Source organism: Centrocercus urophasianus, unplaced genomic scaffold (assembly GCF_019232065.1).
Source record: "Centrocercus urophasianus isolate 14NV4802_14NV808 unplaced genomic scaffold, USGS_Curo_1.0 seq_10, whole genome shotgun sequence".
Lineage (NCBI taxonomy): Eukaryota > Metazoa > Chordata > Aves > Galliformes > Phasianidae > Centrocercus > Centrocercus urophasianus.
Genome location: NW_024884142.1, coordinates 2,755,854 through 2,827,942, shown reverse-complemented (window position 1 = coordinate 2,827,942; position 72,089 = coordinate 2,755,854). Strand labels below are relative to the sequence as shown.

The 72,089-nt window shown below is 36.6% G+C and overlaps 2 protein-coding genes across 10 annotated transcripts in view; one reads left to right on the top strand and one right to left on the bottom strand.

Annotated features, from left to right (window-relative positions):
• Nucleotides 1-12,463: 12,463 nt before the first annotated feature.
• APOB (apolipoprotein B) lies at nucleotides 12,464-47,973 on the bottom strand. The gene is made up of 29 exons (XM_042828587.1): nucleotides 47,856-47,973; nucleotides 46,180-46,218; nucleotides 43,266-43,381; nucleotides 42,329-42,474; nucleotides 41,148-41,301; nucleotides 40,808-40,963; nucleotides 39,699-39,823; nucleotides 39,427-39,512; nucleotides 38,405-38,624; nucleotides 37,204-37,431; nucleotides 36,897-37,014; nucleotides 36,647-36,793; nucleotides 35,495-35,706; nucleotides 34,880-35,117; nucleotides 34,147-34,323; nucleotides 33,667-33,858; nucleotides 32,889-33,056; nucleotides 31,508-31,719; nucleotides 30,766-30,948; nucleotides 30,420-30,541; nucleotides 29,698-29,908; nucleotides 28,236-28,411; nucleotides 27,908-28,095; nucleotides 27,502-27,647; nucleotides 26,058-26,434; nucleotides 17,546-25,126; nucleotides 16,657-16,771; nucleotides 15,565-15,748; nucleotides 12,464-14,468 (listed from the first exon to the last, which is right to left on the bottom strand). Exons 1-29 carry the CDS (start codon nucleotides 47,911-47,913, stop codon nucleotides 12,648-12,650), a joined length of 13,896 nt encoding a protein of 4,631 aa, XP_042684521.1. The 5' UTR covers nucleotides 47,914-47,973; the 3' UTR covers nucleotides 12,464-12,647.
• A 19,338-nt stretch (nucleotides 47,974-67,311) lies between these two features.
• The window catches only part of TDRD15 (tudor domain containing 15), a 30,716-nt gene continuing 25,938 nt past the window's right edge, over nucleotides 67,312-72,089 (top strand). For 4 of the 9 annotated variants that reach the window (XM_042810420.1, XM_042810466.1, XM_042810413.1 and 1 more), the window contains exons 1-2: nucleotides 67,440-67,523; nucleotides 68,089-69,330. Coding sequence is in view for 2 of the 9 variants with exons in the window: in XM_042810402.1 (XP_042666336.1) it covers nucleotides 67,440-67,523 (84 nt within the window). In the remaining 7 variants the exon portion in view is untranslated. Of the gene's footprint in view, nucleotides 67,524-68,088; nucleotides 69,331-70,801; nucleotides 70,861-72,089 lie in introns of all 9 variants that reach the window. The other 5 variants (XM_042810429.1, XM_042810436.1, XM_042810444.1 and 2 more) reach the window with 5 other exon arrangements.

Here is a 72,089-nt window from a genome sequence, read left to right as displayed (position 1 = left end):
TAATCCTGATGGTATTTTCTTCATGGTACTTCTGGAATTCAGGGGAGGAAGGAAGAATTTTGATAGCCACAACCTTTTCTGTGCTCGAGACCCTCAGTAACCTGCTGGGAGCAGAGAGGGTGTAAAGACCTGTTGCCTTCTTTGTATGGGCAACAACTGTTGTCACAGGAGGGACTGGCTATACAAACCTGTATACAAACCTGTGTGCCTTTCAAGAGGATGCTAATGTGCCTGAGCAGGACTGTGCACATGCAGCCTACTCTGGTGTACATTTTCAGAAGTTTCTAAGAATGACCTTACAGTAAGAGTGGCTTAAGGAAAGACATCGTGTTTCCAAGGTAGGTGTTGTATGAGAAGGGTATCTTTAAAATATACTTGTGCAACCAGAAAGAGAAATTTTACTGAATTTTACCAAGTTTTTATGAGTTAAAAGCACAAGATATTTCACATCAGATTAGTGACCTTAGGGAGCTGACAACAAGAGATAATCAAAGCATGCACAGCCAATATAGCTGTGGTGTGCTTCAGAAGCCCAGCTTGTTTCTCTTTTGGTACTCAGGATCCCTTAACACTGTCACACATTCCAGATGTGCATTCCAAACTGCTCCAGTTCTGAGAGTATGTTTGGCTTGACAAAACATGTGGGTTTTTGTATTCCAAGCTGAGATGTACTCGTTTGCAGTCATCAAAAATATATATTTCTGGAGGAAAGCTTGCGTGCAGCATGCCAGTACACTGATTATGAGTGTGTAAAGAAGTACTGTCAGGCTGCATATGTTTTAAATATCTAAATTCAGAGACCAAAATGCATAGGCAAATCAAATGGATTAGTGACACACTTGTAAAGCTATGACTACATGCATTCTAGTAAATTAAATGGTGTCAGGGCATGGGTACATATGCTGAACGTACTCATCTGCTCTATTCAATTGCTAGAACAGTCCTTGGCATTATTTTGACCCTGAGCCACTAACAATCTGCCAGACAATTTCTAGGTATGGTTTGTGAGTTAGTACAGGCCAGGGACCATTGCCAGTAGGCAACACAGGCAACACAGAGGTGGCTGTCCTTTTCTAGAGATTGAGAGTTTAATGTTATTGATGCAATCAGATTCTTTCAGATGGCTTGGTGGCCCTGACCCTGTTTAGTTTACTAACACAGATGTAAATTTTAGGTTTTTATACTCAGCCACTTGGACTCACATACACCAAACCAGCAGCTGTGGTGATTTAAGATGCTACTGCACCTGAGCTTTTTGTTATTGGCTCTTGCTGGAGGTTGCTGACCCCACTGTAGAGCTGCCAAAAGTAATGTGCTTCAAGTGTTTTAGACCAGTAAAGGTCAAGCCATGATATGAGGTCTGTGCATTTACTGAATATGGGAAACTGAGCAGTGTAAGAAAATTCTTTCTCCTCCCATTACATCCATACATTTACAAGGCCTTAGCTAAGGTCAGAGCTGTCACTGGAGCTGTTGCTGTCTCATTCTTTATCACAGAATGCTCTTAATTATGAGTCACCTTTTGGATAGCATCCCTCAAAGCTACTATTTGGTTTCCATGGACAATGCTGCTTTGCCTTGAATCTGGTATTGCAAAACAGTTCTACACACTAAAAGCTATATGGAAATGATATATGTATTTCTTCCCCAATTACAATCACACTTGCTTTTAGAGTCAAATGAGCTTTAAACAGTTTAGTGTATGCTCAGTTGTCCCATGCAGATTTGTTGTGAAAAGTCTTAAGGCTAAACACAGAACTGTTTCATGGCACATTTAGTTCTCTAGGTGCTTAAATACAAATCTTAAACATCATGGAGATTAAAAATGTAAAATAATAATAAAAAAACTCTTTTAAGCTGTTCTTTAGTGACAGAAGGCATGAAGTCCTAGCAATGTGACAGGCTGTAATGATAAACTCCCAAGATGCCTAATATTAATATTTTAGAGGCATTACCAGTAGATCTTAGGTCACGTAAGACTCTAAATTTATTAGCTTTCAGTAGATTCCTAAGTCACTCCCTATTAATCCAATCATTTTAGCCAAACTGGATATTTATTTTGAAAAAATGCATATTTTTAAAATCCTCATTTGTTGCCATGAGAGAAGAAAGCTCAAAATGTCACAAATGTAGCTTTTCTTCCCGCCCTCTAGTGTATTGTTAGGGACTCTCCTAGAAAGCCATGCATGAATGCATGAATGCCTTTTTTGTGTGTTTTCTGTTTTGTTTTTCCTTTGAGGGCACATGCTTCACAGCCTGGTTTTGGAGAACAATCTCAGAGATAAAATTTACTGGACGTAGTCTGTTTGTCTTGCTCAATTTCCTTGCTTTCTTAGAGTGTCTGTTTTGTTGGAGAAACACAGAGCAGTAAGTGTAATTTAAAAGGCATCCTCAACATTTCTGACATCCTTAGCCTCATAGCACATGTCATTCTTGTCCTCCAAAGTATGTGGGGAAAGTGTGGTCATCTCACCCAGTGTATAAGGACAGCTGCTGTTTAGTGGTCCTGCTAATCACAAGTGTGTTCTCATAACAAATTCTACTACTTCTTATTTTAAGCCAAGTTCATGTGTTTATTTTAGGAACAAAGACTCAACTGCAAAAAGATTCGATGTTGCTCTAGCCAAAAAAATTGTGGACATCTCACTCCTCCTTTCCCAAAAGAAAAAAGATGCCTTATCTGGTTGACTGAAAGAGCAACATTCTTAGATTAATCTCAAAAAGGCATCTAATGAGTAAGAGGAATGCAGTATGTCAAAACAAAATATCACATTTATTGGCCTATCTTTTCCTGAAAACAGATTCTACATGTGTTGAAAATAAACAACGGCAGCAAATGAGGGTGTTGATGAACATAAAATGTCATCTAGAGCACTTTTCTGTGGTTTCCAATGTGAATGGGGAACATGTGAGGTTCCTTCACGTACACTGTATTAAATACATTAGAGAGCATAAAAAGTGCCAAAGTGAGGTTTAATACATATTTGTGTTCCATGTTCCATGGTTGACCAGGAGTTCCGCAGAAAGACTTTCTTGTGGCTGAGGCAATCATAATTAAGCTTTACATTGGAGAATCTCTAGCATTAAACATGCATTAACTCAACAGCCGATCACTTCTTTGGGGTGCTTACAGTGTCCATGTCTTATCATGAAATTGATCAATTTGAGGTCAAAGATACAGCACCCTACACAAAGAAGAGGCAACTTTGTCGCTGATTCAACCTTGAAGTCAGATGAAGCTGCTCTGAACTGTGTCCATTTCAGTTCTGAATATCTCCAAAGGAGGAGATTCCACAATCTCCTCTTGCAATGGGGACCCCTGAACTGGAAATAGCAATCCAGATGTGGTCTCACAAATTCCAAACATAGAACAATCTCTTCCCCTGACCCACTAACTACATCTCCCTGGTGTGCAGTTTTCCTTCTTGAACAAAAGACCATGTTATTGACTTGTATTTAACTTCTTGTCTATTGGCAGAATACAGACAGGTAGATATAATACATAAATATTACTAACTAGATACCCAGGGGGCAAAGAAGGCCAACAGTATCCTGGCCTGCATCAGAAATAGTGTGGCCAGCAGGACTAGAGGAGGGATTTTCCATTTGTAGATGTCATTGGTTAGACCATACCTTGAACACTGTGTTCAGTTTTGGGCCCTCACTACAAGGAATATGTTGAGTTGCTGAAGTATGTGCAGAGAAGAGCAGTGAAATTAGTGAAGGGACTAGAAAACAAGACACACAAGGAGGGACTGAAGTTGTTTAGTGTGGAGAAGAAGAGGCTGAGGGGAGGCCTCTTTGCTCTCCACAACTACTTGAAAAGAGGCTGCAGCAAGGAGTGTGGTGTTCTCTTTTCTCAGTGAAAGTAATAGGGCACAAAGAAATGGCCTCAACCTGTGCTAGGGGATATTTAGACTGGACATTAGGGAGAATTTATTCACAAATTTCATCAGAGTTCTCAGAACGGAACTAGTTCATAACTTGAAGATAACCTGATAAATCAAATGGTAGTCAAGCATCAGAACAGGCTGCATGGGGAGGCGGTGGATTCACCATCCATGGAAGTGTTGAAGAAATGAGTGGATGTGACATAGTTCAGTGGTGGGACAAGGTAGGTCAGGTTGATGGTTGGACTTGATCTTGAACATCTTTTCCAACCTCAATGATTCAATGACTCTAAATGTATATATTGCACATTATGTATTATATACAATCAAATCTTTACCCTACGCACTAAAAAAAATGTTTTTGAAAAAGTTCTCTTGCAGCCTTATCCACAGAGAAACAAATGGGCTATGTGCTAACTAAATCAGTAATCTCTATGGGAGTACTTACTTCAAAAATGGAGACTGGCTGCAACCAGATACAGAGCAGAAGTGGAGATGGTGTGAAGCAGCAGCTGAGTTAGCATCAGACTTTCCAGTATGTGCTGACTTTTTGGTATCAATCTTTGCAGGCTATGCTTTTCTACTTTGAACAAATTTTTGTTGCAATTATTTGTGTGGGGTGTTTTTTTAGTGGAAAAAAAGTAATGTAATTTTATTAAATAAATCATCTTCTCCCTGTAATATCTACTAGTATGCATGCCTTGCTAAACATTAAACCAGATGAAATGAGGCTTGGTTACATACGGTTAAGTGGCATACTTTTTGTGAATGGTAAACGAGATAACTGTTTGTTATTTTAAAAAGAAATGTTCACCATAAAAAGAAACATCTCTATTAGACAGAAAAGTGACTTCACAAAGGTGCATTATGTGGCAGCCAAAAATTGAAACGGGTGGCAGATTATTTCCAAAGTTAAAAGTTTATGTCAAAACCACGATATAAATTAACTGCTAACAGCCGTTGAGTCCATTCCTTGGATCATTTATCTGTGTGAGAGTGTTATATGCTTGATGCCTGGTACGTATGATGATTTTGGGGTGGACTGGAGTGTTTCTGAGATATTTAGCAATGAAATCAACTCCAAGTTTCTAAAACAATAAACATTATGATGGAAGAGAAAAGTCAATACATGCATCTTGATTTATTATTACCATTACAATGTTCCTATCTACTTTATGGAATTGTTAAACTTATTAAATTATCTGCAAGTCATGAAATAGTTCTGTCCTGAGAACTCTGCTGAAAAACAGAGAGGTATAATTCCCATTTTACTACAGGGAAATTAACATATAAGAAAAGAAGGTGACCAAATCACACAGTGAATCCAGAATTGGCCTAAGAACTGAACTCCGATCCAGAACATGACCTATTAAGACTTGATTCTGACTTTATAATGGGTAAAATGTTGTAAGGGTAATCAATCATGGAATATTCATTAAGATTTACAAAAAGCAGAAAGTTAGGGACAGTCAATAAAAAGCTTAAGAGGGAGGACATAAAGATCAAAATGACATACACATGTCTATGGCCAAAGAGAAGTCACCAGCTGCTGAGATCATCTCCCACTGGTAAATATTGATACTAAATTTTGTTTCTAAAAAGATTTGAATAATTCATTTTGAATGTTTTGGGGAGGAACTGTGAAAGGTTGAATAAGATCAACTGTATCATTTAACATAACTTTTCATTAGGGTGTTTAAGCTAAAAGGAGAGAAAGAATTGAGTAAAAATAACTCACTGAAACATTTTACAAACTTAGTTGTCTGATCCTTTGTTTTGTTTAAGCAAAAATTGAAGCTTTAGATGACAAACAGTGGAACACCATTGATGAAGCTGCTGAATTAATGGGAGCTGAGTGGGAAGGGTTACCTCAGCTAGCTGCTGACAGTCATCTTGGGAAGACTTGGCTGGCTCAACGTGTTGAAATGAAGGGGACGACCTAAGGATTAAGGATTAACTTCAGGCATTTAACTTGACAGTAATGCACATTGTACGTGTGTGCATGTTTGTACAGTTGTATGTGCCTATAGACAGATGTGTCTGAGAGAGAGACAAGGTGGTGTTTGTACTGCCACAATGCACTTGACTTCATAGCTTTGCATGGATGGGCTATGTGTGAGGGATGAGTGTTCCTTAGAGTTTGGCTGGTTTTCTGTTCTGCAACTTTTAAATTAAACGCTGCTGCGTAACTTTCTGTATTGTTTGTAAGTAGTCCTAAGCAAGTCATTACCATGGACAAAAACAAAGGCTTATTGAAGAAACAAATATAATAAGGACCAAGAACATTATGGCGAGACAAATAGCCTGTTAATGTGAAATGCCTGCTTGTAGTGTCAGGAAAGATAAACGTGGTAGGTGCTTGGTGAGATTTTTTTTTATTGATGACTCTGGGAATATTTAAAGATAGTGATTCTGAAATAATTTAAATTAGGAGCAGAAACACAGTTAACACCTATGGAGAAAGTCAAAGTCAGTCATTCCAATTCTCCATTTTTCTTTCTTTATAACAGTGTGATGAAGGTACAGTGGGAGTGGGAGGTGCATACACACAGAAAATGGGGATTTTCTGGCTAAATACAGAAGTCTGATTCAGTTGCCTTAGCGTAGAAGTCTGAAAGCTGTTTTCAGCTGGCTTTGGATCTTAACTACCTTCCAGTCTGAAAATTTTAAGAATATTAAAAGCTTTAGAAGACAAAAAAGGAAAAAAGAAAACCAAAAAAAGGAAAAAGAAAAAAGAAAAAAGAAAAAAGACAAAAGACAAAAGACAAAAGACAAAAGACAAAAGAAAAAAGAAAAAAGAAAAAAGAAAAAAGAAAAAAGAAAAAAGAAAAAAAGAAAAAAAAAAAGAAAAAAGAAAAAGGCATATCAGGTTCATTGTTATGTGCCAGGGCTGACTGTTTGTGACATTGCTGACAAAATAGCATTTTAACAGAGTGATTTCTGGGATTCCAGCATATAAAGCTTCTATACAATAAACCTATCAAAAGAATTATAATTGCCAGCACTTCCAGAACAATGGTAGCTGGATAGAAGGGCATCCATATATCACTTTTGAACAAAGTGATTCTGAATAAAAACAAAATCAAGCCTTACGGAAGTAATGACGAAGTGAGGAAAAGTATTTAGGTCACTCCAAAAGTAATGTCTTCTATTTATTTCCATGGAAACTACAGCAGACAAAGAACACAATATCATTATTTGATAGAGCAAATTATCAATTATAGAACACTGTTCTTCAGTATAATCACCATCATTAACTGTGCATTTTCACCATGGATGAACAGAAGCCTGCATGCTGCACTTATAAAAACTTGCACCAGCGGAGGTGAGTCACTGTTGTCACTGCTGAAATGTGCCACTCACTGCCTCGCTGTGCTCACAGCCACTGTTTGGTCTCCAAGAATGTTCATCAAGTGTTGATGAACATCAGTGGGTGCCATGGAGGAATTCACACCTTTGCTTTATCTGCACTTCCATGTCAGACACCATTCTGTCAGTCTGCCCCTCTGCTGCCATCTGTCACATAGCAACACAACATATTACTGGATGTTGATGGGAAGGTTCAACCTCTGCTGCCATACCAGCATCCTGTGTCTCTGACAGCGTGAGCTGACCTAACAAAATAGGAGGCGTTACTTTCAGAGCCTTCATATGTTCTGAAGACTAAGTACTTGTTTTCCATCCTTAACCAAGTCTGTGCACAAAAGAACAGTCTCTGTATATCACAGAGCAGAATATAACCTCTGTTTATAGCAAACATCTGACAAATTCTTCACAACACAAGTTAGGCCTAAGAGTCTTTTTTATCATTTGTTATGTCTCTAATTTGCTGGTGGAACTGCTTTTCTGTGTTTAATACAATGCCAGTTGTGTTTAGGCCAATGCCCAGAATGGCAGATGAGCTATCTCCAGCAATTCTGAAAAGAATTAACAGTGTTTTTTCCAAACAGGTACCAAAATCACAATCAAAGTGTAGATGGATACAAATCATAGTGTAATTTTTGGTCGGTTTCTGCATGCTGGGGAAGCCTTTGGTCAGGCAGCTGTGCTTCTATCTAAAATGTCATGAAGAGGAACAATGAAGAAATGACTGGGCAAATTTAAACTGACAGAAGGCATCAGGGGGATTCAAGATGCTCTTATAGTGAATACAGGACTGATGAAGATTATGGGATGCAGCTGTGAGGATGGCATTAGCCATGAAAAAATTGTCGTACTATGTTACCTATACTATCCATTTGATTTTGCAAACTTGTTCTTATGTAGGTATATTCCTAGTATTATAGGAATGACTGACTGGTTATGGACACATGTATCCAAACTCATGGCAAGCTTAAAGTGAATGCTTAAAGGAGGATAGTGCATGCTTTTGCCCATCCACACTGCAGAGTGATTCACATCAGTAAGAGAAACAGCAAGGCCTTGTTCTTGTGGAAGAGCAGGTTAAAGAAAAGGTTTCCAACATTGTGGGTGAAAATGGGTTTGAAATCCTCTGGCTCACAAATTCTGCTGGGCCTGGAACCCAGAAATATAGAAGAGAAATTGAAAAAGACTTCTCCAGTAGGTGGTCCAGGTTGATAGAAGTCAGTTTCACAGGCACTGAACTGAAGGTTGAAAGAAATGATGGATTACCAAAGAATAATATGTCAGATATTTGGCAGGTAATACCTTGGGAACTGTGTAGATTCCTAGGGCATGTGTTATGTGCAGTTCAGGACAAAGTTATTTTCTGGAGAGAAAACAATTTGAAGAGAAAGACGGTTGAAGAGCTGTTATGACATCCTACTATTAATCTAAAGATAGAAGTTCCAAACCTCTTATCAAGTTTGCTCTGATACCTTTTTCCCCTTAATACAGCTGTGATAGTGTATCAGGTTGCTCAAACTAGAGATAGTGGATGGACAGACAAGAACCTGCTCACCTTGACTTTGCTAATTAAATTCCTGTTATTGAAACATGCCTTAATCATACCAGTTAACAGCATTCAAATCTTCCGGTACTCCAACAGAGTCATGGAATGATAAGACATAAAAGTTTTATCAGAAACATGTGTTATCCATAATTATGTTGATAGATGCTGGCACAACAGTAATAGACTAGTGATAGAAAGTATTGAGCTTGGTGGTTGCACCTCAGTTTAGTATCAGAGCCTGTGAAATCAGAATGGCAATGCTTTATGGCACAAATTCTATATTTCTGTATAATGATGCCTTAGAATTATGACAAAGTCTATTTCTTATATATTACTTAACAAAGGGTAAGTATGTTGTTAAGTTCAGTAACATGAAGCCATGCCACTTTAGTCACAAAAAATGAATGATGAAATAACTCAGGCTAGAAGGCCCATTGCAGTATCTGTAATGCACCTTACCACTCCAAGCAGGGACAACCTTGAACACATGCTGGGTTGCTCAGGGCTTTGCCTGGTCAGGCCTTGTAACCTTCCAACATCTGCTTTTGTTCTGTAAGGCCTCAGTTTTTCTCAGTGCCTTGGATGGATAACGAAAAGAGGGAGTGGGTGATGCAAACAAGGATATTTCCATGTTTAAGGCACAAGACCAGAACCCAGGATTCTTGGCCATGGCAGACTTTTTCTGTGATATTAGGTAAAACTGGATAACAGTACATACAGAAAGAGACTCTGGTTAACATTGTGCAGGCAGTCTGTCTTGAATTTGTTAGTACTTTATTTTCCTGACTGCATGCTTTTTCAGATCTATTTGGTGTAGATTTTTATAGGGAATAATATAACTTTTTGTCCTGCATGATCCCAAAGTACTTCTCAAGTTATACTCATAACTATAGCCTACTCCTGCTGAGGCCAACAGGAGACGTTTTGCCATTGATCTGGGCCAGGATTTGGCCGTGCTGAAACAGAATGCAAGCAATTCTGTATGTCCGTATGGTCTTTAATAAATTCTGGTTTCCCACCTGAGCAATAAATCTGCCAGCAGAAGATGACTACAAAATTTGGTGTCACTGAGCAACTAAATATTTCAATTTAATTTTTTTTTAAGGTATTGATAGGCCATAATGACAGTTGCTCTGCAAATATCTCAATCTAATATCATAGAATAAAGCTGGAGCTGGATAATGCATAGTACGATAAGCATGGATGTGGAATGCGTGTAGAATCTATGCATACATAGCAAATGCATACATGTATTTTTAAATCACTTAATAAAAGACCAACTCCAATGAGTTGCATAATCTAAAATTCTGGAACATTTTTGCTGTCCTACATCTGCAAAAGTTTTTCATTTAGGAACACACACGTTTCTTGTCAATGCAATTTCTACAATCACTTAGTTAGAGCAGGGCATATTGTTCTCTGAATTTCTTGTTAAAATGTTTCACTTAATTAAACTTTTACAACCAGTTCTGCTCTATGTCTGATACTTGCTGTAAATTATAAAGAAAAGCCCCTCTGGCATTTATGAGAATTCAGACGATGAAGACTATAGGAAAAAAAGAAACAATGTCAGTGAGCCCCACATAGTTGTTCGTTCCCTGTTATCTCCCACACAATTCAATTTAATGAAATATATTATTTCTTATTATATAAACTAGGCTGAAAAAGAGGCCAAAATGGAACTAAAAACATTTCAAATTATTGTATCACAGAATTTTTGTAAGTGGAGTCAATTGTACTACTATTTGAACACTTGTGGTTTTGTCCATGTTTCTGTAATACTTTATGTGGAAAAAAAAAAGGCTGAAATCTGCTAGAACCTGAAAGAAAAAAAAAAAAAAAAAAAAAAGGAAGAAAACCAAACAGGAAAAGAAATTAAAGTTACATGTGGTTGTACATGCTTGTGGGTCATACCTGCGCACACGTGCAAACACACTCCTTTCTGTGTTAAAACATGTTAAGAGTTTTGAAGAGGTGCTTAAGGTACCATCTGTGGTATGCGGATACAAATTTGTACTACAGCTAACTTCCACCAAGATCTGATTTTTGAGATTGATGTTCTGCTTCCAGGCCCTCCCCAAAACAACTGTGGAATGACTGGAAGATGACTGTCAGATTGATGACAGGATGAAGAGTTCTAATCCAATTGGCGGCAGCACGCTTTGAGACTTGGAAATCTCTTCTAACCTCTAACCACAGTTCAGTGTGCAAACTATTGTGTTTGCTCTTGGGAAGCTTCGCTCTTGCCAAAGAGAACCAGTATTTATGCTATTTGGAATATTTATTATTCAGTTAACCCATTCTTTGTAAGTAAATCCTTCTTCAGAATTTATAACCCTCTGAAGAACTATGGATGATGAACAGAAGTAAATAGCCATGAAGACAAATCTTTAAATCTTTCCTCTCCCATAGCTTTTACAATTCTTTCTACTGTCCTTTGTTTCACAGTGCTATTTGTCATGATGGAGGGAAATGAGAATCAGGCAATGTTTGAGAAATGTGGTTGTGCTTAAACATTTGTGAAATTCAGGGAAATGAGTTGTGTAATTTGACATCAGGCTTCAGTTTCCTTGTGAATGAAGGTGAAAAGGCTCTGCAGCCGGTGTCTTTATTTAGTATGAGACTTCATAGAACACACAACAGAGTTTTATATCTCTGGTTCTTCTGCGAAGAGTGACATACACAGATTGTAACTCTTCAGGGTGAAAACAGGGTAAACTGGTGCTCCATTTTTTCCTCTATGTATCCTGCCATGCCATGTGTAGAAACCAGACTCCAAAAGGTCATGGCTGCAAACAAATGGGTAAGACAACCTCTGGTTTCTCATTAATGAAACTGCAAAAATCATATTACAGAGTAGACTGATGGTATCAAACAAACATGCATACAAAATTTCTAGTCTTGTTTGTTAAAGAGTTTATTCTCAAAGAGACAATATTTTTTCAGCCTAAGCAATCCTTTTTCGAGCACTATATATAGTATTCCAACAGATGAAGACAAACCAAAACAGGTCCCATTTTCCACTCAAAAGCAGTCCCATATTGTGAATGAATTCTTCAATATTATTTAAATGAGGTCAGCCTAGAGGATGGAGAGGAAAACATTTTGACTCTCATTCTATTCAGTGATATCAGTGAAACATTGACAGTCAAACTCATGAAAAGTAGAAGTTAGACAATGTGATGTCAAGCAAGAGATATCATGGGGAAACAGGTAAGAAAAACAAGTATTTCTGAATCATAAATTAGCCACTGAGAAAAAAAAAATTTTTGGCCTATTTTTATGAAAACTGATACATGCATAGATTTATTTTTTCTTAATAAAACATTTCCTTTTTTTTTTTTTTTTTTTTTTTTTTTTTTTTTTTTTTTGTATGTGCTTCTCTTCTTCTCCCAAACTTATCTACGATGGTATTTCTGCGCTGGGAAATAGATGTACTTCCAAGTTATTTTTTGTCTGTCTTACAAATGTGACCTTTATTTTAAAATCCACTTTTTCTATGTATTTCATAGTTTTTGTGAATATTTACAATATGTATTGCACATTATTTGCTTGATCCAACATACACAGAAAACAATGCAAAGACTTCCATTGACCTTGACAATTGTTGGATTGAGCCCTATGGCCCAAGTAAAACTAGCTTCAATGAACGACACAAAAATGTAATAAAGAACTCATTTATTGGGTTACTAAACTTATTAAAATAACCTACTGTAGATTATTTAGTTTTCAGTTACAAATTCAGATTCAAACAGTATCTATCTGAAGTTCCAGTATGTTAATTGCTGTTACTTTTAAATACATTGTGGTACAAACGTATTATTTCTCCTCTTCTGTGTGTTCATTCAGGTCTTAATGCGCTTCTGTATATTTTCCACAATCTGCTGAAGGCTCAGCTGCTCAGTGGCAAGTTGTTCATCAATGAATGTTTGCATTTCTTCCCATTTCCTGGTGCCTTGCTCAACACCTTGCTGAATTAACGCACGTGTTAGTTCCACTTTATTTCTGAGTGCCTCTCTGCTTTTCTGGGGCATTTGGTTAATGTACTCCCAATCAAATGGCACATCTATTCTAAGCTCTCCTTCACGAATGGCTATGTATGGTTTTATGCTGTTAGCTGTTGCTTGCTCAAACCAACGAAGAAGCTCAAAGATGTACTTCATGAATGTAGAGTACTTTTCTACAGTTAGATCAATTAACATTTTGGCCACATTGATTAGCTTTTCTTGAGAATCACTAAGCTGCCCATTGATCTCCTGGAGTTTTGCTTTAACTTGCCTGTTAAGCTCATTGATTTTCCTTTTAGCGACTGCAGACCAATATCGGACTTTTTCTTGAGCAGCGGATGAGAGCTCCATAACCTTCTGTCTCCCTTTTCCTTCAACATCAGTTATAAGGTCATAATATTCCTGGCTGTAGTTTTCCACCAGTTCTCTTACTTGGTCTGCAAGGCGTGTAACCAAGTCAGAAAGATCTCTAACGTATTCATTGTACCAAACGACTACTGTATCTATTAGATTCTTCAGCAATCCTAGTACCTTGTCTTCTACTTCATAGTATTTCACTGACCATCCAAGTGTAGTAGGATCAAAGTATTCCTCCCGCAATGCCTTTATATAGAGGAGCAGCTGGTGCAGTTTTTCTGAAAGCTTCTGTAATGTCTTCTGGCTAAAATTTTTCATCTGAGAAATGTACTTTTGAACATTTTCTGCCAAGGATCTAAGTTTCTCTACGTAGTCTGAAGCCATTGCATCTTTGTACAGCTGTTGCATTTGGTCTTTGATGTCCTCAAAATTTTTGGACTGCAAGCTTCTAACCATATTTCCTGCCTTCTGAAAAGTTTTTTGCACCACTTGCTTCAGTTGGTTAAGCTTTCCTGCAAAGTCAGCTTCTTGGAGAGTAACAAAGGTCTGCCTGATTTTCTCCTGCAAATGTTTCAGCATTTCTTTAATTTGATCAAGTACATTACGACCTCTGAGGATGGTTTCAGAAGCAGGAACTCTGACTTCCAATTCATTGATAGCTGCAATCAAGGCATCAAAGTACTCCTGAAGTTTTGAAAGGCATATATCTGCAGTTTTTGCAGCCTTCTCTGTAGTCATAAGGTATAATTCTTCACCCGTATATTTTTCAGACAGTCCAGGAACCTGGAATTTTGTGGTCTTCAGGAATTCAATGACTGAGTCAATTAGGTGTTTTATTTTCTTGTGATATTCTTCCATTAGGTCAACTGTAGCATCCAAAAGCTTTGCTTTTATTCTTTCGTAGTCAATCTTTTGAGCTTGATCTGCTGCTCTTTTATATAGCTGTCTAGCTTTCACCTTCATCTCCTGATATTTGTCAGAAGCTTCATTGGCAGCTGTGCGAAGCTGAACATCCAGTTCATCTATTTGTCTGACAGCAAACATGTAAGCTTTGCCAGCATTATTCTGCATCATATTCTTCATTATGACAGTGGCATCACTTATATCCAGTCCCATATGCTCCTTATAGTACCGATTTACACACTTATAGACTGCACTCGTCATTTTAGGTACTTTTTCTTTCAAACCCAACAGCAAGTCTTTGGCAGCATCCTCTTTCCAGTTGAATTTTATTTGAATCATGTCAGAATTCCTGAAGGATATTTCACTTTTGAATATATCAACGTCTTTCTGAGGAGCAGACTGAAAGCATAAAACAAGATAAGGTGTAAGGGATTTTGTAAACAAAACGAATCCAATGCTATTTATAATGAACGTATTTCAATATTCTTATTCTGCATCCTTTCAACTTTATTATATATTAGGACACAAACACTACATATTTTTATCTACTGTATGCTTGCTGTCATCTTGAGAGGTTATTTTGGAACAATTTATTGTACCAGACTACTCTGTGCTTCTTTATACAGGAGTATTATGGCATAATTTAATCTGTTTTTTGTTTGTTTGCTTAAATCGGACTCTAAGTAAGATTTTTCCTTCCTTTCTACTAAATGCCCACAATTTCTTAGAAAGCATGTGAATTATTTAAGAAAATGAGCCTTCCAGTAGTTCTTGAAATTATTTAAAGTTAATTCAAATTGCCTTTCATTATTATGAATACATAAGAGAACTTAATTTTGCAATCATTTAGATCTATGGTCCAATTTAGAATGAAAGCTACTCAGAGAAATTGAGGATCCTCATAAAATAATCTATTTACATTTTAAAAAAATCCAGTTTTCAATAGTAAGTAGTGAACTATGTGTTAATTATGATTCTTTATATAGTGTATCGTCTTGGAATGTATAGTTTTAATATTGCAGTATGTCAATTGCAGTAGCACATTTTGCTAGCAAAAATCCATATTAATGGATTCAAAAAGAAGATACTCTATGGATGACCTGATGTCTTTCAATGTAATGATCACAATAGAGACCACTTCTGAGGTACGTGTAAATAGCCTAATGTGTACATGCCAAACCCAATCAGTGGCTTATAAAAAAAAAACTAGTTCTTTAATTTCATCATTTTCAGCAGGTATATTTTCTTGATCGTAGGACAGGGCAACATTAATTGTGCGAAGCTGAAATGGTCTCATCTCATAGATGCCACTTTTAGAATTTGCAAGACTAGTATAGGCAAAAAAAAATTTTAATTACTCATAATACACTTTTTGTTTCGACAAAGAGTGGTTAATTTACATTTTAGCATCAACACATACAAACTTAAAAGGGTTTTTTATCTGACAATGCTCAGGTTTTTTTTCTTTTTTTTTTTTTTGTCATATTAAGCTTACCAGAGTTCTGTAGTAAAATTTCTCCTTGAGGGTGTCAGTTTCTATTTGAACAAGAAAGCCCAAGATCCCAGCAGAAGGAGAGGATACTGAGGAGGATATCATGCTGTCAGTCATTTGATAACGCACGTGAACGTCAGCAAATGTTGGGCTGATGATGTCTAGTGATGCAGTGTTCTCCACAGTTCTGCAACAACAATGAATATATAGGTATGAAGGAGTACACTAAGATAGCACAGGCCCTGAGGAAGTACACAATGCAATATGCATAAATATAATACCACTATTGTATTATATATATCTACATAAATAATAAATTTGTAACAAAAGGAGGGCTTTGTTATCCATATTTCTTAGGATTTAGTCTAACACATTCAAAAGTTCATGCTATTTCAGTTTTTCCTTTTTTTTTTTTAGATAATATTTTGAGCTGCATTAAGAATTTTCACTAAAGAGAGCAAATCAAAACGTGCAGCTACATCTTTATAAGCTTTATGAGTGGTCAGGTACTGGAATGGGCTGCCCAGGGAGGTGGTGCCATCACCGACCCTGGAGGTGTTCAAGGAATTTTTGGATTTTCTGTTGAGGAGCATGGTTTAATGAGTATTATTGGTGATAGGTGGATGGTTGGACTGGATGATCTTGTAGGTCTTTTCCAACCTTGGTGTTCCTGTGATTCTGTGAAACACAACACTTGCAGACAAAAAAAAGGCAGTTAGAAGGTCAGCTCTGTAATCTGCAGTACTGGTACTTGTGAATAAAAATTACTCTTTAATGGTCTGTGTTTACAGAGGCCTTCAGTGAAAAAATGTGCTGTTGGCCAGATCTAGAACTGCTCTGATTATAAAATGCTGTGTTTATAGTTCAGCAATGATATGAAATAGGACTGCTCAGAAAAAGTGTGATGGATATGCCCAGGGAGAATAGCATTCCAGCTATCTCAAGATTGAAAGTGTTACCATCAATAATGACAGAATAGTTACATAGATTCTACTAATTATAGCAAAGCACTCTTGGGCATTGGTTTTCAAAGCAACATACACATAATTGGCACTTTTGTCTATTATAAATTATATTATCAGAATAAATCTTTACCTAAATCCCTGAACAGCAAGATCTTCCACATAGTTTGCACTCAAGTCACGATGAGCAAAGCTGCCTGTGGTCTTCATTACAAACTTGTCTTCTTCATATTTGTAGTTTGAAACAACTGTGAAACAGATTTCAGATGTGTGCATTAGCAGAATTTACCAGCAAGCAACACAAAATATATGTCAAGCTATCCACTAGAAGGCCAATTGTTGAGTGTTTTCATAGTATTAAAATTATGCACTATAAAAAAAACCAAAAACCCTGAACTTCAATAATGCCTCAAATAAAAATACATAAAAATGCTTGTTCAATCATAGTATTTAAAAATTCCACTTTGCCCTATGCATACAATGACAGAGGTATAACATTTTGCATTTATGCAGGCCATAAATAGGGATTCTAATTTCTTGAGAGTTTATAGTTTTATTCTGATGTATTTATTATTATTATTCTAGAATCCAGAACTAAAAGCAATAAGGGACATCTGAGCTTTCTGAATTGGAGTAATTTTCAAAATCAAATATAATCAGTTCATAAGGAACGGGGTAAATATTTCCTTATTTGAACTGAATAACAAAGTCAGCCTACTTTCTCTCCTTTACATGTATTATTATAAGTAATGGAGGAATGTCATGATGTCTGCATTTTAAAGTAAGAAACAGCTATATAATAAAGAGATATTTTCCATTTTCTTTTTTTAGCAGAGCATGCTATTAGTTATCCACACATTTTGTCATCAGTCTTCAGGATCTCTGACTAATCTGATAGAGATGAAAAGAGATCTGTTTAACAGATAGCAACCAATTCATAAGCAACGTCACAGAAAATAAATGTGAAAAACATTACGTACAATTTCTCCCAGAATTGAGCTTACTGAATTTTAATGTCTTACCATTCAAGTCATATTCCAGGAATTGTAATGTTGAGCTGCAGGTCGAGTCTATGGACACTTCAAAGGATTCCTTTTTATTTGTTAAATCTGTTCTCCAGGTAACATTATACAGAGGTGAGGCAACTTTCAAAGATCCAGTCAAGGCACCAAATGATGGAATGTAAATTCCAGCAGGCAATGACACCTTGAGAGGGGGGATCTCAATTTTCTGTTCAGGAATCGTAATTGTAGGCAGATCAAAATCTGCAATCTTATTAGCTACTTCATCCAGATCCACATGGAAACTGCCAAGAGAAATACTCTTTGGAAGAGTGAATTGAGACACAGTTATCTGGTATTCTGGTACTGTCACCTCAAAATATGGTATTTTGTATTCTTCTAATGTAATATAATTGGCTCCTACATCCACTCTGGGGAATCTTAGTTTTGGCAGTGTAGGTAAATTTACATCAAATGGCATTATGTTTAGTGTCTGTGGAATTTTTATGTTACGCAAGTCAATGGTGTACGCTGGGACCTGGAGAGTAGAGAATGGAACTCTGAACTCTGGAGTGCTGAGAACAGGACTTGGAGCCTTTAGGTGTAACTCTGGAATGCTGAATGTGAAGCCATCACTCAACCTAATTACAGGCATAGGGAAAAAGTAACCATCATCACTCTTTTTGTATATGAAGGATGCTGAAGCATTTAAGTACTGCTTTCTGTCAGCAACAGTAGTGACATCCAACTTCAAGATATCCCAGAAGCTCTTCTTAGAAATAGGACAATTAATTCTTTTCAGGAAGTCCATGTATCCTTCCAAAGATCCGGAAATATCAAACTTTGCATTTGACTTTTCATTTGATAATTGCATATCATGTCTCAGAGATAATGACTGAATTTGGCCTTCACCCTTCCAGCCAACTTTCTGGTCTGTAGGACTGATTTTCATTAAGACAACCTGATTAACTGAAGCAGTGTCCAGGAAGGAATTTGGCTGAGTGGCTTGAATCTGAAGATCTGCTGACACTGTCCAAGAAGCCAGCTCGAGGGTTGCTTTGCATTTCTGAGATCCTGTCGTTGTGAAGAGAGGTGTGTATCGTGCATAGTTTTTCCCATTGTGCTCCCAGACTGCATAAACACGACTGGTAGATGCTTCAACTGCAAGTATTTCTTTCATTTCACTGTTCCAGAGTCCATCTACTTTGGAGTTGGCCTCAAGCTTGACAGATGACCGAACTCCATTAGCATGCAGATAGGTGTTTGCTTCATGGTCTAGAGCTCCTGAAAATGAATATCCAGTGTAAAATGCTCCATCGATATTCCCCTTTGTTGATGTTTCTACTGACAGGTAAGACGTGAGAGTCTCTAAAGCAAGTTTATGAGCAACTCCTCCCTTAGAACTGATGCCATTCTTAGGAGTAGTAAAGTCATATGTTACTTTTAGCCCTGAAGAAATAGTGGGTTTAGATTTAGTATTTCCAGAAAGCTCTTGGCTGAAATTCATTTTAAAAACTGGTGTGTTTATTTTTGCATTTGTGATCATTGAAGCTTCCAGGTTCCTCTTTGTGAGACTAACACTGTGGTCATGACTTCCTCCTAGAAATTTGTTATTATTCAGGGACAGTGCTGTGGCCAGCTTCAATCCTCTTTTTCTTGTCAAACTGGTTGAGCCATCCAGCTTAAATTGTAGTGCATCAATGACAGATGAAGACGAGACACTAAGGTGCCCAGCAATATCTGACTGATTAAACAGCCCAGCATTTGCAGTCAAAGTGATCACGCTGGATTTAAATGAGAAGTCATAAGTTAAGTTTCCCATGGCAGGAATTAAGATCTGGTTTGATGGGCTGTTAATTCTGAATCTAGGAAGCTTTAGAGTGCGTAGGTCCTGTGGAACATGAAGAACTGGAAGTTCCAGAGAAGGTAATACTAGTGTGTAAGATGGTACTGAAAAGCCAATAAATGGAACTGTGAATCCTGTTGTGCTTATTTCTTTTGGGAGTATGTAACCAAAGGCTGGCATCTCAGCAGTAAAAGGAGAAACCTCTATATTCACAATTGGAATAGTGTATCCTGGAATCCTGAAGGTCCGTGGCAGTTTGTTCAGTGATGTCTGTATTTTGTATTTGTCAAATTTTGTTTTGGCTTCATTATATGACTTTGTGAGAAAATCTAAAGCTGTGTTTCTTCCTCTCTCAAAATATTTGTTGAAGAAAATTATGTATTTGTTAAGTGCTTCATGCACTGTGGCTAAAGGAAGTGGGATTACATGCATATCTTTGTTTTTCTCATACTGAGCATTCAAATTTAAATCGAAAGATTGTCTTGTAGTCTTCAATAAATCCCTCAGGCCTGCCTGTTCCCACAGTGAATAATCTTTTAGCTGAGGTGTCTGAATTCCAGTATAGGGAATGTGAAGCTGAGGAATTGTTAGAGGAATATTTAGGAAGTCTAAATTAGCATCTCCACTCATTTCGACATGAGCTTCAATTCTGTCATCATTATTGCCAGCAGACATGTTATGGGAATACCTGTACTGATTGAACCTGCCAGTAGCTTGCCAGTTGACCTGCTGAACAGAAGAACTGAGTGAAAGACCATAATTATTCAGGAAGTCAATCTTGCCAGTCAGTTTCATCGGGAAGCTGATTTTCACATTTCCATCATTGTTGGTTAACAGGCGAATTTCGAAAGGCTGTGCCAAGAAGACAAACTCATTATTTACAGTTCCAGTAATCCGTCCATTGAGACGAGCATTGTGAGAGCCCGTTAATTCTACTTTCATTCCTCCAAGCTGTCCTGTGCCTTTTACGTTGAGAATGCTACGTCCCACACGCTGTGACTCAATTTCAGACTGAACCTGAAGCGTTGCGTAATTTAGGAAACCACATTCATATCTCATAGATTGGCTGACTTTCAGGTACCTGTCATTTATTCTGTAATCAGCAAAAAATATAAGAATAGGGCCGTCAATCCTGAAGGTGGCATGTGAATTGTGAGTGCCTTCATCGGAGAAGTTAGGAGAAGTCCACTTCCAGTTTCCTTTGCCATTGGAGGTAAATGAGATGCGTCCTGCCTCTACCTCTGTTGTCATGTTATTGACCAGATCAGCCTGGCTGGAAAAGTCAGTTTGTGGAATATTCAGTCTGTGAGAATATGCTGTTCCACTCTGCATCTGAATTTTTCTTTGCAGGTTGACCATTAAATTATTCTGAAGTTCTACTGTATTTTTTGTTGCAGAGAATTTTGCCCTAGTTTCAGCTTCACCTGACACAGAAGTCCCTAAAAATACTACTTCATTGGTATGGTCCACTTTAAGGAACTTGTGGCTGACCTTCATGGAGTTTTTAAGCTTCAGCTGTTTCATTTCAGGAGCCAAGATATGTGAATCTGCAATAACACTGAAAACTAAGAAATCTAATTTGGATGTTGATTGAGCTGAAAGAGAGGTCACAAATTCTGGACTGTTTGCAGATGTTGTAGTATTATGAACTTCAGCTTGAGTAGACAGTGTAAAGAATGGAGAGGCAACTCTAAAAGCACCAGACAATTTGCCAAATGTAGGAGCAGTCACTGTATGTGGGATACGTGGAAGCTGGAACTCTGGTATCTTCAAGTCAGGAATCTGGAACTCATTTAGATTTAGTTTTGGAATCAATAATTCTGGGATTTCCAACTGAGGCATTTGTAATTCTGGAAAAGAAATCTCAGAAAAAGGCATATCTCTCATCTTCAGATCTTTAAAATATAAATCAATTGCTGGCAGCTGAAATTCACCAGACATGAGTTTGTCTATCATTCTCACAATCTGAAATTTAATCTCATTTAGGTCAATTGTATAAGAAGGAACTTTAAAGGTATTCAGAATGGTAAATTCTGGAGTTGTAAATTTTGCTGGGATTTTAATGTCCTTTAGTCTCTTAATATTTATCTCATAGGAGGGGATTTTCAGATCAGTCAGTGGAACAATGAAGTCCGGTGTTCGGAAAGTTGCTTCCCGAAGACTTCGAAGACTGAATTCAAAGGCAGGTATAGTGACTACAAATGTTCTTATTTCAGGGACTTTAAATCCTGTTTCAATAAACTGGTTTAAATTTTCAGCCCAATTTTTTAGATCATACTTTTCAGCCAAAGTAACAATTTTTTTAAAAGCTGTGTTCCATTGTTCAGAAATGTACATGACAACTGAATTGTAGAACTGGCTTATCTTTTGAAGATACCATTCGAATTCCTTGGAGATATCCATGTCAGAAATCCTCTCTCGCAGATCTTCCAAATGCTCATTTACTTTGGCTTTCAGATTAATAAATGCTGTTGAGTCGATGAGCTCCTTGAGCCAGTTAATTATAGCAACAAGCTTGGTGTCCCTTAGTTGCTCTATGTATTTTGAAATTACAGTACTAAAATCTCTTATATACTGTTTCAATGCTTCTGCTTTCTGTGGAAGTTCTAGGTTTCTGAGTTCCTCATTTATTTTCTGTGTCATTTCTTGGATTTTGTTATTTGTGTCATCAACAAACTGGTTATAGTCAAAAGATTTGAGTTTTTTTATAATCATGTCAAGGAATTTGTTGAGTTTCTTTATCATCATTTCATAATCAAAGGTTTGCACTTTCTTGACAGCATCATCAATAAGAGCCACCATTTTATCAAAGTATGTCTTCACATCAATTTTTCTTAGGTAGGTCATCATTTTCCGGACAGTTTCTTTTATTCTGTATTGGTTAAGCAGTTCTATCATTCTGTCCAGTAAAAAATACACGTGCTTATCAATTTCATATTTTACAATCAGTTTATGCATATGACCTCGGAAAGCACTGATCTTCTCAGACACTTCGTACTCCTCCATCCAATTCAGAATAAAGTCTTTGATTTGTTCAAGAACTTCTTTCATTTTTTTAATTGGTAATGAACGCTTCAATTTTTCTAATACCTGTTTAACATCAATCATTTTAATCTTCCGTTTCAAATTTTCTGCAAAGCTTCTGATATCAATGTTCTGAATTTGAATCTTGAGCTGTTCTAGGTTCTCCTGTATCCTACTTGTGATCCTGTACTCATCATCTACATTTTTAATCCAAGCCATAGTGCTGCTTCCAATGTTGCTGGGGTAATATTGATTAAAAAGAAATTGTAACTTCTGAATAGTGTCAACTACAGTCATTCTTATCTTATATTTTTCATCTATAGCTGTCATTTTTTCAACTATTTTGTCAAGAAGTTGCGCAATAAGTGCATTAATGTCAAACTGATCATAATTCTCTTTGATGTACTGCTCTATTTGTACCAGATAGACTTGAAACTGGAGCAGTATTTCTTGAAGATTAGCCAGGGCTTTTTCCAGAACAATTTCGAGATCATCAGATGTTATTTTATAGTCCTTTGTGAAAGCAATCAAATTAGTTTTTATGGTGCTAACTCTGCCTTTCAGATCTAATTTGTCCATGTAATCATTAAGGTTCTGTGGTAATTCATCTAAAGTTGCCTTGTATTTTTTCATATATTGATCTATGTCAATGTTTTTCAGGTAATTCTGTACAGCCTGCAGTGTGGATAGAATGGCACCTCTGATTTGTTCGAAGTAGACTGGCAAGTGTTCCAGGAATGGTAGGTTAATAACATGCATATCTTTATTTTTGTCATACTTCACTGAGCCAGAGATGCTGAATTCTTGAGGCTCTGAAATGCTGTCCCTGAGGCCTAATACATCAATTACATTAACTTGTTCAGATGTGAATGGTAGCTGGATTGCTGTATCCATCACAGAGAGATCTGCTAAAGCTCTTCCACTAAGTTCCACACCAATCTTTTCTGCATCATTGTAAGCATTGATATCTTGTGAATATATGTTATTGTTTAGCTGACTTTTCAATTTCCAAGCACTCGACTGCTCCGATGGAGTAAAAAGAGTATGAAATTTGTTATCAAGCTGTGTAGTGTATCTTCTCATAGATTTGAAGCTATGACTGGTAGATCCTCTGTAATCATGAGAGAAGGTGAAAGCAAGAGGCTCTGCTTTGAACAGAATTTTGCTATAAAGGTCTCCTGTGTGTTCACCCAGAGCAATCAGCTTTCCATTACCATTGGTGTGGACATCAGCAGTGATAGTGAATGGGGCCATAGTGGAACGCAGAGCATTGCTGAAACGGAGAGATTTGGAATCACAGTTTGTATTCATAGTAATGGAGGAAGCCAGTCCTGCCACATTCAGATTAACTCTGTGACTCACTGCTGCGCCTTGGACATTTGCAACTGTGTCTGTTTTAAAGTTTGCAGTTAGATCAGCATATGTAATGGTGTAGGTATGCCTTACTTCATCTGTTCCATAGGCTGCTCTCATATTGCCACCCAAGTTCAGCTTCAGAAGCTCAAGGAGAAGTTCTGCTTTGTTGGAAACTTCAGTCTTGGTGTATTTAATATTGTTGTTCAGCTTAACTGTAAGTGATCTGGGCTGCAGCTGAAGGTCAAAAACATGCTTGTGGAACTTGTCAAAGCTGAAGCTGTTGTCTAACTTTGAAACAAACGTCAGGGATAAGCCAGGAATATTCAAGTCATTTGTGTACTCCAGCTTAATCTCTTTGAATGACCCTTGCAAATTATTTGAAAATTTGAGTCCTTCTCTATTAATTCTGAAGTTTAAGACATGTTTATTGTCCATACTCAGAACTGTACTCTGATATTCACTTCCCAGCGTTATTTCTGTTAAACTCACTCTTCCACCTAGATTGAATTTTGCATTGTTTTTTCCATAGCGCCCAGATGATGACAGTGACATAGAGCCTCCAGAAGTATCAAGTTTGGCATTCATTTCACTTTGTATTGTCAATGGACTAAACTGCACATTTGTAGTGGCACTGCTGGCTAAACCATACTGATTAATATTGAGTGATGACTTATGTGCAGCTCGATTCCTTTGATCAGTCAGAGAGAAATCAGTGTTGAAAACAAGATCCTGGGAATTGAGAGAACCTGCCAACAAGGCATAACATTGGATTTGCTTGTAAGTGGCTTGGTACTCAGAGCGAAGTGCTGCCATCTTTTTTGACAAAAGGAATTCGAGTTTATTGACAGCTGCAAGATGTAGATACCTTCCATTTGTTTCAGATGTTATTTTCAGCTGGCTATTTTCATACTTCAGTGAAGCTGTGTTCTTTAATAGTCCATTTTGTACATCAGAAGCTGAAGTAATGGAAAGTACACCATCAGTGTATCTACCAGATAGATGATTGGTAGCTTGAAGGTAAGAAGAATCCAACCTCAGATTTGACTTCCCTTCTAAAATTCGTCTCTTTTCATTGTATGAGCTTGACATTGTGTAAATGCTTCTTGCAAACACAGAAGCCACTTCCAGTTGCCCTTCTATCTTGACATTATTAATATTCATGTTATTTGTCTTTTCAGAAACAATATCACTGGAAAATGAAAGCTGAGGACCCAGAGCACTGGATGCCATTAGAAATATGGTACAGTTTGAAACTGATGTAGGTTCGTAACTCTTTGTCCTAGACATTTTAAAATCTGAAGTTAAGAGTCTGTGCTTCAGATGATTTTCATATGCACACGTGAATCCATTTCTACTATAAGATGCTTCTCCAGAACCTGAAATAGGAAAAAGGAGACAAAAGATAACAATGTAATATATCCCTTTTTACTTTAAGATGCCATTTTCTCCAGTGCCATTAAGCTTTCATGTGGCTGCTTAAACTGTAGTTAATGTTATAATAATTCTCTTTAAAGGCAAAAATGTTGGTTCAAAATTTTTCTAAAAAAATTCTTTCTATTTTGGTATTCAGGGCTAAAAATTCAAACTATAAATAAATATCTGCATTACTTTATTAAATATAATCACAAGATGATGCAAAGTTATGTTATTATTTAAAATTAACAAGAATAGCTGAAACTAGAGTATAGCTGACATTCCCTTTTATTTAATGTTGCCTTTATCATACTTCATATATGATGAAGAATTTAGAAGAAACTAAAGTTAGCCAGAACTTTTGCATTTTGAGAGCACAAATTGCAATTTGAGAAGAAATATCTTAAAAAAACCCTTATTTTAACTCTTGACTAGTCTGGATCTGGACTAACTCTATATGGTAATGTCAGTATGTGTACTTACACAAATGATAAAAAATATTTTATATACATATCTACACATAGAGAGAAGAAACTGGCAGCTACACACCTGCTTGATTTTGAAAACACTTAACTAGTCAAATATACAACTATTTATCTGATCAAGCCTTCAGTTGTGAAGAACTGTACTTCAGTATGAAATATATTGGAAAATATACACCTTAAGATGGATTATTATAAATCTGTTATGAATGCATTATTTGACTTCACCTTTAGTTCCTAAATAGCAAATTCACATAACATCTTTAAAAACAAAGAGATTACAGGATCTCTTTCTTTAAATAAGCAATGTGAAAATGAAGGTGTGATACATGATACATTAAAAAAAAAAAAAAAAGGCTACATATCGTCAAAATAGTTTAGGCAGTATTATAGAATCAGAACATATTCTTACCTTTCATGTTATAGGATAGTAGCTCAAAAACGGAATCAGCATTCACACTGTAAGTAGTTCCTATTCTGGATGTTTTCTCCGTGCTGCTATTTGCCAAAGTGTACGCTGCTGTCCAGTTGTAATAGTTGCTGTGCACACTAGTGGAGACCTCTAAAGCACCAAATAAAGGCACGAGAAGAGGATAGGATTCTGGAACTGTAAATGTTGGCATTCTGTATTCCTGAGATGGTATGTTTATTCCCATAGACTCTATTACCAGACGAGGTGTTTTAACAGTCTGTGGCACTCTTATGTCATGGGATGATCTTCCACCAAATGGTAATGGAATATTAATTAGAAAACTGTTTTTATTGAAGCTGTATTTGATCCGGCCTTCACTAGAAAGTAAAAGTGATTCTGTTAAAAATTATGCAACTCCATGACATACACAGAAATGATTTCTACTAATCCCAGAATACTAGGCTTACTTAAATGGTTGTATCCTTACTTTAGATTTAGAGAGAAGTGTAATGACAATCTATCAACATTTTTACAGCACTGATCTTCAAAGCATTTTTGACAATGGTGAATTCTGTCAATGTTTTCCCCTTTATTTTATCAGAGAGATAGAGTAAAATTGAGAGATCGAGCAGTCCAGAATTATATTATTTCCATAGGACCTAGGATTAGAATTCAAGCATTCCTAGGTCTTGTTCAGAGATTAACTAACCTAAGCTCACAGGTACAGAGTGCCATTCAAGCGGTCAAATATGAAATTGTTATCAATCTTGCATTTGATTTTCTACTCTAAGAATCCGAATCTAAATCTGCCTTATGCACATTCATGAAGAGATGCAGAAGCATGAAAAAGATCCTCAAAATGAAGGAATCTGAACAAAAATTGATGACATTCAGAAAATTTCTAATGTGCACTGCTGATGAGAATTTAGGAGAAAAAATATTTTCCTTCTTAATACTTCGCTTATGAACACAGTGAAACCAATAGAGATGTAACATTTCATATTACCACTGTAAAACTACATGGAAAAGCAGCACAAAGAGAGATAACAAGCAATGCTGCTCCTCATCTGTTTTTATAATGCAATCTTAAACTTTACATTTATTTTTTCCATCAGTGTTTTCCTGGTTCATAAGCAAGCTGTACAACTATGCTTCAGTTTATCTCAGCAGTAGTTGTGGGCATACCAATTTAGATATTTCCAAGCAAAACTGTTCCTTGAATCCTTATGCATAGGAAGTGAAGCAGTGTGATATGAACACTAATTGGCAAGAACAATATATTCTAGAAACTGCAATGAAATCAACTGTACATGAGCATTTTAATGTCTAGATCGTGTTGGCTGGTTTATGGTTTAATTTTGTAGTGATAGAAGAAATATTCTATTCGTCTGCCTGTCAGTCTCTCTTTTTGTTGCTCATTGCTTATCACAATTTCTCTAGCTACCTTTTCAGGAAAAGTTCCTCAGGAATGGAGATAATAGGCAGCTTAATCTTCCGAATGTTCAGTTCCTGGAGTTCACTTAGTTTGGCTTGTAGAGTCTGGGCATAGGGGACATCTTTTGATGTCTTTTGCAGCCAGGTGTTGGTTGCCTGTTGGTACAAAGTAAATGACATGTTTTAGGATTTCCTAGCCTTTCACAAGTTATATAAATTATTTGAAATCCAGTGTAACTATTCATATAGCACTAGGCATTTGATAAATTGTTTGGCTTGACCAAAGTTGAAAAACTAAAACTTATTCAAATTGAATGCTTTTACAAAACTGTCCCAGTTTTGGTTCCCTTGGGGACACAAAAATTAATGAGGACTACATGCTGATACTGTAATTGTCACTGTAGACTGAAACATACCACAACAAATTGCGATACAATATGTCGCATTGTCATATCTGTTAGAGCGACTTTCCGATCCAGCAGTTCGTTGGCATACTTCTCTAAAGTCTTTGAGTAGCCTGAAAAGTCAACTTGGAAGCTGGAAGACATTCTGCCCACAGCAGCAGTGGCACCTGAATTCCACTCTAGCTCAGCTTTTTCAGAATCTGAAAATAATGGATTAAAAAAAAAAAAAAAAGGTTAAAATTGGTAATATTTATGTTCTATTTAGGGATATAATATAAACAAAGGTAACAAGGTGTTTACATTTAAAGTCTGTATACATGAATTATGTTTTTGCCCATACCATATCTGAGAAGAACTCTTTTTGAAATTGTGTTCCCATGAGTTTCTACAGCTGAGCTCATCTGAAGGTATCCTTTGGTGGGTGAATAATTAACCAGTGCTTCAGTTCTAAGTTCAGTTTGCAGACGTGGAATAGAAACGGTGCCTCTTAGCATTGCTTCTTCCATTCCAGCATATCTGTGAAAGTGAAATGTAAGTGTGAATATACAACATTTCATTCTACTCTTTTACTTATGTTTCAGGAGCAATTTCAGCATTTAAAAAGAGTGTAAAAAGCAGAATAGGTTTTATAGACACAGAACTAATCAAACTTGTGAAGTTCTTTCTGAGTCAGTGACTGTCTTCAGCTCCAATTGGTTACTTTGGGAATTTAAGGAAAATTGTTAAAATATGACTGTGTGGATACACAAAATATTAATTCCTTAATATGCTCAGTATAGTTCCATAATAGTGAAACTGAAGGAAATATCTACCTGTCTGGTAATATTCTATCTGAACCAAATTCTGAACTCCTTACTTAAGCTGAATTCTCTGCTAAGGATACTGAGTGTGACCATGAATAAGATAAAAACAAAACAGTTGACAAGATATATTATGCCACTGGGCTTCATTTTCTTTTACTCACATTTATTTTATATCTTGTAACTTTGTTGACTTGAGCAAAATTCTAATATTATGTTAGTGCAAATGAAAGGGAATTGAGGTCCCTGACATCTGTCCAAAACTCCCACTGATATCAGAGGCAATTCTGCATGAACAGCAAAGACAAAGACTCCCTGGGGCACCATCAAGATCACAGAATTCCATGGAAGATTGAGGTTTATTAAAGAATGTGATCAGCTCATTTCACCATGGGCTTGTGAGGCAGGCAATTTTAGAAACCCTGGCAGGCTGAACATTTTTGTTAGCTCCCCTGTAGATGTTCCCGGAAATATTCTCATCGTGAAGCGTGGGAATTTTTACAGGAAGCTCTCAGCTATTTTTGGTTTTGTTGCTTATTGAGTGCTGTTAGGACCCTTCATGGGGAGATGCAATAACTTTGTTAGAGCTGAATACACCTAGTAAACGCTAATACCTCTCTGTACAAACTTTGCCTTTCTTATATCCTTGGAACATCACACCTGCAACAACTCTAGCAAAATGTCATCCTTGTAGTTATGTTTGCAAACATGGAAGAACCACCTCTCAAAACTTGCAATACAAATTACACAAAAACATGTGGTAGAAAGGATCACTTGGTATATCAGGTGTATTTATGTATATGTGATAGATTACAAATAAAATATTTCAAGGATTTTCAAAGGGGAGTTGAATGACAATTTCATACGTCTATCTGTATATATATGAGCAATCTATCCAAATTGGACTATTATTTTTCCAAAAATTTATACCTTCAATAAAAACTTCAGTTATTGTATCCAAAGATATCTGAAAAAGTCCGAAAAAGTGGTCTTCTGAGTTACCTTATTTGTCCACTAAGAGTAACTTCAGAAATCTTCTTGTTATTAAAGTCTATTACAAAGGTATATGATTTCTTCCCAGAAACAGATTCATCAGTGATTCTGAATTTAGTACCAAAGTCAACATCAACATCTGGAATGGAGACGTCACTGGTCAGAATCTTCCTGTCTCTATTGTACTTAAAGGTCAGTGTGGCTTCATGCTGCTTTACACCTGGAAAATATAATATAGTCTTGTTATTCATGGCCATGGAGCATTTTGGTTTTCTCTAAGAAGGAGAAAAAATAGAATCAGTTGGAAATTATACCATTCTGAAAATCTAAAGAAAGCCTGAATGGGTCTCTCATTAAAAAAAAAAAAAAAAAAAAAAAACACATCTTGTGTTTTATGCAGTTTTTCTCCATTTGTATACTTTACTTTCATATTTCATCAGAACTGTAATTTTCCTATTGTTTATGTAGAAATCATTAATTTATCCTTTTCCATTCTTTCATTCATTGACATCCAAATTTAAATCTCATGAAGAAATTTTTAGAGATACAAAATCATGAAGAATTTGTAATGCGGTTGCAAATACGAAACAAAATTAGAGTGATTGGGTGTCAAAAGAATGTATTATTTCATAAATAGCTCTACTGTGTATTATTCATAAAAATCTTTTTTTCAGTTCAGTGACATACAGACCAAAACAGAAGTAAACCATATTTCTTTTTCAGACTCTTACCTTCTGCTTGTACTGCAAACTGTAATGTGTCTACCAGGTCATTTCCCTCTCTCTGCAGATCATAGTTTGCACTTGCAAAGTATTCTTTCACTTCCCCTGTGGACACTATTTCAACTTCAAATCTAAAGGAGGAGTAAACAAACGTCTTGTAAATAATTGATTTTGCTATGACCACAAACAGGAGGAACCAGACAATTCTTAATAGCTCTCTTTCTGAGCTGCTCAAGCTTGTCTGCATTTCAATATTTTTAAAGGTAAGCTTTAGGTAAAAGGGTAATGCAATAATAAGCCCTAAGAGGGAAGGTTAGTTAACCCAAAATAGACAGTCAAAGCTTTCCTAACTTACCTGGTTTCTCCAGTCAAGGGATAATATGGAGCTGCCTCCATGGAACTGGCATTAGAGTACAATAATTTAGTGCAGAAATTTAGACCAGAAATGAAAGGCTTGCATGACGTTGAGAATGCTCGGTTCTCAATCAGAGGTGGAATCTCTTCAGTTTTGGCTGGAGACACCAAATGTAGTGTGTTGCTGGAAAAGAAAAACAACTCATTTTTTCCCAGAACAGGAGTTCAGATATTAGCATATAAGTTGCTCTATTAGTAACGTTACACTCTAAATAAAAATAACTGAGGTACGGGCTTAATGAAATGACATCTGGTGGTTAAATGATCAAGTAGTGTATTATTACTATTATTACAAGCATTATTAGCAATAATTATAATTTCATGTGTTGAGCCACATATCCTCTCCAGTTAACGTAAGCCATTCATTTAAATTCCACTTAAAACCAGGCATTGCTAATACAATAAGTTCATGTGAGAGAAATCAAAGCAACGGTAAATCAAAGAAATGGTAAGTATCTTATTGGAAGTCACAGAAAATAGTGACAAATTAAAGAATCTGCTAGGCCTGGCACCTAAAATATTTACTTATCTTACAAGAAAAGTTATTCCAGTTTTACAGTGCCTGGGATTTTTCTAAACTGAAAATTTCCCTGTGTCTGCCCTAATCTCTCAAATTCTATCACAGTGAAAAATCAAGAAAAGGGAAGAACACATCCCAAAAGTTCTCATTCACTTCCCATTACCTGATACTGAGGAGCTTTGTTGGTGTCTTTGGGGCAGGAATGCTGAATTTCAGCTGTCCAGCTTTCACGCTAACATGTGCTTCAATTCCAGACTCGTGGAATATATTGGAATTCATTTCCACACCACTTCTAGCAAATTCAGGCATGTTTATTCCCAGATGTGTTACAAATTCAACTGCTACTGAAGGTTTAGCAATGAGTTCTGCTTGCATCTATTTAATAAAAGCAAAATAATGTATTTCATTTTCCCAAAATACTTTTTAGAACACAATGTCCTCAATCTTGACAATCTAGAGGTAGATTTTGTATAATTTATTTTGCTATTCAAAAAGTGGATTCCCAAATCAAATCAGCTGAGGGAGCAAGTAAGTGACAGCTGTCATGCAGCAAATACAGCAAGATTATAGCATTGGGAAACCTGATACAGAAGTAGTCATTCTGCAGAAAGATATTGTACATGAAGTTACTTGTGCGTATCTTTAAATCTGAAAACAAGAACCAGTTTTCCACTGTAGAGAAAATATAGCAATTCTCCAAAACAATGAGTACAGTGTTTGAAAACTTTGGATCAAAGATTTCAATTTCTCTAACCAGAAAACAGCTTCTTTTCGAGCTTTTGGTTTCACCATTACAGCAAGAAGGGACAGGATGCAAAATTCTGGAAAAGATTCCACAAGTAATGTAATGGCAGCTAAGAACAACTTTAAAGGCCTTTAAAAAAATTTGCTTAAATACTGCATACATTCTCAAATTAAAAGTTAAGTGAACTGAAACTACTGAAGACTTTATATAAAATATTGACTAAAATAGAACAAAATAATGACAAAAACTGAAATAAAGATTCCAAATATTTAATTTAACATTTTAACTGGAGAATGGTATTTTGTGCCACATTCACTGTAATTTTTTAAATTTTTAAATTTTAAAATATTTCTTGTAGAAAAGTTTCACTTAGCTCATTTTCCAATATTTCTTTTAATTGGAAAGCAAAATTTTCACTTTAATTTAGTTACATGAAAATTTTTTATTAACTGTTTTGTTTGAACACCAAATTCACATGCTGCAGCTTTTTGCACTATTCTCATTTGAGATCATGGAGAGAGAAATACGCAGGCAGAAGAATTGGCTGTAACGGATAATTAAAATGCATTTAATTCATAAATATCATTATATCACATACTTGACTTACTATATACATTACTTCTCATTTGATTGTAAACTTTATCCATGAATTAACTGAAGGCCTCTAATGAGTAAGTTCTTTTTTATTTCAGGAGTGTTTTATAGTTTTAAAAATTCTTTCGGTGTAAACAGTTTAATCCCTAAATGAGGTTGCTGAGTATTAAGAGAAGACAAAATAAAGGGAGCTGTTGAGACTTACACTTTTTTGATGAAGTTTCACAGCTACTTTGGCCCCAGGCGTCACTATTCCAGACAAGGCAAACTTCAGTTGCAAACCTGCTCCAGTTGGGAGTTCAAACTCATTGTCCATAAACATATAGTGGACAAATAAGTCCTTGTCAACACCTCTTGAGATGGCTTGTGCAATCTGTGAATCAAACAAGGAAACAAATATTAACTAATCAATGCTGGATACTAGATTTTATCACCTGCCTTGATATCCACAACTGAATGTGAATTGATTTAGATAATATGTAACATTCTGGCTTCCCCAAAGTCAATAGCAAAATGTCTTTTTGACTTCTTCAAAAGCAGTGTTTTACTACATATTTATGAACTGTACTACATTTTATTTTCTTTTTAATATGATATAGTAACAATTAATATTGATATATATATATATATATCTCACAATTAAAAAATCAGTAATATACCATACTGGCTATCACTGAGGTTTTAGGAATTGTTCCACAATATATAACAATTCTGCAATAATATCTGAACCCTCCTTTTTTTCCTTTCCTTCACCCATCTACAAGAAGCACTCTACTTAGTTATTGATAGGTATTTATGGGTACCTTAGAGTTCTTCAGACTAAATTTAGATATTTCATTTTAAGTATTTTTATTTTACGTGACCAGAGTAGGCATCAAATGTACATTCTTCATATAATATATCAATGAAATCAGAACGTTATAAACAACTGGTAGAAAAAGAAATAGTGGTGAATAATACATGTTGAAAAATTAGAAACATACCATTTCAGGAATTCTCTGAAGAGTTTTAAAGCACTCTAGAACCACGCTTCCCAGCAGTTTGAAATCATTGAGTTTCATGTACCCAAGCTCTTCTCCCAGAATTCGCAGAAATGCTCTTCCTTCAGGGGCTTCCTTCTTGCTCAATTCTTTTATCAGTTTTTCAAGGTTAAGAATTATTGCTTTAGTGATGTCCTGAAAATTCAGTCAGAAAGTAGTTAAATAGATTTAGAGAACTCCGTAAGGTCATGTATCTAGAATAATAACACACTGAATATCAGTTAGCGTTGCCATTTTTTCTTCCTCCAGACAAAGGCCCATCCCACAAGCCATGAAGAAAGAACACTGTTAAACATCATTTAAGACTTCCATTTTAGCATATTAGAAAAGGAGAAAGTTCATATACAATAAACATATAAGTGCTGTAATTACTATGTAAATATAGGATTGCTGTGCTGAACAGAGAATGCTTTCAAACTATACCTGATCCTGCTTGCCATCGTGGGAGTAACCAAAGTAGTCAAAGAGAGCCTTGGAAACCTGCTCTGGCACTTTGCCATCAACCCAGTACAGGGCCTTGCTTGCTGTATCTGGGAAAAATCCCTTCTCTCCGAACAAAGCTTCCAGTGTTGGTTCAAATCCCTTTCCATCCAAGCCAAGCTGAAACGAACAGAACAATGCCATAACTAAGAGAGGTTCTCCACTTCTTTGTACCTTTACAACAAACAGACTTTCTGGGGAACAAAAAATGCATTTACAGTATATCCTACAAGTCTATGATTCTTGAGGGAAAATATGCAAGCTAAGAGAATACTAGATACTATGATTAATTTTCTCTCGTTGGCGACACATCCAACATAAAACCTACACATAGGCTGCATCTCACTTAGAATCTACTATGAGTACTTCAGTGTGCCAGTAATGACTCATTAGCGTGAAGTCCATTTGTTACAGATGGGTTCATTTTACCCTAGCTGTGGCCTTTAATAACTCCAACAGGGTCGTCCATCCAGGCAATGGCAAGTGACATCACATAACGGATGGCTTGCTCTAAAGCCCATTGAGATCAAATGAAAGTCTCCTTGTAAGCACAGTGATCTTTAGGTTTCTCTCAAAGCTTGTAAAAACAATACATTATTCATGGAAAGTTGTTATAAGCAAACAGAAGTGAGAAAGAAAACAGATGAATGCTAGCAAAGGCTTTTGATAATTGTACCTCAAAGATATCACTTGGGCCAAAACCGTACACATTCAGGGTGGTTTTCAGCATAGTTTCTTTAGGAACATATCTGTTTGGATCAAATATCACATTTCCTTCTATTTTGGCAGAGATGGGATCGAGGCCAGGTACAGAAACTCTTTTGGAAACTTGATAATTTTGTGAGAATTTTCTGAAATCTTTGGCTGTTGGAACCTCGTTTCCTTTCAGTGCTTCTTCAACGTGGCTTTTTAGACTAGGAAAAAGGACAGCAATGCAAATATGATCAGCATGAATTGCAAAAAATCTTTATCCCTAAGTGAGAGATATCTTGAGTCATTTGCAGACGTTCATACAACTGAGGTGATTGTATAGATGGCTAGCTCTCTGCACACACTGACAGTAAGTCTAAGGGCAAGAGCAGCACTGCCCTAAAAAAGCTGCAGATCTACTCAGTTGATGTTCTTCAAACAAAGAGAACAAACCAGCAAACAATCAATCATAAGAGAAAACCCATACAAAACTCACACTACTAAACTAAATCAAACTAATTATTATGGAAGTTATGAAGTCGAAGTTATGGAAAAACTTCGTTCTTCTTAGGAGACCAGTATATAACAAAATTTTACTTACTCTTCAATGCCTACTTCATCAGAGTCTAGGATGTTGGCAATGTGTGAAGCGACAAAGCTTTTCACTTGCTCATTCCTTTCCCTTGTGAGGATTCTCATAATCTTTGTGAGATCACTTGGGGAAGGATTCTTCATCAGTAGCAGATAGGTTGCTAGACGTTTATCTGTAGGTGCATCTCCTTCCTGGAATTCTTTCATAAGTGCTGAACGATCCTACATAAACATAACAAGGTTGTCATACTCCTTTGGGAATAGACAGCATGAGATCATTTCAAGTACGTGATTTCTTCAAGACTGCATAATTACATAGTATCTTTTTTTTTTCTAAAACTTGTCAAAGTCTTGTCATTGATAATATTCTGATACAGTTTCTTAGATCTTTTCACAGAAATTATGTTTTTATTAAAATAGATTTTCTTACTCTGTATCTGGCAGATTAATTTGTTTTTTCTAAAAATGATTTTCTTGCAGGGGAATCTGAAGTGTTCTGGTCTGCAGAGAAAACTTAAAATTTATGTCATTCAGTTTAGGAAAAGAAGGTGATCAAATGCCCCACTGTAGGAAAACTGAAAACATAGGTTGAAAATAAATAGTAACAATAATAAAAAATTGAATGCCTTAAACGGAAGTAAGTCTGAGGATGTGGGCTCCACACGATTTTGGGCTCCCAGGCTCCTTTAAGACTTGTCTTAACAAGATCTCACCTTTTAGGTGAGATGAACTTACTGATGTTGAAATTGTCATGCCATTGTAATGTAAACACAAATCTAAGCAACACTGTGAACAACAATGATAACAATGTGCCAGTATGAAATAGCAACCTGATTTTTCATAGTAAATTCATTTAGATTTGAATTAATTCCTTATTTAAACCCAGCTTCAAATAAGCAGAATTCCATTTAAATCACTTGCAGGAAATTTCCCATTTAAACTCAAAGTGTCCATGTAAAGCAGCTTCTCCTCAAAGAAGTAACATTCACTGAATCAGACAAATTTCTCAGACATCTGGATAAGAAGTAAACTAACTAAAGAAGTTCTATTAGAGAAGGAAGGTAGCAAAATTGTGAATTGATAGGAGTGTCCTATTTTATTCAATTATTTCTGTGAACAGTGAAGGTGAACTGAACACGTTATGCTAGTTCTTGTGCATTACCTCTTCTGTAATGGTCATCTTCCGGAATGCCTGTATGGCTGCTTTTTGAACCGAAAGTGATGCAGCTTGATTTCTGATACATGTTTTAAGAGAAGCCTTCAGGCTGGGTTTAGCTTTCTCCATTACTGCACCCATGTTTCCAATAGCCTGTCAGTGATGAAAACAAAGAAAGATGATTAATTTCTTTTCTCCACCAACAGAAGCAAGGTAATATATGTGCTATGGTAAGGAAAGAAGCAAATAAAAATACCCGAAGTGTGAGATATGTGAGTTCAGCATCTCCAGAACACTCAGTGCCAAGCAGTGATACCATGAAGTCAGCAACATCTGTTATTTCCTCTGTCACAATCATCTTCTCATTATAAAACCTGAAGCAAAAAAATTCATTAGAAACAAATGGTTAAAATGGGAAATGTCTATTTATTCTGTTATTTCAGTAGAACAAATTCAAGAGAATAGCAAAAGAAAAAGCCCTCCAGGAGGACTGGTCTTATAGTTCACACATCGTAATGTTCTCTTGATGCTATTTTGTAAAATCACATGCTGCCTTTACTTACTTGGTAACAGCATGACTCAAGCCATAAAAGGAAGCTCTACTTGGCTGATACTGGGCCATGTTAAGCATTTCCCGGATTCTCTTTGGAGTTGGAGAAGGCAAGAGTCCCAGGGTATACGTGACCAGGTCAACCACAAGTGGATTCACGTTCCCAGTTCTCAGTATCTGAAGGACTGCACTGTAACACTCCGGAGTCCCACACTGAATCAGGGCCTGAATCGTGATGGAACTGAAAGGAAAAGCAATGGCTTTAATTAATGAATTTTTTGTTTGCAGTTATTCCTGTATGCTTTATGTTTGAAAGAAACATTTGACATGTTTGCTTAGGTCTGTTAATATAAATGTCTGGTAAATGTATGGCCAGAAGTAAAACACACAATTGCTAATCAGGAAAAAGATGCTTAATTTTGCAAATTATGATAATACATGACTAGATAAAAACAAGATGAAAAATATCAACAGTACTACAATTACACAGACATTTCTATTTTTTTTTCATGACTTTGAGATTTTCCATACTTTCAGTATTATAATACATTGAATCAGACTGAGGCTCTCTCTCTCTGGAGACTGAGGACATAAAGTATGCATAAACTCCCTGAAATCCAGCCAAGACAGGAATAGTAGGATTTAGGAGTGGAGGTCAATGTCAAACCAAAGGTTTGTGCCCTTACATGGCTCTAAAAATCTCACTTTCAAAACTGTGTTCTTGGAATTTGGAATTACATTGTCCTTGAGCAAAACTAGATCAAAGATATTTGGCCATAATAACATGTTTACTGGATTGCATCAGGCATATACACTTGGCTTGGTGGTGGGGAGGAAAACCCTACACTGCTATATTCAACTCAATTTAATTTATAGTTCCGTTTCTTCATTAAAATGAGAAGATTTGATCAGGTAATGATCAAGCAATATTAGTACTTCATAGATGTCTGGAACTTTCAGATCTATTTAAATTCTTACACTGTTTTCATTTATTCAATATTCAAGTTATTACCATCCGAGTACTTCTGATGGAAAAATATTCATAGGTCTTACTCTCTTACTTCTCTCTCTAGATTATTAATATGAAACCTATCTTTCTGAGGGACAGTCTTGATATCTATTTAAACTACATTTTGAGAGAATGTGCAGTGAATCATCAACCTCGGAATTATTTTGCTATGGCATCGACACACGCTGGAACTGCTGCAACATACCTTGAAGTTTCCATCATCTTTGGTACAAGAGAGCCAAGAGTGCTGTTGTGTAAACTTCTAAGTCCAGAAACAAATCTGTAAAAGAGTTTTGCTCTCTGCTGGTTCTGCTGGGAGGCGGTGAGTTTCTGCAGTTCCTGAAGAATTTTCAAAACAGCATCACCCTGCCTGGAAAATTTAGCATCTGTGCTTTCCAGTGCAAGCCCTTTCTCTTCCAGTTCATCTAGGAATTAAAGCAATAACACTCTTCATTACTTGATCAAGGAGCTCTCTACACTGAATATAATTAATATCAACTGCTTAGATTCCCTTATACTGCAATTGTTGAAGTTCAACAACTGAACATTTTGTAAAAATAAATGGAATTTAAACGCAATTCTCCCCAAAGTAGAATAATGATACTTATTTGCATAAAGCATCTGAAAATTTTATTAAGACATTTCCTTGGCACCTTGTATACTAGCAGAGTTCACCTTTCTAACTTTTAATGAGTGAGTATATCTTAGGAAAAAACATGCTCTGAAAATGCAACAATTCATAAAATTTCATAAATTCATAAAAAATGATTCATAAAAAATTCATTAAAAATTTCATAAAATTTCATAAAATTCATAAAAAAAAACAATTGCATAGTAAAGAAGGGCATTTCAGAACCGAACATATATTAATTGATGCAACTGAAGCTACAAAAGAAATTACGCTTAATTTAAAAAGTCTTGTTAAAGTCATGTTCAAAAAGATTAGAATTACTTTCCATTATTTAGATTATATAGAATGTTTTAATTATAAAGATTAATTTCAAAATTAAAAAGACAAAGATTGTGTAGAATTACAAGGTATTTTTGAACTTTTTTTTTTTCCACATTTCTCCCCAAATCTTTTTTCTGTCTAAGTCAATGGACGTTCATTCAAAATTATCATTTGTGTTCTCAAATACATTTTCAACAAATTCACTGTTTGAAAAAAAAAAAAAAAAAAAAAAAAAGGTTCATCTATTTGACATCTATTTAGAATTGCAGCTGTACCTCCATCAAAATTTCTGTTACTCATCCTCTGATTATCTTCAAGCTTCAGTGTCTGGTTGACTTCTGTCATCATACCATACTGATTTCTAGCAAACAAACAAAAATACAGTGCTTTAGTTGAGTCAAAATTCTTTGAGGGATCTTCCTACACTTCTTGCATCCTTGCAAACAAAGTGCAGATTTAGGGATAAAGTCAAGATAGAATTTGATACACTAGCATCTAAAATGAATATTTATTTTAAAATGGTAATTATAAATAGTGATCAACATACTTGTATGAGGAAGGCAGAAACAGGTGTTTTTCACTGCAGACAACATCTCTTATATGTTTTTTCTTTGCATCAATATTGTAGTGACAGGATTGAGTGCTACTAAGAAGGGTAGACAGTGGGATGTTCTGTAAAATGAAAAAAAATTGGCAGTTATTTTATTGAATAGTATAGGAAACAGTTTTAAAGTTTGCTAGTTTTCCTGAAACCTTAACTCTTATAGTCTATTGGATGGTGCATAACTTGTAATCATTCTCATGCAAAAAGGAAATTGTGCCACTAGCAAATGTAAGTCTCTCTACAAGCAAAAATCCCACAGATATTTTTCCTCAGGCATCACTGTGCTGTTTGGCATAGTAGTTACTTCATGATATTCTTATATGTAATATATATATTATTATATAGAATATAGGACTAGTTCATATAAACTAGCTTGTAATTTTTAGAGTAGTTCAGGACCCTCACCACAACTGATGTTCTTTCTAATTTCACTCTTACACACATTTTGAAGTTTTCTATAGCTAGGTGTAGAAGTAGCAGAAGTTATAAAATGTGCTTTTCAGAATGATATGAATTCTTCTTTTTATTTTTTTTCCTTAGGAAAAACACTGAATAGCACAGATGCCACGGTATCAGGAAGAAATCTGCAAATATTCATGCAAGCAACTGCATCTGATTGTAGGGGATTTGTAAGAAGCCTGAACAGCATGTCAAAACATTTATTTCAGGAGATTTAGAGCCCTCTCCTGCATATCACAGACATATCTGAGTGTTGGAGGATTATATGGTTTACATGAAGTGGGAATGTTGAGAATACTGACCCACAGAATAAAAATTTTGTATATAATCTGATAGATTATTGTGCAGTCAACAGTACCAACTCCAACCATTACAAGGTTTCCTCCAAGAATTCATGAGAGAATCATCAAAGATAGTTACATTATTTTTCTCTGCATCTGTTCTTCATTACTAACTGCCAACAAACCCACAGGCTGCTCTTACATAGGGGCTCAGAAAACCTTTTATAAGGTCAATAGAAAATTAGTAGTTGCTTATCTTTTTAAGCGATGTAGAAGAATGTTATATTACAGACTTTTTAGTGGTATACTTACTAGTCCTTTAACAATGGCAACAGGGCTGACATAATCTCTGATTGGACTGAAGTTGTCACAGGCTTTCAGGTTCCTGTTAATTGAAATATCTTCTGCAACACTTCCTCTTCTGGATTTGAACTCAACCTCACTGTCACACTTTCCATAAACGGTATCCTAGAAGGAGGAAAGGAATTAGTGTCTTTAAGGATGTCATCAGACACTTTCTATTCTGGCAGAAATGCACACACTGTTATCTGAATTTCCAGGTCTTCCGAAAATTATATCAAGAATAACTCTACTAGGTGAGATTTATTCCACTTATTAAGAAAACAAAGTGAATGCTTTTCAAAACTCTTACCATGGAAATTGTTTTTATGTTTTCCTCTGTTTCCGTTGGTGCAAGGAGAGCTGAGATGATTCCTCTCTTGAGATTGAGGACATTCAGAGGTTCATCCTTCTCTGGATACAGTTTGACTTTTGTTCCATCCTGAGTGCTGAATTTTAGCTCATGTCTGCCAAAAAAATCCCCGACATTAGTATGAAATCATGTTAAAACCACCCAGGAAGGCGTGGTTTTAAACTAACAGGCTATACCTAAAGCAGCATGTTTTATCTTGGTCTATTGTTATTTAATATTTATTATTACTACTATTAAAAAAAAAAGTATTATTAAAGTAGGTCCTTCCCAGCAAAATTCTAACCAAGGACATTCTGGTATCACCAGACTACGTCATGTAAGGACAAGTAAATATCAGGAGCAATGGCTGGAAGTTGGAATTGCAACAATTCAGATAGTAGATGAGCAAATTTTTAGACTGAGCTAATTATTAACTACTGCAGTTATCTACAGAATGATGGGAAAGACTAAAAGCCACTACTTGTGCTTTTAAATAAAAACTCCACTGTGAAAAATATATTTTAACACTCTCCCAAGTTTTTTAAAATCTATGGGTTGGGAGACAAGAGGGAGCGTATTGTGAGACACTGCAATAAACAAAGAAGTACAAATAATGCATACACTACCAGGCACTGGGCACTAATTGGGTGGAGGGAGTAATAGTAAGCTTCAAAAGTAGATAAGCAAGGAAAAGATAAGTTGCATAGGTCAGTAAAGATCATGGTAGGAAATCCGGACTTCAGTCTCGAATGCCTTTCTATTGCACAGTCTTTGTACCGTATCAGCAATGGAAAATGGCTGCAGACAGTCATGTGAGAATTTGTGTACGAGAACAAATATTCCACTTACAACAATCTTTTAGGGAACTAACCAACAGTTTCATGATGTAAATGATATAAAAAATTACAAAGACATTCTAGGTGAAAATTCTGGTTAGAAAAAAAAGCTTCCCTGGTAGAACTGCACTGGCCCCAAACATAATGGGGAGAGAATTGCTATGGAACCAGAATATAAACCTGCCATATTATCACCAGCATGTCCTAAACCTGGAAAAGTATAGTCTGGGCTGTTACATTACCAGCCATTCAGTGCTAAAACTATAGGTATTGATGAATTAGTTACTGATAACTGATATTTCTTACTTGGACATGGCATTTGCAAAGTCTTCAGAGTTCTTTGACTTCTTCAGCATGGCTCTTCTCTCACTGTCAACACCGAATGTCTCCCTTAGGGAGCAATGCATTGTCCTCAGGATGAACTGGCACAGCTGTGGTACCTCCAGCTCAACCTGAAAATACAAATTATGTGTTTAGCTGTTTTTTTTTTTCATTACAAGTTCCCCTATCATCTTGCTCCAGTCTTGAAAACACAGTGTTCCTTGCGTTGGGCAAAATGTCAGAATCATGCTGACAGCTGCTCTTGTGAAAGATGCCAAAGTGCTCTCAACAGCTTAAGGTAGCTTGAGGAAGAAGACTTGAGAACAAGTATCGGTTTGACTAATGGCACGAAGTGTCCTATACGCATATTAAAAAAGCAACTTTAGGTGTTGAAAATTTACAGTACTAGAATAACTGTTTGAAAACTTGTGTCATTGTAATGATTACTGTTGCACGTCAGAATACTGTAAGCCAAAAATAAAAATCAATTATTTAACTGCGGGGAAAAAAACAACTAGTGAAAGGAATGTTTTGGAGAAGCTAGAAGGGGGTTTGGGACAGACATTAGTTTAATGCCCAGTGGGGCCTTTTATTCCTACAGTGTGGATCCTGGCTTGATGGTTACCACCAATTGGTTATGATGGCATCAGTGAGTTGTTTTCGTTTGACTTGTAGAATTATTTGATGTACACTCAACCTGGTAGCCAAGGAAAGCTCAGTTACCAGGTCTTCATCCTCTCCCTTAAAAATGCAGGACAAAAAGCTCTGATACAGTGCTATAAAGGAATATTCTGCCTAGAATGGGGAGAGTTACTCTTCAGGACTCTCTATGAGTGCCTTTCAAAATAATAATTTTACCCAGCTGTCAAGTATGTTAGTTGATACACAGTCCAATGAGTTGTATTTACTCCTGTTTCCTTACTTTACAGGTGATCTTTGAACCGCTTCGAGAATCTGTTGTTCCCATGATCCCACTTGATGTTTCCGCTTCGTATAAGTAAACATATTTTCTAAGGCTTTTAAATCGGGCTGCATCTTCTGCAATTAGGAAAACAAAAGTGTTTTCATCACTTGGTAGGATATACATATCTAGATCCATATCAATGTGTAACTAAAATGTATAGCACTCATGAAGGAAACATGCAAACTGTCCCACTACTTTCTTGTACATTTGCTATAGAGGAGTTCATAGACAAAGAACAGCTTGATAAGTTCTAAAGAAACTATAGCTTAGACAATTTTTTTTAGTTGGAAATTTTAAGTTTTTGGTTCCACAGCTCTATATTATGAGTGCTGACAATATGACCCCATCTGGCCACGAGATCACATTCCATTAAAGATAATGACAGAACCACCAGAAAACTTAAGATGTAGAACTGTTTTAAAAATGACTCAATTTGTTCTATTTAAACTAATAAAATGGAAGTTTTAAAATTGCTGATAAAATGATTTATTTCATCTAAGATTTCCACATAATAGTTCAAAGAAGATGCAAGAAGCTCCATATAACATGAAAAGGACTGAAAGTAAATAAACATGGAAAAGAATAGGACACCAAATCTAGCATTCCTCATTACTATTTCACCTGAGTCTACAGAACATCTTCCTAAAACCACTGATTCACTGTAATCAATTCACATATTAAGTCAAGGAATTTCCTTAGAACAGACTATTTTTTCTTGTAATTAGATTTTAGCTACGTAAAGATCATTCAGTGCATGACAAAACCACCAAGTTTTTGAGTGAGGATGAGGCAGGAGGAAGGATTTATGAAGGTGTTTCTCTTAATACCAAAGGAAACCACAAAACATAATGTGCTTCCTCAAAGGAATGGATTTAACCAGCATTAAACATGTGCCTGTTGATTTCAGAGGCAATTTGTCTATAATTTTGAATCCTACAGGCAGGAATGATTGGATGTTAGGGGATGCTTCCCTGAGAGAGTGGTCAGGCGCTGGAATGGGCTGCCCAGAGAGGTGGTGGAGGCACCAACATTCAGATGTTGTACAGAGGGACATGGTTTAGTGAGAAATATTGGTGATAGGCGGACGGTTGGACTGGATGACCTTAGAGGTTTTTTCCAACCTTGGTGATTTTATGATTCTATGAATATTGTAACAGACACTAAAAAAAAAAAAAAAAATGTTCACTCTCAAATGCAGGGATATAATCTGCTTTTGATGTTTGGAATGTGGAATGCAGGCCACATAATGTCCTCAGGTACAGTTAATCCCCACCATATTCACAGCTATCATTTTAAACTAACCATATGATTGGGCATGTTAGGTGACAGCGTTAAAGCAGTTTAGTTGCACCTGAAGCAGAACCTTATCATTCCCTCGGTTTGGACTGAACATCTCACAGGGTTGTGATGTTACTGTGATGCTGAGTGAAAAGCAGTTTCCTAAATTGCTCCTATGTGGTCATTTGTGACTTTCAAAACGTATTTGATCTACTTTTACAGAAGCAAAAGATAAAGTTATCTTGCTGTAAACCCACACACCCACCATCAAATCTCTATGGCTTTGCTTTCCAGCACCCGCCATGAATGTAGCATAGTCCTCCTCTGTTATAAAATATTTATTATGTCACATGGCAATAGCAATGGGATCTTGCTATATATGTCACAGATTCGCATACTTAGAAAAGAGAATAATATATTACTATGAAACTTTGTATTTCCTCCTTGGGCTATCATTTTAATAAGCTTTACATACTTCAACAGTGTTTTAACTGAATTTAATGAAATTGCTACAAAGAAATAATGTAATTAAAAATAAGTATCATCTAGCACTCAGCATCTTGCAAACATTTGAAAAGTCAATTAAGTAATCTTAAATTTACCATTTCAAGTAACCTTAAATTTACCACTATCCCTGTTACTTTCTGCTGTCCTGCACTTTACCACTGCTTAACTGTACATGCTCAGAAATTTTCGCAAGGTCACTATGCACTACACTAAAGCCAAAAAGACAATTATTGATTCACTTCCTGTTTTAAACAGCAATAAATGGAAAAGGAATGTGGAAATGACAAGATTAGAAATGGAAACAACAAAGAATTTATTATATAAAAAATACACAAGAAATTGGCGATGAAGCCCAGAAAAGTCTTCGTTTGGGGCATCTGAAAAAAACTTCAGTTGCCTGGAGATGGTGCTGAAGTATCCAAGCAGAGAAAAAAAGCCTGAAGATTAAAAGGGACAACGAAGAAAACAACCCATTTGATACTTTGACCCTTCAGTAGAACATTACGTGTCTAACCAGGCAGTCAGGGCCAGGTTAGATAGGGTATAAAGTCAGCATTTCCTGAGTCTGGACTTGTTTTTAGGAATTGCTGTTCCTGCTGATAGAGCTGATGATTTATTCTACAGGTATTTAGTTAGATATCCAAGTGCAATTCTGTGGGCTAAGCAGACAATGTGATGGGAATGTAAGAAGTGAGATTCAGCCCATGTAATTGTAACGTACATAACCTCATTAATAAAGCTTAAGATTTGATAAAAAAAAAGATTTCCAGAGTAAGAAATTTGCATGTGACAATTAAGAAATCAACAAAACAATGAACAAAGTAAAGTTTCTTAAAAGGGGACTTTAAAAAGTTTAGAAACACCACCTCATCTTCTATGATCTTATGAAACTTCTGATAGTCTTAGGGCTAAGCTTTATGGATAATTAAATACCTAAAATAAATGACAATAAATACTTTGGAATATCATCAGTTTTGTTTTAGTTATTTCAGAGGAAGAAATTTACAGAATAGGAAAAACTCTGAAGATTGTATTCAGCTAATACAGAAATGTCAGACAGCAAAAGCAGATGCAAGAAATCATTTACTTGAACATCCTGGGTTTCCGTTTTCAGGTGTTTCTTCCTCTGCAAATAGTAAAAAACAAGAATTAAAAGTGCACAAGCAGTTTTGTAGCTTTAGAGCAAGGCTTATGCAAACAAAAATGGAAATAGTTTTCATTGCAAGATCTTTCTAATGAATATCAAAATTGCTATAGTTTTGCACTGACATAAATAACAAATATGCTTAACATTGATGACACAGAGTCAAGTTTAAAGAGTATTACATGAATTGTCTGACCTTGTGAACAGTGAGCTGAAAGTAGGATCTTCAGTTCACTACATTAAATTGCTTTGATTTAAACCTCAGGATCATCTTCTAGGTTGACCAGTATTTTTAAAGGCTCTGTGTTATTTGAAATTTTTTAAAAGTGGGCACAAAATTTATAGGCAGACAGATAAAATGCAACACATGTAATGCAGTTTGCTTACTGTAAAATTTTAGTCTATTTGGAGTACAGATGAACTGCAGAATGGATGAATGCTGTAATTTGCACTTTGTACACTCAAAAAATGGCAACTTTGATACTAACACTGTAATTTTCTATAACCAAAACTTTTCCAACAATTTGTGTGTGTGTGTGTGTGTGTGTGTGTGTGTAGAAAATATAGGTGAATATTCAGAGTTCATAACTTCGAGGAAAAGAACACTTACTGGAAGTCCATTCAATTTAAGAAGGATTATTTTCTCCAATGTATCTTAGATACATCCCATATCACTCTATTTTAAATAGAATAAAGCGTACTGCAGTTAAGTTTGCTGCACTCCTGTGTTGATATATCATTCTTTGGACTTTCACATATGAATGCCAGAACTTTTCAGAATAGTCCCTGTGGACTTTCCAAGCTTCCATAACGGAAGGTTGATTGCTGTACAGTAGTACAGCAGTTATAGTAATTACATTAATAATAAGCATCCTTCAAAACTCCAGTCAGCATCAGAATATGATGCTGAATTGTATCTGCATACAAACCCTCAATCCGCATATAAACTCTGGTGCCAGACTCACCCTCTTCCCGAAGATTCCTGAAATCTTAACATTACATAGTCATATTCTAAAAAGCCATTTCATGGGAAGCAAAGAGGTTGCTCACAATATGCAGCATCGTATTGACCCAAGCTGTCTTTTCTGATTTAGAAAGAAAACTTCACTAGCCTAGTTCTCTTATTACTACTACTGATGGCTGTCTTCCTTCAATAGAAAACTGTATTTCAAATGTAAGTGCTACCTGTCAAATACATTTTACTTTATCACTTCCAGTTTTTCCACACACACACACAAAAAGGGCTAGCAACAGCTGGAGTAAGTCCATATTGTAAGTGACAGCACTTCCATGGAGGTGAGTACGGAACAACATTACAGAAAAACAATCAGGACAAAGTAAACTGTATCAATTTCTCATAAATTGAAAAAAAAAAAAAAAAAAAAAAAAAAACAACCATTGAATTTGATCAAAAAACAGTCAAAAGACAACATTTGTGACTTTTCCTGCATTGGGATCCTCTTGCTGCCCAGCCCAAGAAGGGGAAGAGATGATCTCTTTATCATTCTTTCCATCTCTAATTCTATAAGCCACAGTCCTGCTGATTTTCACTTTCTTCTTATTTTAACAAGTTCACAAATAAAGCAGCAAAAAATGCTGACATAAAAGATGGTACTTACGTGTGAAAACACCACTGCTGAGCAGCAGCAAGAGCAGCAAGAGCTGCACAGGGCCCATGGCGAGCCCTGGATGCTCTTGGTCCTCTTTCTTTTCCTTCCCTCCCTCTTCACCTCTTCACCACCACCTCAGAGGGAGAATGAGCCTTCTGACTTGGACCTTCATTTATATAATCTGTAGCAAGCAGCTGAGGCAAACGGTTTAGAAAGCTCAGAGCAAATTGCCAAAGGTCCAAAGGTGAGAGATCTAGATCCTCACTGTGTTCCAAACACTGCTCTGCATTGGTTGCTGGGAGTCCCTGAAGGCAGAAGACTGAGCATATACTAGAAATAAGTTACTATCCCAGTTGTTGAGTTAGTTTTTTTTTCACAGAGTTTTGAAAACAACATCACAAGCTGCAGCATTTCGAAGCATTTTCAAAGACATTTCCCGTGTTTACACTGGAAGGCTTAAAATGCATAAATCAGAGCTGGAAGAAATGAGGATCCCTGAAGCATGTTTTCGGCATAGATGTTGAGAGTACTTCAGAACATCAGAGATGATTGTATGATTTAGGCATCTTCCCTTTACAGGCAGAAGAATGAAAAGCTTCTTTTTTCCACAATTTTTTTTCTTTTTTCTACATAATCTTTAACACGCTTTTCTAAAAACAAAGTTGGATTTCCTTGCAGTATTCTGGCAATCAGAATGTGTTCCTGTTGAAAGTGAGCTCTGCATAATTCTTTTCTTTTCTTGTTTTTAGATTCCATTTCTTTCATTCGTTAATGTAGCGAAGATATGAGAATGAGTTGATAACATTCATTTGAATGAAGAAGATAAAACTCTGAAGAAAAACTAAATTCAGAGAAACGAAAAGATTGTTTATGAATATGCACACTGGTAAAAAGTTTGGTTTTCTGTCATGAGAAATCCCACTCATTTGAATTCTCACTCAATTCATATCTATTGAAGCTAACTGCAATAGTACAAACACTATGGAAATAGTTGAGGCCATTTTGTTCAGTAAATCTAATTTTCAGATATCTTATGAAAATGAAATGTTTTGACATTCCCAAATCAAAATACTTCCTCTTAGCTTACTGAATCAACAATTAAAGTTTAGTAATTTCTTTCACCTTGAAATGTTACCAACACAGCAGTTATCTTCAAAGCCTCTTATTTCCTCATACCCTTTCTCTCTTGGCCTTCATGGTTAAGTTACCTTTCCCAGGATGCACTATGAGCACATAGGTCCTAGCATCAGTTCAACCAAATGTTAAGCATGAGGCATCCTATTCAATAAAGGACACATAGTTAAAATTTTGTCTGTGAACACTAGCAACAGAGGTTTTTTGTTCACTTTAATGTCCACAGATGTCTCTGTATGTGTTGTGATACACAACAGTGATTTTACTTTGTAACATGATTTTATCATTTGATCCCTTTTCTCCATCCAAATGTTAAGAGATCTTCACTATTATTTCAAATCTGTTTATTTATTCACTTCAGCACTGTAACCTGATAGAGCTCTGGAGTGCCTGGTGTTCAGGTTTGTTAGCTGTATCTGTGTTTTCCTGTGCCTCCTCACTGCCTTCAAGCATTTCTTTGGGCTCAAACTGAGGCTGACTGATTGAATTAGCAAGACACTGGATGGACATAAATAGATTACAGAAGTCATGACTCATCTCATAGCATGATAAATGTGTAGGTAACCCCATTCTACCGTGACAGGTTTATATTGCTGTACTACCTAGGCAAGGAGCAGTGGTTTTTTTCACAGTTGATAGCACAAAATGTCACACAATGCTTCTAGTCACCAAGGAATCATCATTGGAAGAAATCGGCATTCAAATGGAAGTAAACACAAAGCCACTTCTGTGAAATTATTTATTGCCAACTGTTACAGACTGGGAGTAGCTCCAATCTTCGGTATATGTTGTACACCTCCAATCTAAAAGACAGTTACCTCAATGGTCTTTCTCCAGCTGTCCTTGGATCAAGCTGTCTGCGGTGAATGCTGTGTTCACTGGTTGTTTTCCCCTAAGAGTTGTTATTTTTATGTTATTTTATGTTACTTAGAAAGAAGCAGTTTTCGTGTTGGAGGTCACCATGGTGAGGCTGTGTTGCTGAAGTGCAAGGTAATGCCAGAGACCAGCAAGTTTGTTTAGCATTCCCTTAAAAAAAAATTAATACTAAAATTAAAAATGATTAAAAATGGATAAAATTATATTTAGAAAGAAACAAATTCTTTATTTTTCATTTCATTTTTCCTAGGAGACCCTAGCAAAAGGACAGGTGCCGAAATGAGGTTAAAAAAAATATCAGTGTCTGCTAATTAATGATCAATTGAAATTTTGAAATAGATGAAATTTTATAGTTAATTTAAGAAAATGTAGGGCATTTATTAATGCTGATGGAATAACAAAAAAAGTTTGTGAATGTAAAGAACATATGACAAACTGAACAAATCACATGGACATGGATGAATCAGGTCATACACTCATACATTCATCAGCCTCACTGTGTATATAGCTGATGGTCTTATGAATTGTAGAAGAATGACAGTGCTTTTAATATACTGATAATGAACAGACAGATAATGACCACAGCCTTTTATTCTGCTTGATGATACTGACATTTCCTTTTTCTGTCACAGATTGATCAAATGCTCTGACAGAGAGGGATGTGGTAATACACTGACTGGATACATCCGCTATCAATTTCATCTTGTGTTTATCACTGCACTGCTATAAGACAGGGGCCACTTTAGTCAACTCACGTAGATTCTTTATGAAGTTTTAAATCTTATTTTCACTCAGTGATTCTTCCAAGGCAGAAATGCAGACAGCTGATAGAAGCAATTGCACCAAGGTACTAAGTTTCTTAGTTCCAAAGAATTCTTGTGAACCTTCCTTTTCCTCCCCCTCTCCCTTCTCTTCTCTTTTTTGCATCCTTTCTCCATTTTTTCTTCCTTCTTTCCTTCTTTTTCCTATTCTCTTTTCTAACAAATATACCCACTAGATGGTGTGCACATTTCTTTATTGTTATTCATTCAGGTCAAGGCCAGCACTTCAGGTTCTTTGGGAGCTCTTTGGAAACATTGGTCTTAGTCTTCTACTGTGTTTCCCAGATCAGTGTCATCTGTTTAGGTCTTAGCATGTCCTTCATCAGAGAAAAATGGTTGTATTTTCTGGCGAAACACCTATGGTGCTAACTATAACCCAATGGCACTAGGAGGAAACCGTGTCTCCCAAAGGAGGTGTTGGAGGTGCATAAACATACACTCTGTTTGTCTAAGAACAGATGCCAGAAGCCTGCTGAGGCATCAAGAGTAGAAAAATATTTGGCATAAGTCATCTGCTCCAGAATTTCTCTCCTTGTAGGTAGTGGAAAATGTTTCCTTTTTACATATTTATTTAGTTATTTTGAGTATATTCCTGGGCAAAGGGTCTGCCTTTTTTTCTGCACTAACAAGAAAATGTACCAATTCTGTTGAAGCTTTTATTCACACTTTCCTTTCAAAGTATTAAACCTCCTTCGTTACTTCATTTTGTGTGGTACCAAGGTAAAGAAATGTATTTTTGAACTGTGGTAAGTTGGGCTCTCCAAGTTCAGTTTTGATTCTGCCAAAAGAGTCCTGCAAATCTTGACTTTATTCTCTCTCACCAGCAAAGGGACATGGTGAAGTGCTGAATGTATTTCTAAAATAGCACTTTTGCCACTTCTTTCCTTCATGTTTTTCCCCAATTTCCGCTATCTACACTCTCCATTCAGATGTTCCCTTCTAAGCTCACCACCGCATGCTTGATCACCTACCGTCTCTCTTAGCAGCAATAAAAGTGTTACTGGTACAACTTTTTCAGTGCATCTGCAAAAAAGTTAAGACACATTTACTTTCATAATGATAATCCAGGGATTTCCTGTAGCAAAATTACATACTGCTGTTCCAGTAACTGCTCATGAACGAGTGGCAGGTTTTTTCATCCTTTTGTCCAGGTTCCAGTGTTGCCAGTCCCACCAAAAGATTATATTCCACCAGAGCAGCATGACATGAGTGGTTCAGTGAACTGTGGTTTTCTGAGAACTGCAGAAAGTTCAAAGTTCTCTGCAATTTCTTCCTTTAGCTCTCTCACCACTTCAACCTTCCCTTGTGTCCATCAGACCTCACGCTGTCTCCATAGACATTCCCATACATATGATGCCACCTCTGCTTACAAAATTCCACTTTTCCAAAATTAATTCACACTACCTCTGTGATTTCAATGAAACTGTTCCTCACCTCTGTAGTTGGGCACCTCTCAGAGAGTCTATTTGTTTTCCAGACATACAAGCTGAGTTCATTAACTCAGAAACATCTTTTCTCCTTTTTTTATTCTTTCTTTTCAAATATTTAGCCAACATGTGTGCTAATTTTCTAGAGAATACCATGTTCCTTAAACATACACACTATGGTTCAACACTTAGTCTTCTGCACTTCAGTTAAATGAAAGCTTTGAATGTAAGAATTATCAGCTACAGAACTACTGTTTTTCCCACTGTTTTTCTTTCTTTCTGGCTTCTGCTGCTCACAAAATACACCAAGGAGTAATGTTTAAATCTTTTCCAGTTGTTTTGAGAGTTCATTTTTCCACCACTCTGAGCAGTTCATTTTTCTTTTTGCTGTTCAATAATAACTCAAAGTCAAAGAGTCTGACAGATTGGCTTCTCTCATTGTCAGAACTGATCCATCAATTCAGTGATTTTAACTGAGTGGTACTGTACAGCATGAATTGCTACAGAACATCTCATTTCAATCATCAGTGATTTCACTGGATCATTTCAGAGCATTTTCAAGGCACAGTTCTCCTCAGGTAGGGAAAAAATCTGTCTTCACATTATCTATAGAATCATAGAATCACAGAATGGCCTGGGTTGAAAAGGACCATAATGATCAACCCCCTCTGCTATGTGCAGGGTCACCAACCACCAGACCAGGCTGCCCAGAGCCACATCCAGCCTGGCCTTGAATGCCTCCAGGGATTGAAAATGGGAGATCAGAAGCACAAAAGAACACACTAGCACTCCCTACTTAGTGTAGGAAGCCCTCACATCTAACCTTCCTCCCCAGGTTAGATAAGCTAATACTGCAGAATATGCATCCTTTGATGCTCTGTGGACTAAGCTTGCATGTGATAGCAAAGGGAACATTCAGGTTTGCCTAATGCCTCATCTGAGAAGGAGAAAGAACATCTTTTTCTGTTTTTCCTTATTACTAAAGTGCTGATGCCATACAAGGAAGAAAAAAAAATTAGTCAGTACCATTTGCATGACATTGCCAAAAATGATAGCAAAATATATGAGGCCACAAGAGTGACAGAAGATATGGCTGTCAGGTGGGGACTGAACTTTAATCCATATACGGACTGAGTTATAAATTTCATTACTGAATGATGAACTACACCTGTTAGTCTTGAGGCTCTGAAAAGTTAGAAAGGAAGGAGACATGTCACTCAGGTTATTGGGACTGACATCAAAGGCTTTTCACTTTCTGATCACCTTCATAAATACAGTCTTAATGAGAAGTAGGTTCCGTTTCTTTCATAGGGTAAAAATGTTTTAAAAATTAGAAACATTATTGTAGTGATTGTGATTTTAAATTCTAAGATAGATCAAGGGATTTCAGAAGGGGCTTTGCATGTGTGGTGTATCACTGCAATGGTTTAAGATTAACCATACACCTGATATTTTGCTGCTTAACAGCACAGTTCTATCGGTGATAAACAAAATTCTTGGTGAAAATCTATTTTGTACCTTTTCTTTAGTAAAATCTTGCTTTTTTCATTAGCTCCACCATACAGCTAGAAAGAATGACAATGGAAATCAGCATGTTATTCCTTACTGGCTCTGCCTACACAGAGGATGTCCCAGGGTCTACAGTTACATCATATCGTAATTCCAATGTTAAGCATCAAAGGATGTGGTCAGATTCCTTCATTGGGAATAAAGTACTTTCCTTATCCAGCATCTGTATTGAGGTTTCATGGCCTGAAAATCAGTCCATGACATCTTTGACAAACTTGTCTCTTTCTGGATAATGATTGGTTATAATTGGTTGCTGTTTTACACAGCAACCTCCTGTATAAAACTCCTTCATGTTAGGGATTGGGTGAAGATGCAGTTCTTTATGTGCATGACCAGTTCTCTCTTCCGTGAACAATGTTGTGATTCTTACACTGATCACTCACATGAGACCAGCCTTTGTTTAACGAATTTGTCCTTCTATCCCTTGACTTTTCACCATGCTTCTCCTCCTATCTGGTTTCTCCATTTTTCATTCCTACAATTAAGTTTAAATTAATTTACCAGTGTTACTCTTCCATTTTAAATTCCTATTATTTTTATCTGTTTCAGCACATCATTTATTCCCCACACTATAGCAGTTACCTTTTTATTTCCTCATAGTTAGCAATTTGCTAAGCCTTGCTTTGACGTTAGATCACAGAAATCTCTTTATCTTCCTGTTCACTAAGCCTTTGTAATCCACGATGCTATCCAGAATTCCTCCACAAGAACAACCTGGCAAATTCTCATCACACACTACTTCTGCTCATCAAAAAAGCCACTTCTGCTGCATTAAATCTCAGAGTAGTTTACTGCATGGCTTTCTGCATTGCCACGCTGCCCATTTCCCAAGCTCATGATGCAACATTTGTGCAATGGCATTTACACCCTGCAGATATTTAGACCGTTTTCTATTCTAGAACCATTTTGAGATTCAGTGTAGAAGTCAGGACTGCAGAGTTCAGACGGTGAGTTCAAATGAGATATGTTTGACTGAAATGGTAAAGATTTGGGGGTGGGAAATAATATCCATGAAGGTGTAAGCACTTCGGGATTGTAGCCAATGCACAGAGGTGAATAAAAAAGTAAATCTGTAATGTAACCCAAGTGGAGAGTGGAGAATGGTGCCCAAATGTTATAACAATATTAGAGTAACACAAGCAATGGTATGTTCTCAACAGGAACAAAAATGATAGAAGAAAACAAAGTTATTATTCAGTTTCTGTGGTTCCAGTTTAAAGAGCACATAGTGGAAACTGAGAAGGATCAGATAGGCAGGTCAGAGCCTTGGAAAATATTCCAACATGAGAGAGTCTGAGGAGACTGTCATTGTTTGCTTTGAATAAGAGATAAAAAGAGATAAGATAAAGGCACACAAAACAATTAGAAATACAAAGAAAGAGGAAAAGCACTGTGTCCTCTTCTCGTGCAAGAAAACATTTGAGGCATGCATGTGTGGAACCAGTTGCTAAAGCCATCGAATTTTAATTTTAGCCTATCAAGAATACTTGCATGGAGCTTGGAGATAGGATCTTACAAGAGATTTTCAACCTACTGGATGCCTACATCTATTTAATCTTGCTTAAAACCTAAAATGAATAAACAAATAAAAATAAGAATTAAACGCAATCCACAAATAACTTCGGGGATTTCTGTTTTAAGTCTGTTCATTCATGTATCTCTTGCTTTAACATACATCCTGCACACTGTATTCTAGCTGTACTAGGATCATATCACAGTAGTGTTTTACAACAGCAAACAAGAATATTTCTTATATCTGCTGATCTTAATACTAACAAGTGAGACTGAAGCTTGCAAAAAAAATAGTGTGAGGATACAGAAAGATGTAATTTATGAATTAGACATCTTAACTCATCATCTACATTAGCTTGTTTGGTCTTCACCTGCTTCTATAAGCAGGCAAGAACTTCTTGTAGATACTGCAGCATTGATGTCATTACTTCAGTAGCATAAGAAAACTGAAAACCATACCATGTGCCTGTGATTAAGATCTGATTAAACATGTAGCTCTCTACTGACTGTAATGGGAACTCAGACATTCAGATTATGTGCAGACACCTAAAGCATAATTTTGAAATGATCCAAATTCTCATATTAAAGGATAGAAGCTAAGAATCCTTCTGATAGATCATAGCATTTCAAGTGAATAACCTTGCATGGACGGGGAAAGCTTGTAGCTGTTTCTGTGTGCCTACTTTATATTATCCATCTTCTGAATATGAGTTGATGAGGCATGACTGTACTGGAATTAGAAAATGAAATTCAATGATTCGATTATGTTCTCACATAACATTTGCCCTCACTGGACTTTTAGCATTAACACATTCGTTTCCCAGTGTCTTAAGTGAAATGACTTCTGATGTACCCAGGTGAAAGCGTAGAATGCAGAGTAAGGAAAGTAATCCCTCTTCACCAAAGGAAGGTCATGCCTAACTAATCTTGTGACCTTCTATGATGGAGTGACGGCATTGGTGGACGAAGGGAAGGCGACTGATGTCATTTACCTGGACCTGAGCAAGGCCTTTGACATGGTCCCCCACCACATCCTCATCTCCAAATTGGAGGGAAGTGGATTTGATGGGTGGACAACCTATGGATAAGCAATTGGTTGAAAGGCCGCAGACAGAGGGTGGTGGTCAATGGCTCTATGTCCAGGTGGAGGCCGGTAACAAGTGGTGTCCCCCAAGGGTCTGTCTTGGGACCAGTGCTCTTTAACATCTTTATTAATGACATCGATGAGGGAATTGAGTGCACCCTCAGCAAGTTTGCTGACGACACCAAGCTGAGTGGTGCGGTTGATACGGTGGAAGGAAGGGATGCCATGCAGAGGGACCTCGACAGGCTGGAGGGCTGGGCTCGGGTGAACCTAATGAGGTTCAACACGGCAAAGTGCAAGGTTTTGCATTTGGGCCGGAAGAACCCCAGGCACCTGTACAGGCTGGGAGGAGTGGTCCTTGAGAGCAGCTCGGCAGAGAAGGACCTGGGGGTCCTGATGGACGAGAGACTGAACATGAGCCAGCAGTGCGCTCTGGCAGCTCGAAAGGCAAATGGGATCCTGGGCTCCATCAGGAGAGGGGTGGTCAGCAGGGACAGGGAGGTGATTGTCCCTCTCTACTCGGCTCTTGTGAGGCCCCATCTGGAGTACTGTGTCCAGGTGTGGAGCCCTCAGTACAAGAAAGACATTGAGATTTTGGAAAGGGTCCAGAGGAGGGCGACTAAGATGATCAGGGGGCTGGAGCACCTCCCCTATGAGGACAGGCTGAGGGAGTTGGGCTTGTTCAGCCTGGAGAAGAGAAGGCTGCGGGGTGACCTCATTGCAGCCTATCAATACCTGAGGGGAACCTACACCCAGGAGGGGAGTAAACTCTTCAAAAGGGCTGACAACAGCAGGACTAGGGGAAATGGATCCAAGTTGAGGGAGGGAAGATTTAGGTTGGATGTTAGGGGGAAGTTCTTTACAAGGAGAGTGGTTAGGCCCTGGAACGGGCTGCCCAGGGAGGTTGTGGATGCCCCGTCCTTGGACGTGTTTAAGGCCAGGTTGGACGGGGTCCTGGGCAACCTGATCTGAATGTGCATGTTTGGTGGCCCTGCTAGGCAGGGGGGTTGGAACTACATGATCCTTGAGGTCCCTTCCAACCCGGGTGATTCTGTGATTCTGTGATTCTGTAAGGAAGGATACAGTTTGTGGGTTTGTGTTCCTTGGTGATGGATGGTAGAGTTTGAAACAGGTAGATTTAGACTGAAGCAACAAATAGTTAGCAGTCAAATAGACAGCAAATTAGCTATTTTGGTTAGGATTTTTTCCCTATTTCTTTAAAATTAGTGTCCAGAGGAAGAAGACAATGATGATTAGAAGAGAGTAAGTCCAAATAGCTAGAATGCATAGTCTTTGGAAGATCCCAGAATGAAGGCATAATTTAACTGAAAAAAAAAAAAAAAAAAAAAAAAAGAATATAGGGGAAAATATATATCTAAGGAAAGGAAAGGTGTACAGGAGATTGGGATGGAACTGACAAGTTAAGAAAGTGATTGGCCTGCTCAAGTATTTATGTGCCTGAACAAAATGCCCGGAACTGCAGATAACAAGCGCCATGAAGAGAGAACAAAAGATACCCCTTATAAAAACAGGAAGGAAATAGCTCCAGGAGAAAGGGGTGATGAGAAAACTTTATTTGTTCATACAAAAAAAAATGAAATGGACAAAGGAGCACTTTCTGGCTTTAAGGCAAAGGGGCATGGTACAGTTTGTTTTTTTTTTTTTTCATTAAATTAAACACTCTCACATCACCAAACCAGGTATTCACATGCAATACACATATTGGCAATGGTTATTGACTGAAGTGATGCTTGTGAAAGTGGCTGGGGTAAAAATGGGTCATGGACTGTGCTTATTAGCTGTAAGAAAAAGGAAGGTCTAATTGCCATGGTTTTCTATGGCTTAGTAGTGTAGGTATAGCCTCAGTGAGTAGAGTCCAAGGAGACATGAAGATAACAAATGAAGAACTGCATGATTACAAGGTATGCCATATCCCAAGGACAGAAGAAAAGCAGGAAATAAAAGCTTTGAGATTCTTCTCAAAACCAGAAGAGATCAGGTCTAAATGCCTGGCAAGAGTCTTACTAAGTAATACTTCATAAGCCATCAAAGACCATTGCATTTTGTCATCATATTGTATCTAGAGAACACCAGAATGTGATATTTGCCAAAAGAAAGGCTATGAGATGTCAGTTTCAGGAATCCTAAAAAACTCTATTTATTGTTAGGTATGCTTGGAGACTAATTATTCTGCTGGCTTCATACTAAAACAGGTCTAGATTAAAACATTCAAGAAAAGGAACTTATTTCAATAGAGGAATTTCAGATTTATTTTTTTTTCCAAAGGAGAAAGATAAAGATTTGTCAAGGGAAGGAAAGTAGGTAGATTGCTAATTAATAGGTCTAGGAAAATGAGAAATATTCAGCTAGTGACAAGCATCTATGAAAAAAGAACTGCTCTTGGGGAAAAAAATCAACCAAAGAGAATGATCTCAAGTATGTGGAGGAAGAATGTAACTTCTTTACTGAAATACCACTTTGAAACTTACATATTAAACAAGGGGAAAAAAATTGGAAGGGAGAACTGCAAGCCTAACTCAATTAATAATCATGTCAGAAAATACTAGTAAAATAAGCAGAGCATTAAAGATGAATTAAAAAAAAAAAAAAAAAGAGTAGATCAGCAAAACTGTTAGATCTTATACGGGTTACAGGAGAACTGCTGGATGTGCAGAGGGAAAGTATGACTGCTGTAAAAGAAAGAAAACAAAGAAAAGCTAGAAAGAAAGGAACTAGTAGATTCTGCTCAACTTAAGTTTTAAAGCTGAATTGACATCGACCAGTAACAAAGTTTGAGACATACACTGGTGTATCCCAAATAAATTTGAATGATGGGTGTAAATCTATTGGAAGAGTTAAGCTGGTTGGTGTTTTCATAGGCCCAAAAATAAAGCTGTCAAAGGCACATCCAGGCTAAAGACTGGAAATTATGTATCAGAATACAAGCATTTGCAGAGGAACAGTAATATCCTACGGGTCAAAAGCAAACACATTTAGAGCCTAGTTTAATACATTTATGACTAGGCTAACAAAACACAGTTCCTTGTGGTAGCAGGCAGAAATCTGGTCCTACAGACTTCAGTAGCTCTTTCCAGTTTCATGCTCCAGAAGTTTGGGCAGCTGTGCAGAAATTGACTAAGCAGAAATGAATTAAGAGAATGATGAAAATATACAGTGGTTACTTCTTGGACAAGATCAGTAGCCTAAATCTGCAGAGCTCTTACAGAAAGACCTTTCTGAATGTGGACATTTACACCTCAGGTTAAACATTATCCTGAAAGGTGAAGCCCCTCATTGCAACATCAGATGGTATTTTTCCTCAAACACTAATGGGTTTTTTAAAAGCACAAAGACAAAACACTCCACTAAAGAAACACCTTAAAATTTCAGGAATGTTTTTTATAAGAAAAGAACTGTGTCTAGTGTCAAAGGCTGACAACTTTACAGAAAAATACAGACTATTTAAATGTTATGACACTGAAATACTCAGGTGCAGTATTGCACTTTTTAATGTTTTCCTATTAAATGTGAGTAGGTCAGAGAATGCATACACAGAGAGGAAGACAAAAGCAAGATTTTTGAAAGGCAACAAGAACAGCTCAGCAATGTAAATTAGGTGTAAGGGATATTATTCCATAACTTCTGTAATTAATGACATACATAAATTCATCAGTGTATCCAAAATTGTATGCAACCATAGTAATAAACTATGAGTTCTGCCAGAACAACTGCTGTACAATTAGGTGTGCCCTTTACTGCATGATAGAATGGTTGAAGCAGGAAGGGACCTCTGGAGGCCATTAGGACCAACCCACTCCTCTGCTCAAGCAGCCCAAGACTGTCTCTGTGCGATTTTTGAAGATCTGCAGGAAAGGAGACTCCATACAACCTCTCTGAGCCACCTGTGACAGTGCTCTGTCATGTGCACAGCACAGAAGTGCTTCCTGATGATCAAAGGAAAACTACTGTGCTCCAGTTCGTGTCACTGCCTCCCGTCCTGGTGTTTGGCAATGTTGAATAGAGAGACCCTGGCTATGTTTTCTTTTCTCCCTCCTTTGAGGCACTGATATACACTGATGAGATCTCTTCTGTAGGCCAAATCCCAGCTGTCTTAGCCTTTCATCATAGGAAAGGAGCACCAGGCCCTTAATCATCTTCATGGCACTTTATTGGACATGGTCCATGTCTCTCTCATACTGCACACAGTACCCAGGTGTGGCCACATCAGTGCTGAGTAGAGCACTCCCTTGATCTAAGGCAGCCAAGAATACTGATAGCCTTCTTAGAGGTGTGGGCACATTGCTGACTCATGTCCTCCACCTTCGGATAGTCTTTCCCTGTGAGTCTTTAGACTCAAATGTTGGCCTAATTAAGAAGTTGACCTTGCTGCACTTCAGATTTAAAAAAAAATAAAACAAAACCAAACACCGTATTTGAAAAATAGGTATAATGAAATAAACAATCAAACATTAAGTATTACCTGCATGACTGGTTGAAGTCACTGGCTTACAATGACTCTAGTTCAGTGTGAAAGTTATTCTTCTGACCAATCTTATACAGAAGCTACTCAGCCTGATTCCAAGAACTCTGTCTACATAAAACACAAATTTTATTAAAAAACATGTAGTATTAACTAATGTAGAGGAATTAAGTTTAAAATAATTTCTCTAAACCACGAAATAAGGTCTGGAGTGGTGGGTAGGCTTTAAGGGCTGTCTTTTCCATGGATAGTTCCATGGTGTTCCACTGTAACACCACAAGAAGCCATGTGTGGATCATTCCAACTTAATTTAGCACTAAGGACAGACACATCTACACCACACCCTCCTGTCAGGTCTCAGTTTGCATAATATAGGCCTTTCTCCCAAAATGTTTTGGGCTATTTATTAAAAATATGCAAACTTTAGATCTATTTAATCATAGAACATTTGCCATTCTGTGACAAGAAAAGAATTACTAAGAATAGGAGGCATTTCAATAAACTGCTGACTGAGAGTAGAACACATCAAGCTCTTCTAGAATTTTAATTTACTGTTATAACTTTGGCAATGTGGTGGCCATGCAAAGACCTTCATAAAGCAGTTACTCTGTAAACCAACTTTCCTTCTTAACAGAACATACCAACTGTTTTCATATTTGTGAGGGGAATCCAGGAAACTGCATTTATGCTGTCATTAGCCATGACAATTCTTCCAAATAATTTCAGAATTTATTTTCACTGGTTTACAGCTACTTACTTATAGCAGGAAAGGAATGATTTCCAAGTGATGGAGGTAGACCATATATACCTTGTGTTTCTTACCACAAGCATAAATTCAAGTGCAAAACTTGTGATGTCATGGGCACAGTTAAATGAGAGAGGTTCCTAGTTACATATTTATTGTAGTTGTAGATGAAGTAATAAAAGTTAATAATGAAAAAGAAAGGTCTGAGCCAAATTTTGAATACGATGGTAATTAAGATGGACTTGCTAACTATGCTAATTCTGACTGCATATTAAACCAATTAAAATGAACATCAGGGTAATTTTTTTTTTTTTTTTCCAAAATCTAGTAGTCTCCATTATGTTTAACAAAGTCTCCATAATGTTTAACAAGTTCATTAGTTAGATGCTATAAAATCAAGCTACTTGTTTCAGATACTAAATACAAACTTGGGAGCCTAAATTTTTAAAATCGTTTGGCATTGTTAGACTACTAACTCGTTGCCAAATCATAAACTCAATGATACACTTATTCTTTTTATATTTTATTTTCCTGTGGATTTTTAAAGGCAATAATGAGATGCTTTGTGCCCACTCATATTTGTGTTCACTCTTACATTTGAAAAACTTCTCTGTAAATTAGTTCTCAGAGTTGTTGGCCACATTATTGAAATTTATTCAAGTATCCGAAATTGTTTAAAGGTAATTCTTGGTTTACTACTACATAGCAGACTTCAGCATGACTGGGAATTCCTATGAAACCCTGGAGAGGCGCAGGCTCAGAACAACAGTTTCTGGGATAGAACAGTAGCTGCTACCACGGAATACCATGAAAGTAATCAGTACCATCATAAATACTCGGTCTTGAAGGATACATTTATTTTAGTACAATATATTTCTGCAATTACAGACATTAAGAAAATGTACTCCATCAATCATTTCTGCATCAGTGAAGTGCTTAAAATAATAAATTTGCAGCAACTTTTTATAACTGTAGTACCGATTTTACTTTTTAATGGTAGGTAAAGAGAAAGGCAATTTTAGCTTCGTTATGAGATGAATTGTTCTCATTCAAAGTTGTGCCTACAGGGTGAAGCTGGCCAACGAGCTTGTACAGTCATGAAAATAAAACTGACAGAAAGCAGCAAAACCCCCCTAAAGAAACTAGATGAAATGTTGGTCAGTAAGACTGCAGAAAGCTCTGCTTGCAAGAGAATCCCTGTTACCAAGTTCAGAGTTGCTCTGCAGTCCTTAATATATAGATATATGCCAAGTTAAACTCATTGGCAACTCAGGAAGGGGGTCAAAGAGCAAAGTACCTGGGATAAAAAGAAGATCAAAGCAAAGAAACTTAGCATAAACCTGTTAACCTAACAGATAAAGAAGGTATCAAAAAAGAATAAACCAAGTAATACTTTGACATGAGGGAGTTTGCCAGAACATGGTGATTGACACAATCTATTTTACTAGATAAAATAGAGCCAGACTTGATGGAAAAAATTCAAGTGATATCACAACAGTCTCTATTACAGGTATTACGGTCTCAATCACCTCCTGCATTTTACGGCAGGACCAGTGCCTTTCATTAAAGCAGTTAAAGATGCTTTGTGATCTCAAAAAGAATGGTTAACTAAATGTCTTATTATGGTTCATTTTGTACACATTTCTGTCACTGTACACATGTACTGCAAGTCTCTGGACACTGTTGTTCTGAATTGCAACGCTGTCATGAGACAAAAGCATAAGCTGTGGACATGGACAAAACAAAGCCAACAAATGTGACCTCTGCTTCCATGATGATTCTATGGTTGGGAGCCCAGCTGAACGAAGCATACAGATTTGTTTCCAGAGCTGAGGAATGAGCAAATAGTTGCATATTGAAAAACAAAGATAGATAAACAAAAACAAACAAGCAAACAAGACAAAATTCCCTCAAGAATACAGACTTTTTTTCAGAACTAAGTGTGACTCGGAGGGCTGCACTGGGTACACAGTGAAATAACTTGGCAAGGAGACAAAGAATTCTTACTCATTCACTTCAGTAAATCCCATGGAAGATTTTCTTAGCAAGCCTCTTCTATTAGGGTAAGACTTGTAAGTTACATTACATCAAATTTTCTTTTCTATTTTTTTTGAATTACAAGTAATTCTTTGCCTTCTAACATTTTGTTTCCTCAATGTCATGTGTCCTCACAGATTTCTGGTCAGAGTGAAAATGTATCTCCCTAAAGTACCAAATATAGTCAGAGTTCAACCACAGATAACCAGTTACTACTAGCACAGGAGTCCCATTATGCACCTTATGCCCATAAAAAATCTTGAATTATTAGAAGCTTATACAGAAGAAAACAAAGATCTCCATTTTCAATTAACTCCTTTGAGATGAGCACACAGAATAGAACAAATAGAAACAAAATGTGCAAGTGAAGAATTTCTTCTCTTTATTTACTCCTCAGGCGACATTTTAAAGACAGTCACCTGCAGGTATGGACTTAAAGTGGGATTAGTAACTTTGGGTATCCATAATCTTAAACTGGCTATGTAGATTCAGCTGACCAAACATCTCTAATACAAACACCTGTATTTTAGTTACAACCTAGGTTCATCCAATACCGAATGGGAGAAAAACACATCTCCAGGAGATGTATTCATCTCCTCCTACAGATGAATCCAAACCTGAGGAAGTGAGCTGGGCTAAACAAGATACTTCACACTGAATATAAAGATAGCTTAGACAGCTGATTCAAATTTTAATGCTAAAAACTATACACCGATTAGATGAACGTTCCTAAATTCCAAAGAATAAAAAGATTTTATAAAATCTCTGAAGGTGCTTATTTTCTCATTTTAGGGTCTAAGAATTTTTACAGTATGTCCTCTGGAGTCTTAGGTCTTCATGAAGTTAAACAAGGTTATAAATGCCTTAATTACCTACAAATTATTGAATCCAACTTTGTGCATCTATCCTGGCATAACTTTGACAAGTCACTTAAAATTGACTCCTGTGATTATGTGATTTTGGTTACGTAAGTTGAGCTGAATTTCACCATGTAGGTGTTAAATGCTCTCATGTTTTATCACTCTGCTTCCTTATAAGAAAGGAAGATGAGCTTAAAGTGCTGTTCCATAGGTATCTCAGTTATTTTTATATATGCTTTTTATCTTTATATCACAATTCAGTTCTTTTTAAACCAATATAAAACATTTTACTACTTAGGGGATTGAATAATATACAAACGTGTAAAACCTGCCCTTTATAATCTGAAACAGGATCCTTTACCCATGCCTTAAAGAAAGCAGTGTAAGGGAAATTGTACTTGTATCAATAATAAAGAATTTGCTGGAAATAACTATTCATTTCATGTGAAAAGCTTCCACCTCTTAACATAAACTGTGAATGAGAGGATGCCAGCGCTTGCTTATATTTGATATCTATACTGCAGAAAAGAGCACTACTCCAAGAGTAGTGTCATGAGTAGATGTGAATTTCAAGTGGCATTCATCTGCAGAGGCAATCTTACATATATGATACATCTTTAGCGTTGTACAAACTGGGAAAAATAATTTCATTGTACTAAAATTCATATATTAATGGATTTAAATAAATAATTTTACTGAGTACTTCACCCCTTAACTTGCAAAAGCTTTCAGCATGAGGCATGCTGAAACGATCATTGGAAATGATTATACAAAAGGTGATTACTTCACAGGCTTATCAGGCCTCTGGTATAAGGTTGTTGCTGCAACCTCCGGTTAGGGTCACCGGTCCTCCACAGATAGGACAGAAAAAAAAAGAAAAAAGAAAAAAAAAGCAGAAAAAGAAACTGCTTACATAAAAGACCTTTCTCTCTCTTCTCCTCTTTGACTATTTTGAGACAGGAAGTCTCTTTTCTGTGTCCCTTACAGGCATGAAGAACGATTTCTAGACTCCTCTGGAAAGAGACCGTTAAGAGTAGGACTCAAAGTCAACTATTACATAAGAGAATTTTCTCATTTTCATTGAGTTAACTATCAGTTCTCCTTCACATGCAGTAATGCAACAGTTACATTACAGACAAAATGAACAGGCTACTGCACACAGCTAGCTACGGTGCCTACTGAAAAGATGTCTCAATGCTAAATCAAACCTCAAAACATATTCATTTGTACGTAGAAAACAGTTGACACTCATATCTAACTTAAACATACATGCAAATGCCTCCTGATTTATAGAGAGAGCTATAAAATGGAGAGGAAATTCATTAAATTCTAAATGTTCCCTCATGTTTTTAAATTACAATTTCAAAAATTCCTGATACTTTCATCTGCAGCATGGTTGCTATTTTTTGCTTTGTCTTGGAAAAAGGTGGAATAAGGACTGTAAAAAAAGAATTTATCTCTCACTTACTTACACATTAAAGAATAGCTCGTAATCACTTTAGGTTATATGTAAAAGTCCTGGGTTATTAAATATATAGCATCACTGCCACTTCTTCTTTATTAATTATTTCCTTTTGAATAGTGATCTGTGAACCCAGATGTCTGAAAGTGAAAAATCCTAGCTGTGGCATCTGGGTCCTCCACAGACTCCAAAAGTAAGTCTGTTATTGGTATTTAAACTGAAACAAGCTCTGTTTAAGTATTTATACTGCCTTTGGCTTGCTGTATTATTGTGCATTTATTAATAAGTTAGTGTGCTTACATTTGGACTGAGAAAACTCTGTACATTTTGGAAGAAATCCTATCCTCATTGAAGTCAATAGGAGTTTTGCCATTTACTACAAGAGCACCAGGATTTCATCCTTTTCAGTTTTTATTTTCACAGAGGCACATAGAAGCTCTTCAAAAATCTTCCTGTTCTCCAAGCCTTCATTATAGAATCACAGAATCATACTGGCTGGAAAGGATCTCTGGATATTGCCTAGTCCAATCCCCTGCTAAAGCAAGTTTCCTACAGTGGGTTGCACAGGTAAGCATCTGGGTGGGCTCTGAGTATCTCCAGAGAAGGAGACTCCACAAGCTCTCTGGGCAGCCTGTTCCGGTGCTCTGTCACCCTCAGACTGAGTAAGATCTTTCTCATCTTCAGAATTCATCCATTAAAAGAATAATAATGATAAATTAAAAAAAAAAAAAAAATTGCTAAGGGAAAAGGTTAAGCTAAAGGAAAAAAAAAAAGATCTGGCTTTATATTGTCAGCACACGCATAGATCTCTGAATTGGACTGGTGCACAGAACCATAGAACTAAGACTCTCAAATGACTCACAGAATAGGCAGACACAGGTAAAGGTTACTGAACTATAAAGGTTTTGTTCCAAAGCTACATTCAGGATCTGTCGGGCTCACAGCTCTTCCAGATCTCTCTTGCTAAAAGCAGACTTGTTCCATGTTACCGTGGACCTTCCCATTCGTGTGTTTGCACTTCTACTCCTTCCAACAGTACATGGAAGCTCCAAGTATTCATAGATAAAGATGTACTATTAAAGAAAAACTGAATTTGGATCTTCGAGACCAAAATTCACCACATACTTTGTGAGTTCTTAAGTCTTTAAAAAAGACAAAAATTTTAGAAGTAAACTCTCTGCACATCTAAGAATAATTTATCATGGACAAATTCTAATAGGAAACAAAATGTTTAGAGAATTGAGCTCTTTTTCTTTAATTTTAAGTCATTATTAAAAAAAAAAAAAAAAAAGAGAGACTAAAAAGTGCTGGGAAGACCTCTGTGTACATTTCAGTGCCCTGGCTATTCTGCCAAAGAAATCTAGGGCAAATTTATTTTAGTTAAACATTTATTTGGTGGCCACTGTTTCTACAATGATTGTTTTTCTGTCCTCACCATGAACCATTTCTTTCTCTGAATGCAAGTAAATGTCATAATATTCATCTTCAAAGTGCAAGGAAATACTGTTTGTTAAAGATAAATTACATAAAATACTAGATTTCACAGTTCAAAACATTGGGTTTTGCAGCCCAGTATAACTTAAGCCATGAACTATTCCCACTGCTCTGTAGTGAATTATGAAACATATCAATCCCTATTACTTCGAAGAGAAGAAATAATAATATGCAAGGTAAGCAGCTATATTTTTTTTCTCATGGTTCAATGCTTATTCACTTGGAATAGAACAAAAGTTTAGTCAAGCAGCCAAGTTACTGAGGTAGTTCTCCATGTGCTCACTCTTAGCTTGCAACAAATGAAACTTAACATCAGGTTAAGTTCCATTTCCTTATAGTACAGCTTACAAACACTGACAAATTCATCAGCTTAGCTGACATAAGTTCTTCAATTATTTCAGAATACACTGAACCAGAGTAAATTGAGCTTATATCTGAATTGAAAGTTGAGCTCAAATACTAACTTTTAATTTTAATAAAATTTTGGTTTTCCAACTGGTTAAAGACTTCCAAAATGTAACAGCATTTGGTCCTTATGATCTATCTTCACATTTACTGCTGCTCAAAGCTGCACACTGTAACCTTTCCAGACAATTCACAGTTCAAAGATCTGTGTGTTTGAGATTATTTTAGCTCTATTTTTCTAAGCTACAGGGTACTTTGATTACAGAAATATGCCTGGCTCATGTATTTTACATTTCAACTAAATATTTCCTTTTTTTTTTTTTTTTGTCTTGACAGATTAGTCTTAACCTGGTCCCACAAACTGAATACAAACTGGGATTAAAGAGTTTAAGGTGTAGCTCTGATTTCAATCTGTTTTAAATGAATCCAGTTTGTGCACACCAAGACAGCTTCACAATGAGAATCTAAGCAGAGTGAGGGGATTTCTACCTTAGAAACACATGCTGGATTGAAACTGAAAAATTAATGCAGTTGTATCTTTAGATCATCTGAAGGGATTCAGTGCTTTTGATGAACTTTCTCCACTGATTGTCAGTTGGAGACCCAGTAGCTAGATAAGGCACCTTAAGTTGGGTATCATGAGTACCTACCTGCATCACTGCCCTATTCTCATTGCCTGTCTCTTCCTCATAATACAGACAGCTAGAATGACAGCTTAAAGGCACGCCTTGTAGCTCTTCTTATCTCTTAGTAATAGCTTGAAGGTGTGTCCTGGATCATTTCTTAACCCCAAAACGCTGTTAGCTGTCACCACGACAGTTTAGTAGTTTCTTTGCTTCCTTGACTCTGCTCAGACATTTGATTATTGCTTTTTTTTCATTTCTTTGATTTTACTTTGTGCATTTTGGAAAGCACAAGGCAGACAGTGCTCTTTTGTTAAACATGTAAGATTAAGGATCATTTAAAGCTGAGTTTAATTCAAGAAATCAGTATGTTATCACTCTTGTTATAATCTCCAAAGAAACTGAAAAAATAATGCCTTCCAGTTACCTTTGTAAGAAGCAGAGCTTAGCCTTTGCTCAGGACTTTTTCATACGTATGAGCATGAAACACAGGGCTATGCCCACAGGTAAAATATTTGATTAAAAGCAAAAATAGTAGGTTCTTCACATTAACTTACTAAATTATCTAGTAAGAGAGGTTGCCACTGCATTTTTGTCTCTCAGCTGAGGGTTAGGAGCAAAGTCAGTTAGAACGTGCCCGGACAGAGTGGTCTGGAAACCCTGACTACCATTTCCTGGACAATTGGTTTAACTCTCCAGACTGCTATACAAGTCTGATGCTTACTCCAGCTGTACTTTTGGATGAAACTGCCTGTGACTGCTGTACTTTGTGATGAAATAAATGCTGTCCATGTGTGTTAGAGGTGCTGAGAGAGCACTGATTGAACTGATCTCCCAAAGGAGCTGACATAGACATGCCTTGTTTGTAAATCATAAACAGTCTTACAGCAGAGACAGGCACTGAGAAACCAAGGTGCTGATACTTCAAGGAACATACAAGATTTTCAGCACTGAAGTAAGTTTTCACTAAAATAATAAGCGCTCACAAAATCTCAGGTGCCAAAATAAGATTTATATGAAACTCTCTGATGAACTCAGTTACCTTAAAATCCCAACTGCACTGCATTTCATATGCCCAAAGGTCTTAGTTTTTACCTTGCCCTTTGAGAGCAAATGGACAAAATTCATACCCAACACACTTCTGTGCATGGTGCTATGTATTATTCCCCAATACAGTATACATGTCGAAAATAACTAGGTTAGTTGAACACTGGGAATTAATAATGTATGAATATTTCTGAAATTCACACCTGGATTGCTTTGCTAAAGAAAATAATATAGTTATTTGTTAATAGCATGATTTTTTTTCCTATTCTGAAATAGATTTAAACCAACTCCACTTTTGTCAGTGGTATTAATGCATTAAATTGTTTTCCTAGTTAAAATGCTTGTAATGTCTGAGTAAAATTGAAGCAGTGCTATAAAACTGATTAATCAACAGTACCTAAAGACAAAGACTGTTCTTCTCTACGAAGGTAATTTTGTTATTCATATCAATTAGAGCATACACAAGCTGTAAAGCAACAATTCCTTCTGTGTTTAAGAGTAGTTTTACATGACTAACTTCAATGTATTTTTTTGTTTTTCTGCTACTAAGTCTATGAGCTCATTGCCACGCAGCAAACATATTTATTATACTGTCCAAAGGTTGTAGCCAACAGAGATATGTTATGAGCAAAGTTCAGATATCTGGGATCCTAGTTATAAAAGCTTGGTATTTTTTGTTGCTTCTTTATAATCCAAATGGGTTCAGATAAAACAGCTTCTTTATAACTTCTCTGATAAGGACTGGGATAAACAGGAGGTACAAGCAGACACTGGTTTCAGGCTTGAGTTCATTCACTTACTGACACCAGTTTTAACCTACATGCACAATACTGATAAACAGTGGTAGAGTCAGCACTGTTGATAAGACTACTGCTCCCTGTACAAACACTGCACAGATTTTGCAGTTGGTAAAATTCGTAAGAGTGCTTGTCAAAAGTTGTTTTTGGCTAAGAACCAACTACAGTACTTGCATCTACACAGTCCATCCTATCTGAGCTCGAGTCCATAAAGTAGACAGGAAATACAAGGAGACAGTTTTGCAGTCTCTTCAGTAGAAATGAATCTGAAGCATCTCATCATTTTTCTACAATTAACTAGAGATCATAAATACTTCTCTCACTTTATTCACCACTGGTTGATTAGACTATGAAGAGAAAAACAAACAAGCAAGCAGAAAAAGAACAATAAATTTAGTCAAGAGAGTGAAACAGCAGGTATACACTCATAGGCAGCTCTTTTAATATACACACTCCTGACTAAGAATGTAAAGAAAACAACTGACTTTTGTTTCACTGCCAGATAATGGCCTCAGAGTTACCAGCTAACAGTAGAAAAGTATACATATCTCATGATTATTATGTCCATTTTCCTGTTTTCAGAGATGTCGCTGTGATACCAGCTAATTAACCCCAGGACCGTAATATACTATAGGTAACTGGTAATGAAATCCTTCTGCTTTTAAAGAACAGGTTCTCTTTCATGACTCACAGAATCACAAAATTGTAGGCGCTGGAAGGGACCTCTAGAGATCATCTAGTCCACCCCCTTCCTCCTCCCTTCCAAAGCAAATAAGGGCTGCTGTGTAAGACTATGATATGGCCTAACTTAATTTCAGTTATGCATCTGCCCCACTACCAGTACTCTATCATTATGCACAGACAGCGTCAGTGCATGGTTCATTTATTTTACCCCCAGGTGGGAAGGAAATGCATAAATACGAGTAACATAACCTTGTGTTCCACACCACCCCAAAGGATCTCTGGAGTATGCTTGTCCCTGGAGGTGTTCAAGAGATGTTTAGATTCATACTGAGGGACACAATCACAGTTTAGTGGGGAAATACTGCTGGTAGGTGGAAGGTTGGACTAGGTTATCTTGAAGGTCTTTTCCAACTTCAATGATTCTATGTTTCTGTGATCAGGCAATGGATTGCTACAGGGAAACACCACAGAGAAGTGTTGTGGTGTTCTTTTTCTAGAATCAATTCCAGCAACAAGCAGTTATTTATAATTTCTACCATCAGTTAAAAATAAACGATTCTTGAAGCAATTGGGATTTTAGTAAAGATATACTGTAAATGTTGCACTGAATATTTTAATTAAAAAGAACTAACCTGAATTACTATGCTGTTGGTAACACCACACTGCAACTTAAGGTGAGAAAGTATTTTCAAGACTAAACTATGTCCTTTTATTCTGAAAAGGAAACATATTCCAAATTATTTCAGAATACAGAGGCATTACAGGCATTTTAAATCATCGAGACAGCTAAAGAGTGTTTTTGAAAGCTGCATCTTTCATATTTAGAGCATGCAAATATAAGATTTATTTTAACTTGATATGAACTTAGGCCAAACATTTTGTAAATTCGTGCCATGAACTTTACATTTATTCCATATTTTTGGAAGTTTCTACAGTGTTTGTATAGTTATGTTTTTAATTGATGTTTTATTGTTTGTTTTTCATAGGTTCTCTTGCCAAAAGTGTTTTTTTGACAGTTATTAGTAGATAGATCCCCTTAACTTCTTCCATATTGATTTCTGGCTGTAATAGAACTCCAGCAGCCAAAATGTACGCAAGAAAGTCTATGGCAGGAAGTTGAACACAGAATGGTTGATCCTCTTTATTGGTTAGATCACAGAATCATAGTGTGATCTAGGTTGGGTAA

Excerpts from the sequence above, each read along its gene's own strand:
- APOB (XM_042828587.1), bottom strand. The coding sequence starts at position 47,913 with ATGGGCCCTGTGCAGCTCTTGCTGCTCTTGCTGCTGCTCAGCAGTGGT. Across the intron at positions 36,794-36,896 it reads TCACATATCTCACACTTCGG|GCTATTGGAAACATGGGTGC; the intron begins GTATTTTTATTT and ends CATCACTGACAG. Across the intron at positions 28,412-29,697 it reads ACTCTTAGTGGACAAATAAG|ATATGCTGGAATGGAAGAAG; the intron begins GTAACTCAGAAG and ends TCACTTTCACAG.